Raw genomic sequence first — 72,089 nt, 5'->3', positions numbered from 1 at the left:
TTGAAAGCCCTTTCACATTGCTAGGGAGCACTCACCAGCATACAACTAATTAAGCTGCTGGACATAACCCAAACATGAGGACTGGGCTATTATGGATAGTGTTCCATATAAATACTAATGCATAGTTCTCTGAATATTTTGTTTAAAGATGACATTTAAAGCACATGAATGGTACCGAAGATAACCCCTTTTTAAGACCCATCTATTTAGGCTCATCTGACATTTGGGACATTACCATGCCAAGATTTCTTCCCCGCAGTTAAAACAAATCCATCATGGTCTTTTTCTCTAGCCATATTAATGAAATTCAGTTGAGACATTAACATTAAAACCAAGGCCTCTTTGTACATTCAACCCATAAAAATGGTGTTTAAGCACCAACATATTGCAAATCACCAAAACAAAATGGAGCAAAATGAGAACACAAAATGAGAAAAGGAAATAAAAAGGGGGCAAGTTTCAGTATTTGTTTATAGGGACGATCAGATTCCCATAGTGCTGTTCTTTGTAGGGTTCAGTCCATGAGAATTGGCTCCAAAGATCTTCTGTCAAAGAATGCAACTTTTGAAGGAGCAGAACCAAAGGAGCTGAGATCTCTGTAACTGAGGCTGGATCTGCCAGGATTGCTTCTCAGAGCTGAAAAGAGTGCACTTTTAGGCTGCAATCCTAAGAATGCTTGCCTGGGAGTAAACCTCGCTGAATAAAAGTAGTAGAACTGCTTAAGCTTGTATTTCCAGGCACTTTAAAGAGGGTCCTGAGATTACATCCAAAAGTCCTTGTGAAATGGCATTCATTCCCAAGAGCAATCTCAGGTAGAGGAGAGCTCATTAGATTGCAAGAGACAATCAATTGTGAGACAGCAGGGGAAAGGTCTGATTCAGTATAAGACAGCTTCATGCGTTGAGACAGTAGGGGAAGAGTCATGGTAAATGATAAGGGAACCGGGTGGCCCCATTGTCTACACGCAATCGCTGCAACCGCGCTTCTGGTGCAGGAAGCTGACAAATTGACATTTGGACAGAATCTCATTGTGCGAGTTCCACGCACTGTTACTGCCATGATGGATACTAAAGGAAATTACTGGTTCACAAACCAAAGGATGACTCATTACCAAGGGTTGCTGTGTGAAAATCCACGCCTCTCCCACGAAACTTGCAAAACCCTTAACCCAGCCACTCTGCTCCCTGTGGCCGAAGGGAGTCAAGCACACGATTGCTTGGAGGTAATGGACGAGGTCTTCTCCAGCCGACCGGACCTCCAGGTTGAGCCCTGGGACCGGGCAGACATCACCTATTTTACAGATGGAAGCAGCCTTGTACACCTAGGAGAAAGGAGAGCTGGATATGCTGTTGTGACCCGTGAACGAGTGATTGAAGCAAAGGCTCTACCCCCAGCCACTTTGGCACAGAAAGCTGAACTGATTGCCCTCACCTGAGCCCTCACATTGGCAGCGGATCTTACCGTCAACGTTTACACTGATTCCAAATATGCTTTCCTCATGCTACATGCCCACGGAGCCCTGTACAAAGAAAAAGGGCTTCTCAATGCAGGGGGGAAGATCCTGGCCCACAGTACTGAGATCCTGGCCCTCCTAGATGCTGTGTGGGCCCCCAAGCGCATAGATGTGATGCACTGCCGAGGCCATCAGAAGGAGAACTCTTTCGAGGCGCAGGGAAATTGTTTTGCTGACCGAGCAGCACGGGAGGCTGCTCTCCTGCCCACAGCTGAAGCTCATGTTGGAGCCTTGTTCCCCGTGCCATTGTCTGAGTGGAAGCCCCGGTACTCCAGCGCGGAAAGGAAATGATTTGAAATGGAGCCTGGAGCATATCAAAGTGATAAGTGGTTCCGCCTGCTGGATGGTCGTATTGTGGTACCCCAGGCTCTAGCCTCGACCGTCGTCCAAGCTTTTCATGAAGCCACCCACGGAGGGAAAACAGCGCTTACTGCAGCCATCAACCCTGTGCTCTATGTCCCTCAATTGGCTGCCCTAGCCCAGGCAGTGTGCCAGCAATGTGTAACCTGTTCCAAATTCAACACTCAGCAAGGACCCCAGAAGCCCCCGCTGATCCAATTCTCAGTAGGGTTACCGTTTCAGGACCTGGTGATTGGCTTCACTGAAATGCCTAGGGTACAGGGAAAGAAATATCTACTGGTAATTGTCTGCTCTTTTACGGGATGGCCTGTAGCATATGCTACATGTACTGAAAAAGCTATTGAAGTGTCAAAAATACTGCTGGAACAGATCCTGCCACGTTAGGGAATCCCTGTGTCAATTGGATCGGACAACGGCAAAGAGTTTGTGGCTACTATAGTCCAGAATCTAGCTCGAGCTCTGGACATCACATGGAATTTGCATACAGCATATCAGCCCCAAAGTTAACTGCCACAAAACTCAACTGCACTGGCCCTCCTTACTCCCCATTGCACTTTTCCAGATACGTTGCATGCCTGGCCGTTGGGGTCTATCTCCCTTTGAACTGATGTACGGTAGACCACCCCCTCTTACCCAGGGCCTAAGGGGGCATGTACAACAAGTAGGGGATTTAACATTGCAGGAACAAGTGGTGGCCCTGGGAAATTCTCTGTCTTCTCTCTGTAGGTGGACCCAGGAGCGGCTTCCAGTGGTACTCCACACTGTTTTGCATACTGTGCAGCTGGGGAATGGGTGTGGGTCAAGGAGTGGGTTAAGGAGACTCTCCGGCCTTGGTGGAGGAGTCCCTATCAAGTCCTACTTACCACCCCGTCTGCAGTTTGCATGGCTGAAGTGAAGAAGTGGGTTCATCATTTGCATATAAAACCAGCATCCCCGGTGGCAACTAGGTTTGCCCAGAGCTGGCAGGTTAACAGTTTTGATCCAGAACTTCCCCTGCAAATTCAGTTAACCTACCTCCCTTGTTCCCCACCTGCTGGCCCGGTAGGGGACCACGGGCAACGAGACAACCGGCCTTCTCTAGTCACTCCGGACACTGACTAGTCTACGCACACCCGAAGATGATGGGACATCAGTTAGTGGGAGGGCTGTTTTACATAGGCTTGACACTTGTAAATCTGGATATGGGGCCATGGGCGACTAACAAGTGGTTGACTAAAATCAGGGAAATAGCCCAAACAGTGAATAAAATGTTGGGTCTGTAGCCATGTCACCGAGCAGCAACCCATGCACCGAGTCCAGCGATCCCAAGGTTTGTCTCCTTTAAGTCACAAGGTTGGAGAGGGGTTCATGCGAGGATTTTCCCCTTGGGCAGGGGCAGGGTTGAACTATCAGGAGTGGCAAAGGCTGAGCAACTGGGCAGAATGGATGTTCAACAATAGCATCAAAGCCCTGAACAAACTTAATGAAGAACAGGGCCAAATCAGAAATGTTGTTCTGATGCAAGAAGAAGCATTGAACATGGTGTTCGCTGCCCAGGGTGGGGTATGTGCAGTAGTGAAAGGACAATGTTGTGTGTACATACAGAATTTTCAGGTGGACATTAATAAAACTGTGCATAGTATGGACCGAGCTACCACTGATCATGCCCGAGAGCGAACTGAGTGAGGAGGATGGGAATTGGAAGGTTGGCTGGGTGAGTGGTTTGCTGGGATAGGAGGGTTGAAAACTTTGGTCATAACGGTAGCCCTTTTGGTCCTAGGATGTGAATTGTTACCATACATACTGCCATTAATAAGCAAGGCATGGCAGTCTGCGATGGAAGGTATGGTGGAGTGGAAAACAGCAGCTGCCCTCATGTCCCTGCATGGGTACGGAGGCTCAGAGGGGCAGGAGTGATTAATCAAGTCCTGCGCAGGGACTTGTATCAAAGGGGGGACAGCAGGGGAAAGGTCTGATTCAGTATAAGACAGCTTCATGTGTTGAGACAGTAGGGGAAGAGTCATGGTAAATGATAAGGGAACCGGGTGAAGTGCTGTGCTCCTGATGCTGTGAAACTACCAGATAAGCTATACAGGCACCGAATGTTGAAGTGCCACATCTTAACATGGAACCAGGATAAAAGTTGATGCCCCAGTACAATCGGGGCTCAGTCTTTGTGCTTGTTAATGCGGGCTGAGCAGGAGCTGCAATAAAACTGTTTTCTTGACTAACGGTCTCAGGTCTCTCTCCTCCTCGAACCCCTGTTTTCCCGCAACAATTTGATTTAGGGATGCTGCAAGTTTTGCCATGAACACGTACAACGTATGGAGGTGTTGATTAGACGTGAGTCCATCACCCAGCTTTCTCTGTTCATGCTGAATAGCTGTGAATCCTTCCAAACAGTTTTGCATTGGTTGTGTTTTTGTTTTGTTTTTTGCAAAATTACATGTGTGCAAAGATGCTGCCAATTCATACCCATCAGCAGCCATTCATGTCACCAGAGACCACTCAGATGAATAGCTAGGAGTTAGATTTCATGAAAACACAGCATTTGCTTATGACTGATTTATACAGTTTGTGACTAATTTTGGTTTCAATTTAAACAATTGCATGCCGAGCAGAGTAGTTATGCAGCAAGGATAGGGGCTAGTAGAACTCAAACAGGCTGGGTGACCATACTTGTACACAAAAAGACAGTTGTACTATACTGCATGGTTAGAAAGGAATACAGTGAAGTGACCTGCTGTAAGCCACAAATGGGTTGATGAACATTCATTTGAACTAATGACTACGAATTCAGTTCTTTGCTCACAACCAGCAAACAGGATGTGAGTTAAACTGACCAGTGTTCAACAGGTATCACAGTGTCCCTAATCAGATTTCACAATAATCCTCAGCTATTGTACTAAAGCTTGTTTTAATAAAGCCAAAGTTTGCTTTCTCTGCATTTTCCTGGGCCTGTGAAAATGTTACATTTCCTGGGTGATACTTTTCACCCTGTTCACTAGAATCTACCATTCTGCACATCTGAGAAAGCATCCAGAAGTAATAATTATATTTAGAACTACTTCTATATTCAGAGTATTTCATACACATTGGGTGGATCCATCCATCTTTTCAACTTCTTCTCATCTAATTTGTCTCTTTACTCCATCCCCTATGCCACATGCATGTCCATGCAGGTCCCATGATTCCCAGCGCAGTCTGTTCAGTGGTCAAAGGGGACCCGACCCTCCCCTTTTTACCAGTGAAAAGGATGGTTGGATCCAACCCTTACAACATCCTTGTAAGGAAGAACAGCATTATCTTCTCCATACTGTAGAGAGGGTGCTGAGATGTATTTTATTAATTTGTGACAGAGCTAGGATTGAAACTGGGGTCCTCCCAGATGAAAGTTTGTTCTTAGACACAGTGCTATGCCTGAGTCTGGTACCCTGTAACTGGCCGTAAAGATTGTTGGTTGTTATTGTTTTTTTTTTTCCATTTCCAGTTTCCTCTGCTATTTTCTCCCCATTCTAATCTCCTGCTTTCTAAAAGAAAGTGTTAATTTATGACTAGCATGGCCTCAAAAATTCTCTGTACTGACTGACTCTTAGCAATTTTTAAATCATGTTATTACAAAAGGGCCAAAATTACCGTAGTGAGAAAAGGAAATATACATATTTGTTAAAACTAAAAGGTTAAAAGATTGAACCTTACAGAGACCACTACTATATTAATTTGTTGTTGCTATCGTAAAGGAGCATCTGCCATTTCCAATTTTGGTTGGGTCCTGTGCTGAAAATTTTACCTTTATTTCCTGTTTTTATTTATTTAAAATGGGTATTTTATCTGAAATACCCATTTCAAGCTCTGCAAAATGCAACAGCCATTAACTCTACAGAAGTGAATGGGAATACCAGTGTATATAGCATCAAGATTGCTTCTAGAGTGCTCTGAAATGGTACACTAAGCCAATAAAAGTTCAAGAAGTTGAAGAGGATATAGTTGGTTATTTGCAGTGAGATATATTTACAAAGGCAGAACCATCATCTGATATTTAAGACCTCGAAAACCTGTTGATTGCATAAATATGTTGCCTGTCCAGTACAAGATGTCACTGTGCTATGTTGACACCTATGAATGATCTGTCCTACAACCTCCCTTATGCATTCCTCAGCTTTGAAGTTCTGTTAGCAAGGCCAGGTCTCCTGAATCTAAAACGGGTTCCACAGTGTAAGATGACACTTTGGAGGAAATCTAGATGAAAGATGTTGGTTTTATTGATATTGACCTCTTTAACCTATCTCTGCTGTTTCCCCACAGCAAATGTAACAACTACTTGGGAATTGCCCTGCTGCTGATAAATGTTTAGCCAGATGTTTTGGATGTCACCTGAGTTACTTCGCGTGTAACTTAGACTTTAATCTCTGTGTTGCAAAACGTGTGCATCTTATAATATAAGCAAGGAAGGTGTTTTTGTACAACCAATATGCATTGCATAGTGTACCACACACATATACACACAAAAGACTTTTTTTTTTCAGAACTGGGGATTTCAGAAATGACGAGTTAAGATTAATGGACATTCCCATTGTCCTGGGAGGCCAGATAATTTAGATTTTTTTAATGTATTTATTTTATAGGGATTTTTATTATTTATTTATTTACATAGAATTTCCTGCTCATGCAAAGTAGTAGTAGCATGGTCCAATGAGAAGACTGTTCCATGGTCAAGAATGAACTGTTTAATTGGCCTTCAGTGATAATGTCTCTAATGGCTACGTATAGCAGTAACACAGTAACAGGAACTGAATTTTGGGTACCTGAATGTATTTCTCAGCCATGAGTTTCCTGGCCAAGCCTCTGTTTCCCTGGCCAATAAAAAACAGAAATTGGAGTAATCTACCTGCAAGCTTGTTGTGAGGATGATTAAGAAAAAAAGTTTCAAAGAATCCTACAAACAAAAAGCATACAGATGATAAATTGTAATAATGTTGCACCAACTCAACAGAAAAACAAGCTATTTTTCATGGGATAATAACCCATCTTTTGTGAAACTGTGAAATGTAGGTGCATGCTTCAATATTTGGTGGTGAAAGTATACATAGCACATGATTTATTGCCATTTGCCACAGGTATCCTTGGTTGTCAATGGGTACTTTGTCATTGGTTTAAATGAAGAAGGCATTTCATGTGTTCGTAGAAGGAGATAGAAGAAAGATTCTCTGGTATACCGTAACAATAAACCTGTAAATGAAGTGGGCATTCTCAGTCTTACCCTCAATAGTCTAGCAGACCAAAGTCTTTTCTGGTGTTTTGCCTTCTCTGATTTATTGATTTTAATATTTTTCTTTTGCGGTTCCCAAAACACATCCATCATTTTGCAGTTCCCCAAACACATCCATTCTCTTGCAAAGGGATTTCAAAGGGTGATTAAAAAGAGGCAGTGCTGAATTACAACTAATAATGAAACTCAAGACCATGCATTCTCCTGAATTGAATAGAGATCTAGGATTCCAGTCTCATTACCAATGCTAATTTCTCCATGTCTATTAAAGGTAAAGGTAGTCCCCTGTACAAGCACCGGGTCATTACTGACCCATGAGGTGACATCACATCCCGAAGTTTACTAGGCAGTAGGGCTGTCAAAAAAAAAAATTCGGTACAGTTCGGATTCGGCCGAATTTGGCCCTTGTGGGTTCGGTACGTGCCGAAGTCCGAACTCCCCCACTTCGGATCCGTTCAATTCGGCGGGAATTCAAAGTTCGGGAAAAAAATTCGGCCGAATAAAGCCATTAAAAACACAACCGCGCCTTTCCGCGGCTCTGGGGGGGGGCATTTTTGGGCTTAGAGGTCCCAAACTTTCAGCAGAGCTTCAAAGGACGTATATTGAAAGACTCCCCAAGTTTTGTAAAGATTGGGTCGGGGGGGCTGAGATATGGGCCCTGAAAGGGGTCCCCCCCACCCTTAATGTGGATCTCTCCGCAGAGCTTGCCGCCCACGCACAAAGCTCCCGGCCGACAAACAGCTGATGAGAGCAAGGGCGGGGCAGGTGCTAAGAACTTTGCAAAGCAACACAACTGCAGAGCAACCCCTTTGCAAATATGCAAAGGGCGGGGCAGGTGTGAAGAATTTTGCAAAACAATACAACTGCAAAGCAACACAAGCACGCAATGCAAAACCTTTGCAACAGTGCATAGCAACACCTGACACCTGGGAGTTTGCATACCATGGAAAGGGACAGAGGCAGCTAGCTATGCATAATGAGCAGGAGGGGGTGGAATGTCTCCTTTTGCATTGGACTTGGGACCAGGCAGATGCATTCTTTAAGTCACCATTTGAAAACCAGTTTTGAGCAAGCATCAATAACCTAACTGATCTTATGAATGAGGAAAAACCTGAAGAATAAAAATGAAGCCCCCCCCTCAAACCAGGGAGAGAGAGACTGGAGGGGGAACACACACCCCAGGCAGAACCGGCAAAAGCCCCCTTTGGCTTCCCCCACCCACCCACAGAAACTGCTCCCTCCCCACACACACACACAGACTCTGCTTTCCCCCACACACACACACAGAAAAGAAAAAATATAGATTAAAGCCCCCAAAGGGGTCTTACTGTGGCTGTCTTCTGTTCCAGCAGGAGGGGCTGGGAGGCTGGTTAATCCAATATGATTCCATTTGTATCCAATATAAGATCCATATGTATGCATCTCTCGAGGGTGATCCATTCATCCCAATAGGGGAAAGGGGAAAGCCCATATCTCGGGGGGCCCTGACCCAAACTTGGGTGGTCTCTTAAAAAGCCTTGACTGAAGCTCCGCCGAAAGTCTGGGATCGGCACACCCAAAAATGCGCCCCCTGCAGCCATGGAAAGAGAAAAGGGGGGGAGCCAATATTTCAGCCCCCACTGAACCCATCTTTACAAAACTTGGGTGGTCTCTTAAGAGGGATTCTCTGAAGCTATGACAAAAGTTTGGGGGCTGAACCCCCAAAAAAGCGCCCCCTGCAGCCACGAAAATGGAAAAGGGGGGGAGAGGAAAAAGGGGTGGAGCCCATATCTCGGGGGGCCCTGACCCAATGTTTACAAAACTTGGGGGGTATCTTAAGAAGCCTAGTCTGATGCTCCGCTGAAAGTTTGGGGTCGGCACACCCAAAAATGCGCCCTCTGCAGCCATGGAAAGAAAAAAGGGGGGAGCCCATATCTCGGGACCCCCTGACCCAATGTTTACAAAACTTGGGTGGTCTCTTAAAAAAACCTGTCTGAATATCCCCTGAAAGTTTGGGGTCGGTACCCCAAAAAATGCGCCCCCTGCAGCCACGGAAAGGAGCGAATGTGCACAAGCACCCCCTCACACACACATGAGGATTTCCCTCTCTCTCTCTCTTTCCCCGGCCGGCCGCACATCAGCTGATTCCTCCAGTACTCAATCCTGACTGATTGGCCAGAAGAAGACCCAGCTTGGCCACCGATTGGCCGGGGGAGGAGAATGCTGCTTACTGACGGTTATGCTGCTTACTGACGGCCGAATTGGCCGAATTTATTCGCCGAACTCCCGAACTCGCTGAATTCGGCCCCCCGGTTGCCCGCCAGTTTTGAGTTCGGATCTGTCTGAACTAAAAACCGCCGAATCAAGGGAAATTCGGCTGATTTTCAGTTCGGGCCGAACCGAATTGACAGCCCTACTAGGCAGACTGTTTATGGGGTGGTTTGCCATTGTCTTCCCCAGTCATCTACACTTCATTTTACTGACCTTGGAAGGATGAAAGGCTGAGTCAACCTCAAGGCAGCTATCTGAAATTGACTTCCGTTGGGATCGAACTCAGGTCATAAGAAGAGCTTGGACTGCAGTTCTGCAGCTTACCACTCTGCACCAGGGGGCTCCACGCCTACTACCCCTCTGCATATCACACTTAATCCAATCACACCTGCTTTTGACATTTACATTGTCCTTGTATGTCTTCCACTCTTCTCTACTTAAGGACAGATGGAGTCACATTCTAGCTGCATCTGAAGAAGTGAGCTGTGGCTCATGAAAGCTCATACCCTGACAGAAATTTTGTTAGTCTTTAAGGTGCTATTGGTCTCTTGCTCTTTTCTACATCCATCATAAGGGCACATACATCTTTGGAGGAGGGGGGTGATCCTCCTTCCCACTGCAGACCCCCACTGTGACCCCTGTGCTGTTTTGGGGGGTCTGCTATCTAGAACACGTTTAAGTAACACCATGAGCAAAAATTGTCACAATATGAACAAATGAGAAAATAAAGTGAGATGTGGTCTCCATGTAAAATGGAAATAGTAATAGGTAGACCATCATTTCTTTTAAAAAAATAACAATAGGTACCCTCAGCTCACCTTACTTTATACTCAAGCAAGCTTTCCTAGCAAGCACTTAAAAACAGCCCTTGAGATTTTCTGAGTACTTATAAATAAAGTTTAAAAATAGCAAGAGCAATCAGCCAGCACCCACATACAAATCCCTGTGACCCCCACCCCCCGCCCAGGTTCTACACTCCTATGTGTTTCCTTTCCTCTAAATTTAATGTTGTTGAAACAGGGGCAGTTGCATCAATAGCAACATATTCCCATTCTTCTCCGCAGTTGGTGTATCTAGACAAACAATTCTGCCAGCAGCATTCCAAATGCAAAGAGCCCTTGGAAGCATCATTTTTGAATCTCTGGATGTTTCATGAACAACAATGAGGGGGAAGGGAGACAGGGGGCCCCTACTAATTTTGGGCAAAGTCTTGGATGGGGCCCCAGAATTACTGCCCCCTGCCTGCCAAGCAAGGGGCAGCCCTTGTCCTGTGTAAGGCAGGTGGGAGCCACTACCACCATCAGAATCAGGCTGCCCATGCCCTGGACTGGGCAGGCAGAACCAAGTGGGGCAGGCACAAGCCATGGCTATGACAGAAGCCCACTTTTCTTCTTCTTCTTCCCCTTCCCCTCTATTGGGGTGGGTGGGGTCATGGGCAATCACCCCTCCCAGTGCAGGGCCAAGGGCAGCTGCCTGGGTTACCCATTGGCTAAGACGGCTCCTGAGGGTAGAAAACTCCTGCCCATTGCTAAATACGTTTAGAAACCGGGGGATAATGCTGTAAGTAATGATGGTGAGCACCGTAGATGACCCCTGATTCAAATTCAGAGCAATCTGGCCTTGTTTCATTGTGAGGTGAGCAGCATGACCTGCAGCGTGTCGTATTGTGACAATCACGTGCATTGCATACTGTGGAGAAACAACCTGAAATTCATGACATGTATGAAAATGTGTAAATAATGTTGCTTAGAACAATTGGAGGATTTCCATGGATGAAAGAGGGGCAACTTTTTACTGATTCCCCTCTCCTATGGCAGACCTTTAACTCACCCTGATGCTGTTCCTGGACCGATCCACGGTTCCCCAGGAACTGCATTTTCGGGAGGGAATTGGGGCTATAGCAAGAGTGGGGAAGCAAGGAAGTCATGCTCTGCTGACAAAAATCCCTTCTGTGGAGCTCTAGCACAAGTGGAAATGTTGTGCTGGATCGAACCCACTCCATCCAAGGGAATGGTTCTCCATACGGCTTTTACAGGAGTTTATTTCTTTTATTTAGGGGGCAGAAGGATACAAATGTCTTGCAAACGTTTGGCCAATTTGTGGACAGTCTATCCACTCTCACTGGTGTGTAGCTAAGAATCAGTGAGCTGGTGGCTGCAGACGTAAATGGTCCAGAAAGACAAAATAAAAGGATGAATACAGCCTAGTCACAGAGGGAGGTCGTTGACTGGCAGCAGAAAGAGCTGAAGAAGATGAAAGAGGACAGCAGGGGGGGAAAGAGCTGTCTGAAGGAAAGAAGCCTGTGGTCTGGCAATGTGACTGAGAGGAAGATGGAGAAAGGAAGAAGAGGACGCTGGTTAGCTGAGGAAGCAGTGGAGTCTTCCAGGAATAGCACCTGGGTGTCCTAGTTCCAGGGTCTTCAGAGAGCAGCCATGAGCTGGAAAAATCACGATTACATCTTCAGAACAGGCAGGGAAGGGCCTGACCAGAAAGAAGAGTTCCAAGCAAAGCAAGCTGGGCTCTGTCAATGCTAAACTGGATGGAAGGTTAAAGGGAAGGAAACTGGCAATTTTTCTTTAATTGGGGGAGGGAACTAGCACAGGGGACTGACACCACCTTTTAATTGCAATAATTTAAAAGAAATTAACAAGAAGATGTACCTCCATTACAGATGTCTAGTTGATCAACTATATTATCCATATACTTTAAAGTATTAATTTCTTTTAAAAATATATTTATATTTGGGTTGTTGTTACACCATGATCTGTCTGTCTATCCTATCCTGGTAATAAAATGTGTTTTACATTCAACAGTAAATTGTAGAAGCAGAATATACAATATAAAAGAGGTTTAATATTTAAACTGAAGTAGATAAGTCCCATTAACAATAACTTGCATGCCTCATCCTTGACCAGGGTAGAAGTGGGCTATGGAATCAGTAGCAGAGAGGCAAGATCTTTGATATACCCCCTCACATCCTTGCAATATACCACAATCAATCCATCAGGTCTGCAAGTGGGTTTAGACTTTGAAATATGCAGATCGGAATCTGTGAGAATCCCCATACAAACGAAATTCTAAATGCAGCTATACAGAAATCATCCCCAGATGTTTGCAGTGCACAGTCATATCATCAGGAGAGTTAACAGAAGAGAAAACAAGGGAGGAAAAAGCAAATTGTTCAATATCCTAGAATGGCAAGATGGAAAGCTACAAGGAGGTGAAACCTCATCTCCTCTGCTCTGCTCCTGACAACGTATATAGAGTCTGCTGAATCAGATCACTGCTCCATCTAGTCTAGTTAATGTTTTCCACAGCGCCCAACCTATTGTATAGAGGCCAAGGCCTTCCCTGATATTGCCTCCTTGGACTAGTATTCAGAGATTTGCTTCCTCTGTAGAAGGAGGTTCCCTTTAGTCATCATGGCTAGTAGCTGTTGATGGACCTTTCCTCCATGAATCTATCTCGCTTCTTGCTCTCATCTCTCAGTGTGGTGTAGTGGTTAAGAGCAGTGGACTCTAATCTGGACAACCAACTTTGAATCATTGATTCTCCGTGTGAGCAGCAGATGCTAATCTGGTGAACAGGAGTGGTTTCCCCATGCCTACACATGAAACCTGCTGGGTGACCTTAGTCACACTTCTCTCTGAACTATTTCAGCCCCACCTACCTCACAAGGTGTCTATTGTGGGGAGAGGAAGGGAACACAATTGTAAACTGGTCACCTTAAAAGAAGAGAAAATCAGGCTATAAAAACCAACTCTTCTTTTTCTACCCTCCCATCACCACTTTCTCTTCCCTAACCCACCCCAAAAAGAACCATCATAGGAGGAATATCATCTTTGCCCCTGCTACCAGCCAGATAACTAACAGCCTAAGGGAGCTTACTTCTTTCCTCCCTGTCAAAAAGGATTTTTTTCTAACTGCCAATGGGCCAGGAACTACAAGGGAAAGATGGTCCAGCTTTTCCTACCAGCTTGGAAACTGAGAGGTTGTGTACCCTCCCTCCTAAGAAGGATGCCAGCAACTTGGCCCCAACAGGATACAAATGCTAGCATTGTTGGACTGATCTCCTTCCTCGAGTTGTTCTTTCTTCTTCCTTTCCATTGTGGGCTTTGTCTAAGCCTGGGGAAAAGCAGGATATGCATATAATACATAAATAAAGTGATGCTTCTTGTATCCTACCTGAGATACAAGCCGATGATTACCATGTAGCTAGAACAGTCCCCCTGTATAACTCAGTGGTTCGCCAGAAATCCTTCCTTTAGTTGTTAAACTCATGAGAGGCTAAAGTGATGACAAATTAAAGCATCACTTATATGCTAATAAATATTAGCACATAAAACACAGCATATTTAGGTGACACAAAAGCCACATAAAGGCACAGTTCTGGATGATAAATGATCCCGTTGGTCCAAGCCGATATCCTGTTGTCAGTAAGTGTAATAGCTTTCTCTCCATAGATCTAAATGTTCTGTACTGATTAGATTAGTTAAATGCCAGCTCTTACTTAAGGACCAAGAGGCTGCAGTAGTTGCTATTAAGTTATTGATTGGATTGTTGGACTAAAATATCAAGGCTCACACACACACACAAAGACAAAGTGAAGAGTGCTTTTCTTCTCTTTTAATCAACTTGACAAGTCAATGAAAGGAGGATTCCCCCTCCCCCAAAAAAAATCTTAGCTAAATTAACTAATATCTGTTTACACATTTCTAACCATATAAAATATGAGGCCTAATAATTCCTTGCCTATCCTAGACAACTTTGCCTTTTTCACCAAACGGTAAAGGCCTTAACCTCACATTCATGCTAGAGAATAATAATTTATTCCTGTTGTCAAACACTTGAAGCAACTAGTATATAGGCAATTAGTGCAATGTATTAATGCAGTGTTTCCCAAAGTGGGCAATAATGCCCCCTGGGGGGCACTGAAATGATCCAGGGGGCGGTAGTAGCCTCGGGTGCAATTGAGGAGTGTTGAATAAAAATAAGGGGGCGGTGGAAGCATAAAGGAAGAAGAGAATTAAAAAAAAAACTGTTCGTACATGTTTCATCTGTTATGCAACATAGAGTTAAAGTCATAGTGATTACTTTATTTTTCAAATAAACACACAAAGTATAAGTTATAACCAATCAGTGGTAGAGGCAAATCTACTGTGAAACTAATGAAGCTTAAGCTTCAGGGCCCCTAATCCTGGAGGGGCCCCCTGAAGCAACTTTTTTAAATGAGTGAATTTCTCAACAAAATCGATGGAGTTTTTTAGTGATAGAATAATAAACCAATGGGTTGAAGTAGTTAATATTGACTTTAGAATATGCTCTAATACCATTTCATATGACCTCAAAAATGTCCTTGTAATTGGTCAAATTTCAAAATTTTCTTGGGGGCTTGTAGCACTTGAACCCCCAGAACCCCCTCACTGAGCTTGCCAGAATCTATTCATAGCCTACATTTTGGCAGCTGGATCCTCAAATCCTTTGTTGGTGCTTGGCTTAATAGTTCTATAGCTCAGCTTTTCGGCTAGAGCCAATCGGAACCATAAAAAGACATCTGAATTCTTAATTCAGGCTGCACTCATCTCACTTGTACATTTTAACACTAAAAATCAGATCTTCACCTCTTTATCCTAACAGTACCCCTCTGATGACCTTCTACTTCCCTGTTATTATCATTATTTATTTATTAGTTAAATTTATAGCCCGCCCTCATTCCCAGTCAAAGCCGGGCTCCAGGCAGGTTTCATGATCCTAGGCCTCAAGTGCAGCCTACAGGCCCTAGATAAAGGTAAAGGTCCCCTATGCAAGCACCCGGCCATTTCTGACCCATAAGGTGACGTCACATCCCGACGTTTACTAGGCAGACTTTGTTTACGGGGTGGTTTTCCAGTGCCTTCCCCAGTCATCTTCTCTTTACCCCCAGCAAGCTGGATACTCGTTTTACTGACCTCGGAAGGATGGAAGGCTGAGTCAACCTTGAGCTGGCTAACTGAAACCAACTTCCATCGGGATCGAACTCAGGTCGTGAGCAGAGCTTGGACTGCAGTACTGCAGCTTACCACTCTGTGCCACAGGGCTCCTAATACAGGACCTAGGGAGGCCTATATTAAAGTAGTTATCAGGCCTACATCTTCCAGGTATAGGGTTGCCAGGTCCCTCTTTGTCACCGGCGGGAGATTTTTGGGGCGGAGCCTGAGGAGGGCAGGGTTTGGGGAGGGGAGGGACTTCAATGCCATAGAGTTCAATTGCTAAAGCAGCCATTTTTCTCCAGGTGATCTGATCTCTATCGGCTGGAGATCAGTTGTATTAGCAGGAGATCTCCTGCTGCTACCTGGCAGTTAAGCAAAGCAAAGAGTAGGCACCTATGGTACAAAAAGCACTACAAAAGAATGCTGAATAACATGTTTGTAATGACAAATTAAACAAACAATACAACCAAGAACAGAAGGAAATTCCTGTTACATGTGTAGAAAAGTCACCAGGTTCCTGTAGTGTAGACAGGTAAGTGAAGTGACTAAATCTCAAAGTCCTAGAATGCCATGAGTAGAGAGAAAATAGGCTTCTGGTAATGAGTCCTATTTCGCTGGTGCTTTGTCAATTCAGGCAATCCTGTGATGTTCCGTCAAGGTTCCATGGAACATATGTTCCGGACAAGAAGGCATATAGCCTGACAGTACTAACGGATGGCAAATCTGCAGTTGGCAACCCTATCCAGGTACCCTCTGGGCCTTGTGACTGGTGGAAGAGGATTTGGAGGGAAGGCTAGGGCCAATCAGGGGTAAAGGAGTGGTGCCTTGCGAGAAGGAATAAAAAACCTTGCCTGAAAAGGGAGGGGGGTTCACTCCTAGGGAGCAGGGCTGGGGAGAGGCTGCTGCAGACAGAGGGATCCCTCATACAGGAAGGGGTGAGTTAGCTTGAGGCCTAGTGCCAGGAGACAGCTAGGGACAGGTGAGTTAGCCTGAGGCCTAGTGCCATGAGATGGCTAGGGACAATAAAGATAGATGCCTTAGGGTTTTTATTTGTTTGATTTCCTGCCTCTACTGGTTTTGTCATCCTATTGTGGCTTGAGTTATCATTATTATTAGACCTCTTTAATAAACTGTTTGTTACTCTGCCTGGGTCTTCACGCCTCATTTGGTCGGCTAGGAAGTACACCCTGTTGGGAGAAGAGGCAGGCAGGGAGGGTGCTCTGGGCCCTCCTGAGTTAGGCCCACACCAGAGTGGTGGCAGCTACTGAAGATCCCATACCTCTCCCTTACCTGACAGCAGGTAACAAAAATCATAATAAAATCATATATATCTACAATTCATAAGTAATCAGTAAAATTCATAAAACCATTCAATGCAATTAATACAGTTAACAAGATGGTACTCATATAATTACAGGGCCATTGGAGGCCTGGCCAAGCAGCCAAATCCTTATATCAGAAGTCCCAAGGGGGAGGGAGGCCAGTAATGATGACAACCTGTGACACCCTCCATTGTAGGCCTTGTGGAATAGATCTGTTTTACAGGCCCTGCGAAACTTCTGAAGGTCCCGCAGGGCCCCAATGTCACTTAGAAGAGCATTCCATCAGACTGGGGCCAAGGCCAAAAGAGCACTGGCCCTTGTTGGGGACAACCACACACTTTTAGAGAAAACCAATACTTTCCTCCACACATTGATGTTGGTTGGTGTGACTTTCATTCCTCCCAATTTTCTGTTTCTTCATTTTTGGTAAGTTTTTTTTTTATTATCTTTGCTAGTGTTTAATGTTAAAGATGTATAGGTCAAGGTGTGCTTATAAGCTTGGTCCATAGGTAGCAGGATGATATTTTTATATGTCTATTTCTACTGGGTTCATTAACCAGCAATTAGTGCTTCAGTTCCCATATTTACTGAGATATTTCTGTTTTCTAGCATAATTTTTTAAAAAATATTTTGCTTATTCAGTTAAGTTTTTTTTGCAAGTGGCAGAGCTGGCTTATTTCTCATTTACTGAATTTTTAGTGGTAGAATTCTTTGTAGACAGTTCAACATAAGTATTCAAGTGGGTCATGTCAAGGGTAATGCCTTTACAATGGTTGACCCGAGTCTTTCTTCCTCATGGCATCTTCAGTCCTTCCCAATGCCATCTATTGAGTTTTTATATAACTATTGTTTTGCTTCTACAACATTTTTTATTCACACCAGTGACTGACATGTAAGATAACCCAGTACAGCAATTTTAATCAAAATCTGAAATGTAATAGTTATTTTTTTAAAAAAAGTTGTGGTAATCTGCCATAGAACAACCCCATTGAAGAAGATAACATCAGTTACCCAGACCTCATTGCTGGTGGGAAGGGGCTCATTGTATGGCTCATTTTCAAGGACTCCACTCCACCACCCTGTTGTCCACCATTTGGCCCCCAAGGTCCTTGCAAGGGCTGCAAGGCCGTTTGGACCTTTTTTGATGTTGCCCTTTTGTTACTGGTTGCGTAGGGGGCCCCATAACAGTTCAAGCTTTAGGGCCCCCCAAATGTAGTCTGCCATTGATCAGTGGTCAAGTCCACCAACAGGTCTTAACAAGCAAGTGTTGGCAGCGAGCGTGTTGCACATTGTTGGGAAGTCCAGCATGCATCAGCAAGAATATGTACGTGTAATGAATTGTTTACAATGCGATACTATAAATAGGCAACATGTATGAAATTTAATTTAGGTAGTTTCTGAATTGTGTGACAAGCAGTTAATAGTGCAAGTGCAATAAGTATTTTAAAAAATTAATTCATCTTCAATACCTTTGATCTTTACAGATTATGGAGCACATACAAAGCAAAGTGTACTAATATTTCAATATGTTATTTGTGATTTTTATTTTAATATCCTTAATTATCTTAATTTTCTGTGTGTAATGCAAATGTTACTATGGTTGATTTAAAAATAATAATTTTACATTGGTTCTTGTAGGTTATCCGGGCTGTGTAACCGTGGTCTTGGAATTTTCTTTCCTGACGTTTCGCCAGCAACTGTGGCAGGCATCTTCAGAGTACTACTCTGAAGATGCCTGCCACAGTTGCTGGCGAAACGTCAGGAAAGAAAATTCCAAGACCACAGTTACACAGCCCGGATAACCTACAAGAACCAATGAACTCTGACCGTGAAAGCCTTCGACAATAATTTTACAATTTCAAGCTTCAAGGAATCTTATTTACAACAACATCTTTTTTTACTGTGTTGTAGGACGTAGGTAGAAATACAGATACATCAATGAACGCTAATTCATCACTGCATCTTTCTGTTTGTTCGCTTAAAGAAGGTAGATTTCCAGGGGGGCGCTGAGTAATTTTTTTTCTGAAAAGGGGGCGGTAGGCCAAATAAGTTTGGGAACCTCTGTATTAATGGAACGACACATCAAGGACTAGAGTCAACAACACTTGAATTCTTAGAATGCTTTCCAGACATTTGGATAAAGGGTGCACCTGTTAAATTGCTTTCCTATTGTAAGAGTAGGAATTTGGATACCCCAGAGCAAACAATACCCTCCCAAATACTATATCAGTATTTTCAGATTATTCAGGGTTTCCCAAATATATCTGCTTTTTTTAGGGGGGGGGGAATGGTGCCAAAAATCCCAGAAATATTCAGGATTTACTGGGAAGATTGGGAGCTACCATTTGTAGGGTCCCGGGGACTGTTCCCCCCCACATCCCTTTGTTTTTGTATCTCCGGGGAGTTCTATGGGTTTGCCAGACTGCTCCTGTCAGTTTCAAGGCTTTTTGCTTGTTTGTTAGTTTCAAGGAAGTGTTTTGATTTTGTTTTTTTGGCAAGAGTTGCTTTATGTTCTGTTAGCAGTTATTACGGTGTTGCTCACTGCTCTCTGCTTGGATTTATTTTTCTCTGGTTTGACATTATTCCTGTTGATTCAACTACAGTTTGGATAAAAATAATCAAATACAAATATGCCTGCATAACTGTAAACTCAGTCTTCACCCCATAGTTTAGGCTGCAGTTATTTGCTAAACTAATTCTCCGTGTGCCTTATGAATATGCAATAGATCACAGTCAAGGCATCTCTATAGAGTACTACCAGTTTGGATAGTAAATTGGAATACTTGGGTCTCTCTCTTACTGTAATTCAAGAAAAGGGTCGTCATGAAGCGCAGAGACAGGTGAAGAGGAAGCTATTTCAGTTTGATAAAACTAGTACTGAACTTTGTGCGCAGCGTGTTTGTTCTACTCTGGCTCCTCCTGTTCACCTTCTGCTATATCTAAAACACCTTTTCATCCCAAGCAGCCATCGTACATTCATATTGGACAGATTGAATGCTCTACTTACAGCAGAACTGAATGGATACTATAGGGGAACTCCATTCTCTGATTGCTTATGTAGTTGTTCTACTGGTAAGATTGAGACTGTTAACCATGTGCTATTATTTTGTACGAACTGGGCCTCACTTAGAGAATTGTGGATTACCCCTATTCTGAGAAAGTATCAATTTGCTCCTGAACCAAAGGCAGTCTCCTTTCTTTTAGCGGATATTTTACAGGGAACTATGAGATCTGATTCAAATTTCTGCAATAATATCTTTCAAGTGCTCTCATGCTCAGAAAGAAACAATACTAGCTATTACTATTATGTTTTATGTGCATGTTTTATATGTTTTAGAATAGTTTATTAGCACTGTGTAATTAATTTTAATGCTATTGTATGGCTCAAGATCTCAGGTCAAAGGAGCTTTGTTAATTAAAAAAAGTAAAAAGATTGCCACCAGTTCACACGGCTGGCTTACTGAGATAAGTGTGAGAGTATACAGTATGTGGTGGATCTTTGCAAATTAGAGGTCTGAAAAGGAAGAAGCAAAGAACTTCTACAAATCAAAGGGGTGGATGGGAGATGAAGAAGAAATTACTACAGTCAGAAATACAGCAATTCCTCGCCTTATCTTAACACCTTCAGAAAATGGAAAAAGAGGTGCTTCACTGGCTCTTTCCCCCTTACTTTGCCACTATCCCCTATAGAATTTCTACAGTAGTAGGCAAAGGTTGGATCCGTTTGCTAGGTGTACTTGTAGATGTGCAAATGCTCAGGCTGTAAAAGTGAAAGTTGCCTTTCAAGGTCATTCTTCAGACTTTTGTGCAGATGTGTTATTTTCTTGCAGCTGTTTATTCCAGATCACCTCTCCTGACACCATAGCTTTCTCCTGGAAGCAACAAAACAGCATAACTCAGTAGATATGTGAGACTGTCATTGACTTCAGCATATTGTTGCATCCTGGAATGTTTTATTTTCTGATCTAAGTTCTGCAGAAAAGCATATAACTTCAAGAGCCCCGCAAAATCTCCTTAATAAACAAACATGACAAAGAGGTTTTTTTTTAATAGATCAGATTGTGAGACCAGCCCAAACCTGCAGTAAATTAACTGATCCTTTACTAATATAATCTCTAGCATAGTTTAAAAGTGCTTTCAGATAAAGGGTTTACTTAAGAAGGTACTTTCTTTATTGGTCTAAACAAATCATGCAAATAAAAAACATGTCAATAAAACACTTCAAATCAATACTATAAATAAATCAAACCGCCTAAGCAGCTTTTGGGAACAGAAATTGGTACAGTAGCTTTGTTAGCCATCTGTAGTCTCAGGAGATAAGGCAGGATACAAATATTTTCATTAGTTAAATTTTTCTCTCATTTTTCTATCTTATTTTGGACTGGTTTTGTTAGGGCCCCATTGTTGGGGCCCTTTTGAGGTCAGGGTTGTGTAATTGGAGCCAACTTTGTCTGACCAACCATTCAGTCGGTTAATTTGGATAAAGCATAAGTTTTGTTTTTTTTTAAAAAAGACTGGGCTCACCCAGAGGATGGGGACAACCCCTTTGCAGGCCCATAAAGTTGGACCCTCTGTCTCAAAGTTCACCAAACATCGGTGAACATCTAAGGACAGTCCCTTGCAGCCATGCTGCAAATTTGGGGACTCTACCTCCAAAAATGCCCCCAGAGGAGCTTTGAAAAAAAATCCCCATAGTCTCTAATGGGCCTGAATATTTCGGTAAACCCGGAAATAAAGCCAAAATACAAATTTACCAGTATGGGTATTTTCGACTTCTTCCAGGTTTACCCAAAAAAATCGGGCTCAATAAACCTGAACCCGAAATTTACCAAAAAAAATTTTTGCACAACCCTAATTGGGAGGTTTTAAATAGCCTCCCCAACTATTGCTTCTAGACCCTGCTGAAATGAACTGATCCACCCTCTCACCCATCAAAAGCAGTATAGCCTTAACTTGTTGTGTAAAAGCCCAGCAGGAATGTTTGGAGTTTCTCTCCGATGGGCTCTGAGGAGCCCCCTTTTTCATCTACTTCATTTAGTTAAATGGGCCTATTTTGTACTGGTTAGGCCTTAACTAAGGGGTAAGAGGGATTTGTGTAGTCAAGGTATTTGCTACCCTAATTAGGTCAGCAATCATCCCTAGGCACCTATGGATGGGTATGGCTAACCAAACCCAGACACTGCTGTGCTTACACGTCTAAGGGAAGGAAAGACTCTTGAGGATGAACATCACTGTATGAACCTGCATGCTGACCAATGTAACGAAACAGTGATGAACAGCATGTCTTGGCAACGTCTTAGTGTCCAGGCAAGGAAAAGTGAAGTTTGGTGATGGTACTAATCCAAAAGTTGACCCAGAGTGGATCTATCCACATAGCGACAAACCCTCGAGGAAGCTGCTTAGTGTTCCTGTACTAATGCAATTAAAATTTTAAAGTTCAATTGAATTATTTGCAGTTCACCTTTCAATAAAACCTTAGCTTAACCCAAAACATTGTCTGGTGTCCTTATTGGGGGGGGGGAAGGGGGTAAGCAAAGTCTGTTCATTTCTTGTCCTTTACTCAGTTCATTTCTTTACCTTTCTCAGCCATCTTGTTGGTCTCCTCCTGCTCTGAACATGTGCACTCATCTCATCTTCTGTGTATGTCTTTCTCCGTCTCTTCCACAGAGGGCAGAGATTCCTTATGAAACTGTTCCCCGTTTACTAGTGGGGAATTACCACTAGTAAAAAACAAAACAAAACAACTTACACAGTTCTGGCAATCTCCACATGTAGTGCAGTTCTCCCAAAGGCCTAGGTTTGCCAGGTTCCTCTTTGTCACCGGTGGGAGGTTTTTGGGCATAGCCTGAGGAGAGCAGGATTTGGGGAGGGGAGGGACTTCAATGCCATAGAGTCCAATTGGCAAAGTGGCTATTTTCTCCAGGTGAACTGATCTCTATCGGCTGGAGATCAGTTGTAATAGCAGGAGATCTCAAGCTAGCACCTGGAGGTTGGCAACCCTACCCAGGCCTCAGAAGCAGATTTATTTTTTTACAGGTGTATTGTTTTCCTGGTTAGCTCAATCAACAAATAAAATGATCTTGGCAGATTGTAAGCAAAAGGAGAGAAAATAAGGGTTTTTTTTTTACACTTCAGACTACCTGAAAATATAGTTTCAACTTAGCCTCTGAGCATTCACAAAGTACAAATTCAACAATACTTTGAAAAGTTGAACATTTTTGCATAGACACTTGGGGTAAACTCTCATTGCACCATTGTTTTCATCAATATGTTCAATAGGGTTGCCAGCTCCGGGTTGAGAAATACCTGGAGATTGGGGTGTTTGGAGCCTGAGGATGACAGGGTTTGGGAGGGGAAGGACATCAGTGGGGTATAAAGCCCCCCCTTCCAAAGTGGCCATCTGTTTTAATCCCAGATCTCCAGCTACCATGTGGAGATTGGAAACCCTGATGTTCACATAGTCCCCTGATAATCTTAGGCCTGAAATATTTGCACTTCTTACCTCCGTTATACTCACGATCCTTTCAAGAAGGCTGAAAGAGAAACAAATTTGTACAAAGCCGTTCAATGAACCTTGCAGATGAACACAAATTTAAATTTGGATCTCTGATTTAAAAAAAAAGAAAAACCTTCTAACCACTGGATAACACGGTCAGTTACTACCACTACAAGATTGCTTCTTACACTACTGTTAGGAATGTAACTGAATTCTATGACTACTGTAGTTTGATACGGAAGTTGGATCATCTTTTACGATTTCTAAGTTCTCAGGATGAAACTGCTGTCATCTTTTCCCAAGGAAATTGACAAATTAGAAAGAAATCAGGTTAAAACTCCTGTGACTGTTTTGTGTTAAAATGACATAAAATAACATGTAGCATATAAATTGTGTAAAATGTAGTAAAAGAAAATGGGAAAACAACCAAAGAAAATATGTGGGCTAAAATTGTTCACAATAAACATGTATGGAAAACAAAATATAAACAATTAGCATAGTGATAAATCTCTAACGACCAATTCCTTGTTTTCTGTACCAGGTAGATAGTAAAAAACAAACACACACACACACACACACACACAGAAAAACTCTTAAAGATATTGTGATCTTCACAGCAAACAAGTTTTTTTTCCTGGCAAACGTATCTAATTTCTCTCATGCATGTGTGTATGTGTTGTTGTGCTAGATGTAGATATACAGCTACCTGAACGAGACCGTCAAAAGGCTCAGAGATCACATGATCTGATCAGTTGTCGACCTGTGATATATTTGCAGCTGGGGATGACGACACTAGCTTAATTTGCAAGGCTTCGAACATCTCTAACAAAGGTGGGACTTTGCCTCCCTGATTGCACCTAGATATTTCCCTCACCCGTCTTCTCTGCTGTCGCCCCCTTTCTCTGACATGGTAAGTTTTGGGAAAGAGGAAGTCTGCGAGCACAGGGAGAAGTCTGACAGCAGGTAGCAGACCTAATTTTTCCATTTTAGGCTTGGCTTGCAGTGGCTTGTCGTTTACCAGTACTGGACTCTGGAGAGTTCATTTCTGAAACCATCCCTTTTGAAATTTCAGGGCCACTGCTATGTGACACAAAATCGACTTGGTGAAATGGACTTTTAGCATCTGGTATGATGCTAAATTCTCTCTATTTGGGCTCAATTCAAAGGCTGCTCAAGAGAAGAATTTGAACCACTTTTGCATCCCCTTGTGAATTTCACTGACCTTTCTTCCATTAGATCTAACCATCTGGTATTTATCTCTGTTTCAGAAAATTCCTGTGTTGTAATATATCTCCTAATTTCTCCTTCAGATTCTGCTATCAATCCATACCCTCTACTTTCCTGACCCTTGTACATCATGTTTCAGTTGCCTTGGGTCTCGTGCATGCTCAAAGGAAGGATTTCAGTTTAGTGTAGCTCTTCCTCTTCAGCCTTAAGGAATACAATGGCAAGTCATCCCTTAGGCATATAGTATCTAGTTCTTTTCAGTCTTACAATGGACATGTTCTTATTTAGTTGACAGGGCACCAACAACATATTTGTTTAATATCATATCTATCTGGTGTACTTTTAGTAGGCTTATGAAGAGAGTGTTACAGCAAATGAGATGGAGATCAAGTCTGTAACAGATATTTATAAAATGGGTCTTCCCCTGCCCCACCCCGCCCCCCACTAAACAGAAAACAAATGGAAAGCCAACTGGCATTATTTGCACTGAATTAAAAAACAACTAATTGTACTGACGGTTTTTTTTCCTCTTTGAACTGCTTGTATGAATTGATTTTAACCTAAGATGGAGGGATGAAATGGGGTACAAATGGGGCACAGCACTGTGGTTCCAAAAAGATGAGAGTAATACATGGACATGGCAATAAGGAAAAGAACATAAGAAAAGCCATGCTGGATCAAACCAAGGCCCATCAAGTCCAGCAGTCTGTTCACACAGTGGCCAACCAGGTGCCTCTAGGAAGCCCCCCCAAAAGACGACTGCAGCAGCATCCTGCCTGTGTTCCACAGCACCTAATATAATAGGCATTCACCTCTAATACTGGAGAGAATAGGTATGCATCATGACTAGTATCCATTTTGTTAGTAGCCATGGATAGTCCTATCCTCCATAAACATGTCCACTCCCCTCTTAAAGCCTTCCAAGTTGGTAGCCATCACCACATCCTAGAACAGGGAGTTCCACAATTCAACTATGTGTTGTGTGAAGAAAATGTCACAATCTTCACCAGGAATGAGTTCACCAGGTGAATTCACAATAATCAAAGATGGACTCTTGAGAACTGGTCTCAATTAGTTTGTCAGGGCAGCAATTAGCTGATCTTAGCGCAAACCTGCCACCTGTGTGCAGCCATTACAGCTGAAGACAACCTGTGCCTTCCAATGCAAAGGGGCAAATAAATCAATGAACAGATCACATGCCCATACAAAGGGAATTGGAAATGAATCCACATTCCTAAGAGTAACCCTCATTAAATAATGACAGTTTAAGGCTGCACTCTGAATCCTCAGTGACTAGAATGACAACATAACAGACTACAGTGAAGGTCCTTGGGGCTGGAATTAGTGTTTTTTCAGAGCATCCTCATTCTACTTGCACAGACAATATTAGACTCATTCCTACAATCTAGTGGTTGGAGTCTTGGTGTCCTGCCCCCTTCTTCCAGCCAAACAAGAGTGTTGCAGTTCCTCCTTAACCACCCATTTATTTTTTTCATAATTTCTTCTAAATTTCACAGCACATTTGCTTAATATTACTTCGATTAAACTCAACAGAGTTTCCCTGTAGACAGTATCTATATATCTAATTCCCAACTGTGCCCCCTATCGGTGGATACTTAAATCCACACATAGGGGGCACACTTACCCCAAACAGATATTTCTTCAAGCTTGAGGTACTCCCTGAGTATGCAGAAAAATCTAAAAAGTAAAAGGGGGGGCTTAAATTCCCTATTTATTTATTTTTTAAAAAAGTTGTCTGTGGACAAAGGGTTGGGGTAAAAATGAAGTAAATAAATAATAAATATAACTGAATATGGGAGGTAGATAAAAGTTAGGTTGGTGAATGGCTGACAAGGAGAGAATGAGGCAGGGGAAGGAGAGAGGATATGGGTGTTGCTAGGGGGAGGGAAAGAGGAAATATTGTAGGGAGGATAGAAAGGAAAGTGAGGTGCCAAAGTTTTATTTGGTAGAGAGAGGCTTAAGACAAAGGGACTGCTAAAGGTAGGTTAGGAAATATCTGGAGATTTGAAGGGTGGAGCAGGGGGGGATTGAGGAGGGGAGGGACTTCAGAAGGGTTTAGCTCCATAGACTTCACTCTCCAAAGCAACCATTTCCTCCATCAGAGCTAAGGTTGCCATTCTCCAGGTTGGGGGCTGGAGATAACCTGGAATTACAGCTGATCTTCAGATGACAGAGAACCGTTCTCCTGGAGAAAATGGCTGCTTTGGAGAGTGGACTCTGTGGCATTATACCCCGCTGAGATCGCTTCCCTCCCCAAACCTCATCTCACAAAGTTCCACCCTCCAAATATCCAGGAATTTTCTGAAATGTAGCTGGCAACTTTAAAGAAGGAAGCAGGAAAAGGGGAGAATCTATGGGGGCTTTAAGGAAAGGGAAAGAGGAAATAGTGGGGGCTGGGAAAATAAGATGCCTCCCATAAATCCTTGCTGGTTCTGACTTGTATTTTTAATAAAGTTCACTCAGCCTTGTATGACAGGGAAGCACCTGGTTTTGCTTCTCATGATAAATTAACTGAAAGAACAATATGTCTATGCACATCACAGCAACATTTTCAGGACCCAAATAGTATTTGCAGAGTTTGTCAAACTGTACTGATAAAATCTGGCCAGCAAATCAAATCAATTAATTTGATTGTTTAAGAGCACGGGTTATCACAATGTTGCAAAATAAAAGTGAAAACATCTCGAAACCAAGGAAACCAAACAGAAACAAAGATTACAAACATTTAAGCAGAGTACTTAAGAACGACCACTGACTGTGATAATATACCATTTCTCCATTTTCTCATGCAAAAAATAAACAGATTAATTAAAACAGTATTATAGCAGTGTACCTACCATTTATAAATGACAAGGTATTGTGACAGAAGCATTCTATTTTACTTTGTTTTAATGTAATTCAAAGACAAAATATTAACAGTGCATCTTAAATCTCAATTGAAAGTGGTAAGTGCCTTCTATCCATAGACCTATTGGGAGCTACAACAAGTGTCAGGTCACAGAGCTGTCCAGATAACACAGCTTTTATTTTTAATCAATACAGGTTGGCCATCAATACATGTTGGCCGCTGCACCTCTACCCCCCTTCAGGAATGGCTGCCTGTCTCCTAAATATGTGAAGTCCCATACCCATTTAATAGGGTCACCAACCTCGAAGTATTAGCTGGAGATCTCCTGCTAATACAACTGATCTCCAGTCGATAGAGATCAGTTCACTTGGAGAAAATGGCCGCTTTGGCAATTGGACTCTATGGAATTGAAGTCCCTCCTCTCCCCAAACCCCGCCCTCCTCAGGCTCCACCCCAAAACATCCCACCCATAGCGAAGAGGGACCTGCCAACAGGTGGCCGTCCAGTATCTGTTGATGTCTTTTCAGTGCTTACCAATCACGATGACCTTTATTTTGATACAGTGTGTACAGAAAGCAGGCCAATCTTGCACAATCCCAAAACTTCTTAAATTGGTATCTCAGTGCGATACACACATACACACACAGAGAGAAACTGAGACAGAAAGAGAGAGTACAAAATGTTATAACAGGCAGTCCTCCCTCATTCCTCAAGTTGTTGGAATGTTCTTATATATGCAACCATTTTAACCCACCATACTTGCAAATTCACAGTGTGCAAGTTTTTACCAACAATTTAAAAAAGTAACATCCTGAAACTAATACAATATATTTTGAACATGAGACAATCCTCTGTATTAAATCAAATATTGGGGAGTAGAGGTGCTAAGTGGTAGAGCGTTTCAAGAAAATCCAAAGTTTAACCCCTTTGTGGTTAAAAAAGTCAGGTGGTAGGTGATGTTCAGGATCTCCATCTGAAGCCATGGAGAGTCTCTTTCAGACAGGGAAGACAAGACTGACCTTGATAGACTAATGACCTGACTTAATATAAGGCAGATTCTTGTACTGAAATGGTGCAGATCAACAAAAGCTACATATAGCTATTTTGAGGGGTTTAGTAATCATGGATTGACTCAATAAAGGAAGCCACAGCCTTCAGTTTGCAAGATTTGAGCAAGGCTGTCAAAGATAGGACATTTTGGAGAACTTTCATTCATAGGGTCGCCATGAGTCGGAAGCGACTTGACAGCACTTAACACACACACACTGTAATCAGGTGGGATAACAAAAAGAATTTATCTATTGTGCTTTTACTCATTTGGAAGCAGGTCACTTCTATTATAATTTCTTCCTCCCAATCATTCAATTTATTTAGGCTATAGGGTTGTTGTTGTTTGGGATGTAGCATCCAGAAGGCTAATTGGATGTTCTTCTTAGTGTCATTCTCACCTCCTGTGAATGTGTGGAGAGATCATTGCATTAGTTTCTGTCTTTCAAAAGATTAACAGGAGTATTTTAGTCAAACAAAAATCCAGGCGCACGCTGATTCATATTCCATTTTAAAAAACGGCTGGTATATTTGCTTTCCAATTTGATGAACAGTTAATTTTAAACGTTAAGCCACACTTTCAGATATTGGTGACAGTTCTGGAAGACCTCAGGGTACGTAACGGATGCTCAAACACCCACCAATTCATCTTGCATCCTGTCTGCTGGTTATGAATGGAGACCTGATTTTTCAGTGATCAGTTTGATAGTCTGTTGATCTGTTCATGGGCATTTGGCAGGTTGTTTGAGTATATTCCTTACTAACCATGCAATACAGTACAATTGGCTTGTCCTACAAGCACATTCTCACACAGCATGATTGAGTTCTACTCCCTCCCATCCTTGCTGCATAACTGCTCTGCTCAATTAGATCACTCATAATTCCCATGAATCCTTCATCAATCAATGCTGTGTTTCAATACAATCCTACTCTTCAGGGTTCATCTAAGTAGTCCTTGGTGATGCTAATGGAAACCTATCAGTTTGAATCAGCAGCATCTCTATGCAAGCTCTGTTTGGGAAAAACCCAATGCAAACCAGCTCAGCAGGCATTCACAGATGATTGGTAGGGTTGTCAACCTCCAGGTGGTGGCTGGAGATCTCCCGCTATTACAACTGATCTCCAGGTAATAGCGATCAGTTCCCCTGGAGAAAATGACCACTTTGGCCATCGGACTCTATGGCATCGAAGTCCCTCCCCTCTCCAAACCCCACCCTTCTAAGGCTCCACCCCCCAAAATCTCCAGGTAATTCCCAACCCAGAGCTACCCTACTGATTGGTATGACCCAAACAGACTGAGTGATCAGTTCACACCAGATCATCAGCTTCAAACATGGCAACTTTGACTGTCAAATGTGTTTGTTGTGAAATATGCAGCATCCCTAACCAAGGAAACCATAGCATACACTTGAATTGGGCAATATAGGTTTACAGAGACTGTGTTTTTAAAACTTCCCTCAAAACTATAGCTCTTTTGGTCGGGGAGCTTTCTCAGGCTTGGTCATATATTCCAAGGTCCCTTGGCTAGAAAAACTTGGAAGCTCATCTCAGAGGAAAGCTACAAGTGATGGCAGCCATGGGTCCATCCAAAATGGCTACCGATGCCATTTTAGAAGCATATATAGTTCTTCTGAAATTACCACATTCTCTTCTCCTCCATTTGTAGGGTTGCCAGCTCTGGATTGGGAAATACCTGTAGATTTTAAGGTGGAGCCTGGGAAGGGTGGGGCTTGGGGAAGGGAGGGACATTATAAAATAAAAGGTTATAATTATGGTTATAATGCCATAAAGTCCATCCTATAAAGCAGCCATTTTCTCCAGGTAAACTGATCTTGATTGGCTGGAGATCAGTTGTAATAGCAGGAGATCTCCAGGTGTCACCTGTAAGTTGGCAAACCTATCCATTTCTGTAATTTAAATGTAAAAATTGCCACAAAACCCTGATCCAGATTGAACACACTGTGCGGCAGCCCCTCTGCGCCTTATTAGGTGTGGAAACAAACCACCAATGACTGTTTAGGCCCTTGAAAAGATGCGGAGGGGTGGATCAGAGCTCCTGCTCCTGCTGTGCCACAAACTCAATCCAGATCGGGGCCTCACAGCAATTTTTAAAGAACTACAAAGGCTTCTATAATGGCATCAGCAGCTACAGGATTATCCCATGGCCACCGTCACTTGCGGTTTGGCCCATGGGTTATTAGGGATTTCACAGATCTCTGCACCCCTACAACAAGCCTTTTGTTCTGTTTTGGATGAAAGAATAATTTTGAACAGTCTGTTGAAAGCATTTCAAAACACAGGGATGCCTTTCAACTATAGCAAAAGTAAAAATTCAACAAAAAGGGGGGGAGATTGGCCTTTTATGCATGGCTGTTTCCCTCGTGGTCACCTCTCTGACAACCTCTCTTCTTTGCTTTGATTATGCATACCGTTTCAGACCGTCAGAGGTCGCCTTGCTCTCCCCGCTAGTTTCTGCACATTTTGCCCACGTTTTCAGGGACCGGTTTTATCACGAATTTGAAAACACGGGCAAAATGCAGGGAAACGCAGAAGGAGAGTGAGGTGACCTAAGACGGTTGGAAATGGCATGCATAATCAAAACAAAGGCCCAAAGTCATCAGAGAGGTGACCGCAAAGGAAAGAGCCATGCATAAAAGGCCATTGTTTCAGCTGAGTTCCAGAAAAACACACCAAATTGCTCAGTTATGTATAATTCCTTCTTAAAAGCCCTAGCTCCGTTCAAATGATGCGTAATAGGGTTCTTCTTATTATGGAGAGCTGAAGCACATTTGTAGGAATCCCTTCCAACTACGGCAATGTGAGGAGTACACAGTGTCCCCCACCATTGGCTAGATCGTTTTTATTTGAAAGCACAGCATTAGCAAATAAATTATGCAGACTTTATTAAAAGAGCCAAACAAGCCAGCCATTTAAAGGCAGACATCTAACTAGCTTGGCAGCAGTGGTGTCATTTAATTTGTGACAGTCTGCTTGCCTCTCTTTTTGGGGGGAATTTCATATTTGGAAAGCAGAGAGGCCACGGTAAGAGTTTTCTAATTCGGAGCATCAATCACCAAAAATGAACATAACCTAATGTCACTGCTGAATCAGGGCATCAATTTATTGCTTTGTAAAAGCAATCAGCAAGCTATCAAGCAATAAAGTATATGAGATAAGTGCTTCTTTTGAGACAGCTCTGCCATTGACAATGATATACAGAGGGAGATGTGCAAGTAGCTGCCAACCTGGTACTCCTATTACTTGCTAAAAGCCCTAGCACCGTGCAACAGATGTGAAATATGTTTCTTATTATTATAGACCAGTCTGGTTTGCTTAATAGCCTTGTATGCCACTTAGGCTTGGCTGTCTTATTTAATGAGGTTATATTTGTATCCTTTTTTTATTTTTATTTTTTGCTTTTTGCTGTGCTCTGCTTGGGGAGTGTGTCGAAACAAACAGGGTTGCACTCAATTTTCTGAGAGACCGGGAGCACCTGGGTACTTTCTGTTTTCAGCGGCTTATTAGGGAAGTGTAGGATGTCTCGAGGAAATTGCCAAGCTGCTGATATACTGTCACATCCTGCTACGAGAGCAGATATTTTACGACACGTTAACAAGATGTGCTGGCTATTCCATAGCCTCTAATAATCATGCCCGCCCTTCCTCCTCCCCCTTATGCTGTTTGTTTGAGATAATAGAAAGGATAGACAGAGGAGCAGAGCAGAAAAGCACTGAATCAATTCAACGGAATTGTGCGTGAGATAGGGCTATGATGCTAGCATGATGAACCTGATCTGCCTTTCCTGTACCTTGCAAAAGTTCTAAAATTCCTGGTTGTTTCTGTTAGCAAAACCAAAATGGCCTCAGGATAGGGTCGCCAACCTCCAGGTACTAGCAGGAGTCCTTGTGGATTGACTCCCAAGAAAATCAGGAGTAAGTCAAGAGAGTGCAGAAAAAGTCTTGTAAGCCTCTTAATCATGAATACAGGAAATGTTCTAGGTGATCTAACCTAACTCACAGGGTTGTTGTGAGGATAAAATGAGAAAGAAGATACACCGAGGACACCCCCTGTGTGTTGTGGAGGTATGGCCAAATTAAAATCTGTATTTCAATTATGTGGGTGTGTGTATACATCAGTGTTTATATTCCACATCTTGCTGATCCAAGCACTTTTAAAACCCTGTATTCCTTCTATCCTTTGTAATGTGCTATCTTGACATTTCTCAAGGTAAAAATCTCAGAGGAGCAAAAAGCAAAGGCCAAGAATATAATTTTAGCCTTTTGCTCAAGAAACTGAAGTGTAAGCTTGCAACCACTTACTTTAGGATAATTTCATTAATTCTACTGAGGCTATTCAATAGTTTATGTAACAATACTATAGACTTTCAAAGTATCTTTCATTTCAGAATGCCTACAGTATGTATCTTTCTCTTCTCTCTCTCTTTCTCTAGATAGATAGATAGATAGATAGATAGATAGATAGATAGATAGATAGGTAGGTAGGTAGATAGATAGATAGATAGATGATAGATAGATAGATAGATGTTAATACATTTTCAAAGCTATCATCCTCAACCACATATATGTAGTTTCCTTTAGCAGCATCGTTCTAGAACAACTCAGTGAGTGGTTTGTCCAATGGTTTCCTGGCACTCCGAATGAAACTGCAGCCATGTTGTCCCAATGAAACTAACAAAAACTACTATTAAATTTTACTTAAAAATGCCACACGACATAAAATGCCTTATAAATGATGTAAAAAATGGCATAAAAGGTGCAAAAATGGTGTAAAAGACACCCCCAAAGTGAAAATGTTTCAAAGAATATGGGCAGGATGAAAGTGCTCATGATACAAGCATACATTAAAACTAATTTTAAAAATAGCATAGTTTTTCATCTCTGCCTTCAAACTCTGCCTTTTCCCCAAACATGAGATTGTTATGCTATTTTATATATCTATATATATATCTGTCTATGTCTGTATCTATATCTTCTTGTGAAGAGTGTTGCCACATGCACTGCCCAACCTCTTGCCCTGGTCTTGGCAACTATCTCAGAGACTCACTGTACTGTCTAAGCGTTAATAGCCGGCTGCTCTGGGCTAGCGCTCCGCTGTATTACCAGGCTGCCCAGGACAAGAGACCGGGTCACCCCTGAAGAACCAGCCAAAGGGAAGCCATGATCCTGATTGTCTCCTGATCCAAAGAGAAGCCATAACACCGAGGCGAGAGCATCACGTCGCCCTCTCCTGCCGTTGCCCCCCCAGTATCCTGTGAGAAAAACATCCGCCGCAATCAGCATTAACAACTAAGAAGAACTCCTCTGCCGCATCCCTGGAGTGTAGAGATTCACACCTTCCTGAGGTATTGTTGAACATGAGAAGATCGAGTCAAGCCATCCCGGAGATATGCAAATCATTGGTGCCAACTTAGTTTACAAATTGTCACTCTGCCCAATCACTGTAGCCGAAGTATTTGATCCCTATTGTTTTAGATAGGAGCCATCTGGGGAATCTCAACCCACCCCACCCCAGAGAAGGTAATATTTTGCCCTCCCTGATAAAGCAGAGAGGTTCTGCCCTACCACTCCCTCCTTTTACTGTGTGTGTTGAGTTTTGCGGAGCTCCACACCCCCTCCTTTCTGGTGACTTGGCTGGCTCAAGGCTCCAATACATCCCTCTCCCATCCCCTGCTATATTTTATTTTGTACCTATATGCCATGGATTTTGGACATCTCCACTTCTGGATCGGTAACGTATTACTCAATCAACAACATCCTCTCCCTTGAGAAACATCTCTAATCCTACCTCCTTTTTATTCTTAGTTTCTTGTATGTATGTATTTGCAACACTGAATGAATGAATATATAAACAATTTTAATCTGGAAATCCTTGGTCTGTCATTATTTTGAGATTCACTGAAAACAACGCTGGTATACATTGGGTGATTCCGCTATATAAATAAATTAGTGCCGCTGCTCATGCTAATTTCCCCAATCAAAGAGCCGTTTCGGTAACAAATTACTGGTGGAGAATGCGGGCACCCCTGCAATGCGAAGTCAACACGTTTGTATTCCACGGGCAGATATAAGGGAAAGTTTCAGTGATTCTCCGAATTTTGACTGAACGCGTCACCTGAACAAAATTGTCACATTAAAAGAACAGAGTGCATGTGTAAACTGCGTGTGTGGCTCTAGCAGAGTGCTATCTAGTGGACTGGCTTTATCCCCTTTTCATTCTTTGGCAGCACGATCAAGACACCCGGTGGAGGCTAGTCTATGAGCCTGAGTCAATGCATATGTGGGTCACGTTTGCCTAATCCTGGGAACCACCTCTCGATCTGACAGCAGATCGGGACTCCTTGTTTGAACGGCTCTCTAGGTTGGGACTGTCAGTGTAGGAACGCGCCTAGACACTTGCACGTTCTACACGCAGGCTGATATAAAACACCCCGTCCCCCCCGCTTGTCCTGAAAACTCTCTGTAGGAGAACCTTTTGAGATTCTGTGTGTTTAGCTGGTCAACTCTCTTCTTGAGATTCTCTGTGGTGCGCTTATTTTCTGGCCACCACCAGAGCTGGGAAACTGAGAAACTGAGTAACTGAGTAACTGAAACTTGCGATCCAGATGCGGATCATAGCCTGGGTGAGCTCAAGGCCCTTGAAGAGGAACCAGGAGCAGGAAGTACTGGTATCCTAAAACAAGAAGCACCCGAACGCTTGAAGCCAGGAGCGGCGAGCACTGGTTTGTCAGCAACAGAGTAACTGAGAGCATTGGCCCGGGAGCTAGGTAGGCCTTGATCCAACTTGGTTCATGTACACTAAAGGAGAAAATATGTGTGTTGCCTCTTTCAGATAAAACAAGAACAGCATGTCTCTGGGGGATCACGTGTGGCACACTATTACAGTACACATAGTACAACGTAACACAAAAGGGCTACGGGAATAAGAGAAATTGCTTATTTATTATTATTCTAAAATGAATATGGTAAATGCTTTACTAGCCGAGAATATTTGTCTAAGCCGCTCCGAAGTCATGGAGTACACACTAATGAAAATGAGGGGGAATTTATGAACAATCTTCTGGAGTTCTGTGAAGGAGACAGTAGAGATTTTTATTGAATATGTTGGATTTATAATAACATTCTAGATATTTGGGAAATAGTCATATTAGTACTAGATTGTAAAAACACAGATTTTAATATTTCCTCTCAATAATGTTAAAAACAGTAGCATTGTTAGGGTTGCCAGCTCCGGGTTGGGAAATACCTGGAGATTTTGGGGGTGGTGCCTGAGGAAGGAAGGGTTTGAAGAGGGTGGGTACTTCAATGCCATACAGTCCAATGGCCAAAGTGGCCTTTTTCTCCAGGGGAACTGATCTCTGTCACCTGGAGATCAGTTATAATGAACCTTGTCATTTAGGGGGAGCTCAGAGACTGCTGGTGTATAGATTCCCAACAGGAAAGTGTGGGTCCAGCCAGCAACGAACCTCAGGATTGAATTTGGGGCTGAAGAAAAGACTGTGAAATGGCTGTCCCTTTTCTCTCCCTTTAATTGTCTTATTGGGACTATATACCATTTATTGGATTATTTGAGAACTTATTTGTCATTCTCAACATAAGAATACACACACCAAGAAGACTTACATAGAGACTGCATCATACTTGTTTTGTACATATTGTATATAGTAGTTCATGTATGGTATTGTTGTTCTGTCACTTATGATAAGCACTTAATAACATTTTTGCTACTCTTGTAAACTTATTCTCTTGTGCTGTTTTCCTAACCTCCAGGTACTACCTGAAGATCTCCTGCTGTTACAACTGATCTCCAGCCAATAGATATCAGTTCACCTGGAGAAAATGGCTGCTTTGGCAATTGGAATCTATGTCATTGAAGTCCTCCCCAAACCCTGCCTTCCTCAGGCTCCACCCCAAAAACCAGTGGGAAAAAGGGACCTGGCAACCCTAGTCTTGGTCTTGTTCAAATTGGCATCATTACTGCTGATTATTTTTCTGTGTCTGTGCTATTTTTGTCTGTATTTGTATATATTTTTGATCTCTTGCTTTCTTGTGATTTTAACCTTTATTCTTAGCTACCTAGTTGGCCTGTTGGGTGGGAAGAATGAAAATATTATAATACATAAATATGTTCATGCTACTTCTTGACTGATATATACAGTACACTAGAAAACAAGCTCAAACGCTAAGGCATAGGAGTGCCTTTAATAAGGTAGGGAAGTAGTTAAGAGAAGTAGTTAATCTTTCGAAATTAACTGCATAATTTCTTTCTGAGAACCACAGCAGTCCAGACCTTTAATATTTGTTGATGGTTTTATGTTTGTTTGTGATGGCCCCGTTAAAATAAATATTTTAAAACTTCCCAAGAAATGTTGATGTGTTAAAGGTTTTGTGGGTTGTTATTCCATTTTGTGTTAAATGTCCTTTCCATTCCTCATATTAATTATGATAATCTGACCTTATAAGAAAGTCTGTTTTCTGATTTAATATAATGATATATATAGATAGATAGATAGATAGATAGATAGATAGATATGTATATATATTTGTGTTTCATTATGTTTTCTTATTTTTTGTGTGTTATGACCTATTTTTTGTTATAGTTGTCCTTATAACAAAAAATATATTTTAAGAAGTTGGTACAAAGAAGGAGGTAGCCTTGGGCTAATGTTTCTGCCTTATGAGGGAAAAAAACATAAATATGTGCATATAATCCTATTGATGTATGTATTAAATAATTTGCTTTAAAAAAATAACATTTTTAATCTTCTATGCCTAGGATACCACAGCAGTCACACTTAAACATACATCTGTCTATTCATGGCTACAAGTATTCATGGCTACTGGTAAAAATGGATCCTAGTCATTATGCATACCTATTCTTTCCAGGATCAGATGAGCATGCCTATTATATTAGGTGCTTTGGAATACAGGCGGGATGGCACTGTTGCAGTTGTCTTGTTTGTGGACTTCCTTGTTTGTGTACACCTGGTTGGCCACTGTGTGTACAGACTGCTGGACTTGATGGACCTTGGTCTGATCCAGCATGTTCTTTATGTTCTTATTGTAGCAAGTTTGGTTATGTTTTAGGGAGATGGCACTGCAGGTTATGAGCTTTGTTTCACTTGCAGTTAATTGGACGCAAGCCACTGCCTCTAGGTTTAGGGATGTAATATAACCCCAATGTATGAATATACTGGTTTGATAAAAAGAAAGGAAACACATATTCATCCATTCCTTATTCTAGGCCTCCGACAAGCTGTTTAGTATATTTATTTATTATTTATTTATTTAATCACGTTTCTACCCCACCCTCCCCGGCCAAAGCTGGGCTTAGAGCAGCTTACAGAACAATAAAATATACAATAAAACAAGAATTAAAAACATTTTACAACAACAATTAAAAACCAGCCCTATAAAATTGCCCCTAATTACACAGATGACTACAGTAGGATATGCCAGAGAATGAGACTCCATAGAGTAGCATAAGGAGTAAGAGGAGCAGGAGTAGGGAGGCAAGCATTTATAGAAGATACCATCGCTGGCCTCAACCATAAGTCTGCTGGAATATCTCTGTCATGCAGGCCCTGTGGAACTCTTTAAAGTCCCTCAGGGCCCTTGTCTCGTTGGAGAGGCTATTCCACCAGGCAGGGGACAGGGCAGAAAAGGCCCTCGCCCAGGTTGAGGCCAGCTGGACACTCTTCACTCTTTGGGCTGGGGACCACCAGTAAGTTGGTGTTAGATGGTTGTAAAGTACTTTGGGGCACATACCAGGAGAGGCAGTCCCGCAGATACAAGGGTCCCAGACCATATAAGGCTTTAAAGGTCATTATCAGCACCTTAAACCTGATCCAATACTCCAGCTGGAGCCAGTGCAGTTGGTAGAGCACTGGCATAATATGCACCCACAGCGAGGTCCCCATGAGGGGCCTCGCCGCAGCGTTCTGTACCAGTTGGAGCTTTCAATTCAGTCTCAAGGGCAGCCCTACTTAGAGCGAGTTGCAGTAATCTAGCCTGGAGGTGACCATCTCATGGATCGTCATAGCTAAGTCAGGGTGGGAGAGGTAAGGCACCAAGTGCCAGATCCGGCGGAGATGGTAAAAAGCCGAATGGGCCACGGCTGTGACCTGTGCCTCCATTGACAAGAAGGCCTCAAGGGTCACACCCAGGCTTCTGACTGTGGACATATGTGTCAATGGCATGCCGTCAAGAGCCGGGATTCGGCTCCCCACCCCAGAGCCACCCCCGCTGAGCCACAGGACCTCTGCTTTGATGGATTTAGTTTCAGCCTTGCTTCAACCATTCAGTCACTGCATCCAAGCACCTGGCCAGTGTGTCTGGGGCAGAGTCCAGATGGCCATCCATCAGCAAATGAAGCTGGGTGTCATCAGCAAACTAATGACACCCCAGCCCAAAACTCTGGACAAGCTGGGCGAGAGAGCTCATATAGATGTTAAACAACATAGGAAAGAGAATTGCCCCTTGTGGAACCCCCCACACCAAAGGGTGCCACTGCGATATCTCATCCCCAAGTGCCACTCTCTGACCCCAGCCTTGGAGAAATATACCCTTTGTGTGTGTGTGTTTGGGTTGCCAACCTCCAGTGGTGGCAGGAGATCTCCCACTATTACAACTGATCTCCGGGTGATAGATCAGTTCCCCTGGAGAAAATGGCCGCTTTGGCCATTGGACTCTATGGCATTGAAGTCCCTCCCCTCTCCAAACCCTGCCCTTTTCAGGCTCCACCCCCAAAATCACCAGGCAATTCCCAACCTAAAGCTGGCAACCCGTGTGTGTGTGTGCAAGTCTTTGTATATTGTTGTTGTGAGCCTTCTTATTTCACCTGCTTTTTTCTTGTGTTCCCTACTTATATATCCATGAAATTCCATAGCACCCCCATCTCAGATGATCACAAAGGTCAAATGTACACGGAGTGTTCCAGCAGACCTAATTTAACTCCCATCCCTACTGGTTTGAGAGCTCCGTCCTTTTCTAAATAAGGTAGATGCCAAGCTTTCTTGAGGGAGCATGATGGGAGACTGGGCTTCACCAATCAAGGGAGAAGAGTGAGCAAATCGCATGTTTGTTCCTCCCCAGTAACAACAGTTGCCATTCAAAGCTGTCCACCCACCTATCTCTGTATTTTGGCAAGGTGGGAATAGCTGGTCTCTTCCAAGCCAATCAGGTTTTTTTTTACTCTTTCAGATTAGCTGAGAAAGAGTTTTTTCCCCCTGCTTCCCTTTGCCTTTGCCCCCACCCCCAGTCTCCTGCTGGTTGCCAGGCTGGTCCTGGCATAGGGTTGCCAACCTCCAGGTACTAGCTGGAGATCCCCTGCTATTAAAATTGACCTCCAGCCAATAAGAGATCAGTTCATCTGGAGAAAATGGCCACTTTGGCAATTGGACTCTGTGGCACTGATGTCCCTCCCCTCCCCAAACCCTGCCCTCCTCAGGCTCCGCCCCCAAAAACTCCTTCTGATGGCCAAGAGGTACCTGGCAACCCTATCCTGGCAACTCTAGTGGGATTGTACTAACTGGGCCTGGTTAAGACTGGGTTCACTGGAACAGTGCAGGGTTTCATTCGTTGTTGACAAACACCCTGAGTAGGGTTGCAAACCTCCAGGTAATAGCAGAAGATCTCCTGCTATTACAACTGATCTCCAGCCAATAGAGATCAATCCACCTGGAGAAAATGGCCGCTTTGGCAGTTGAACTCGATGGCATTTAAGTCCCTCCCCTCCCAAACCCCGCCCTCCTCAGTCTCCGCCCCAAAAATCTCCTGCTGATAGCAAAGAAGGACCTGGCAACCCTAACCCTGAGTCATTTTATGATGGAGGGGTGGCTTCCTGAATCAGCATGTCATGGCTGACCAGTCGGGGGTTGGGGGGTTGGGGAGGGAGTCTGCGACTTCAACAGTTTGAAATCGAGTGTTTGCCAGCATGGGAGGAGGATGGTGGAGCAACAGTTCCTTTTGGCATGCCTTTGTATGCAGGCTACAATAAGCAATCGGCAGATGAAAGTCTCCTTGCTCTTTGAGCCAGAGTGGGATTTTCCATCAATCCTGGCATGTCTCTGGCAGCCCATTATGTAGACGGCCCACACTGATGGTAGGGTATTAATAAAGCTCTGATCCTTTTAATAAATAAATCCCAGTTGAGCCCATTTATTGTGTGTGGTGTCTTTATGAGGAGATAATGGGGTAACTAGCAATTACTACTCAGAATCCAACCTTATTCCTTTATTTTTTTCAATGCTCTTTCCCCCCCAGCCTGATGTTGTTCCAGATGTGCTATAGTGCCATTTTCATGCCCGTTTTAGCATGAATATCCCCATTGCTGGAATGGGGTGCAGATATTGTGTTTTAATGCTATGGTCTACAATAGTTAGGACTATTAGCAATGTAGATAGAATACTTTATTCATTACCCCTTTCACTGTGATTTCTGTGCTATATTTTCTGCTACCAACATGATACTAAAGTCCTTAAATTAGCAATTCTACATCAATGTAATACATAAAACCAGTAAAACAAGGTCAAAAACCAGCAGAGGTACAATTAAACACAGGAGAAGATAATTGAAGGAAGCGCATCCCAGCTTCACAGCTACTAACCCATGCCAAGTGCTTTCTTAAAAAGCCAAGTTTTAAATAATTGCCAATCGTGAAGCAGCTAGCTCAGTCTAATATGGAAGTGCATTCTTCTGAGTGCAAACCATTATGCAGAAGGTGGGGCTTCATGCCCTTACATTCTCAGATCCATTAAATATGGGATGTGAATTGGTATGTCTCACATAAAACCAAACATGGGAAAACACATGTACTCTGTGGTGCTGTAAAGGACACCACCAAACTTTAAATCAGCCCCCAAAGGAAAACAGTACAGTTGAGGCCAAAGTAGAATTATATGCTTCAGCAATTTAGCCATATCAAGAGGTGACTCATTGTGACCTCTAATTTTTTCCTAAACCATCAGCAAATGCAGTCTCACACAGAGGCTGCAGTCAGTGTAACAGGCTATTGAAGTATGAATGAAAAGGCAGTCTCAGTTGGCTCACCACTTTAAACTGGAAAAGGCCACCTTCATAATTTCCACCATCCAACAAGTGGGTCCCTTGAGCCTTGCCATTTAGGGGGAGTGTAGCCATAAACTTCCGTGTGTTGGTCTTTATACATCCCATAACTGTTCAGGCATTTATTCAGGGACTGCATTTGGTACTCCTGAGCACTCAGCTGACATTGGCAAGGCCAAATCATACGGCACTTTCACACATGCTAAATAATCCACTTTCAATCCACTTTCAATGCACTTTATTGATTGTTTGCAAGGGATTTTTTCATTTCACACAGTAAAATCCAGCTTCAAAATGCATTGACTGTGGATTGAAAGTGTATTATTTGGCATGTGTGAAAGCGCCCTTAGTGACATGAACCACTAGTAGGATGTTGATATTTAGGTACTGATTTGGCGTTTACCAATACCAGCTGTAATGGAAAGGTGCGCTTGGAGGCACTGCTTAAAACATCCCTCCGATTATTTTGCCACAGCTCTGTGAGCGCAACAAACTTCAAGGAAAATTGTAAGGAGCCAGCCAACTTAAGAACCTATATATTGATTAAAGCTAAAGCTAGCACATTAAGAGTTGAATCCTGAGGAAGTAATTCTTTAATAGCCTCAAGCCTTTCAGCCTGTGCTGCAGCCTGATTGACTGCAGTTAAAACTAGACTAATGGTGATTCTGCATTACAAAAACTTACTCCTGATACACCAGGACTTGCTTTGGGGCAAACAACCACCATGCACAGGACTTTGAAAATTCAGATCAGAAAAGTGTGGGTCAAGCGAGCGTCGAACCTAAAGTCAAATTCCCGTGCATAAAAGACCCAACAGAGCAATCCTAAACAGGGTTCACCTTTCTGAACCCACCGACTTCAGTGGACGGGGGGTGGCACTAAGTTTGAAGCCTTTAAACTTTACAGAGGTAGTCTAGAATGCAGTAAAATGTCCTGTAAAAGAAATGTTAAAAATGTAAAAGGCCCTGGTAAGAAGTTAGAAAATTTAATCGTCAGTTTATACAGTGACGGAGACCAGGACAATAACGTTCCTTTTCCACCAGTATGGTAAACTTAAAAATACAACTTATATCAGCTCTTCGCTGGGAAAAAAAAATACAATGAAATGATACAGCTAACTCAACGGTTTTCTTCACTGAGTGCTATATGCATACAAATCTGCTTGTGGGATGCGTATGTTCAGTAGAAGGAGCTCTTGGATTTTAGGAAACAATTTTGTCCCATTTTGTCCCATGGTGGGGGAGACAGGGAGGCAAGAAAAAGGCACACCAGCCTTCTATAGTAACAATTATCTAGCACTGCAGCCTGAATAAATATCGATCAATAAATGAACACTAAGAAAACCCTCAAATAAAGATGATCAAAGGATGGAAACCATCTGTGATTTCCAAAGATGTTCCAGTTAAGGTTAAGTCCACAGTGTTCTGGATGGTCCTCTAACTCTCAGAAACAGCTTTTCAGATAGTTCAGAGGGGCGGGCTAGAAAAGACCAGAGAAGGCAGAGATGATCTCTTCTGTGTAAAGGGTAGTTCTTTGGATCCAGACCATTATAAATGTACTGACACTGATTTAAAATCATTTTCTCTGTTGCAAAAAAAGAAGTTCAATCTGGGAAGTGGAGAGCCAGCATAGTATAGTGGTTAAGAGCAGAGGACTCTAATCTGGAGAAACGGGTTTGATTTGCCACTCCTCCACATGAATCCTGCTGAGTGACTTTTGGCCAATCACAGTTCTCTCAGAACTCTCTCAACCCATGCGGAGGCAGGCCATGGCAAACCGCCCCCCCCCCGAACATCTCTTGCCTTGAAAACCCCACGGGTCACCATAAGTCAGCTGTGACTTGACGGCACTTTCCACCACCATCTGGGAAGCAAGTTTCTACATGTAGGACATTTGCTGAGGGAGGGAAGGTGGCATGATAGATACCTGATGTCATCATAGCTAAGAAGCTAAGCAGGTTCAGTATTTGGATGGGAGGCCAATAAGGAAGCCATAAACTGGGGTTGCCATAAGTTGGCTGTGACTTGATGGCACATATTTATGTCTTTGACATATGGATACGGATACCGTGGACTGCCAAAAAAACAAATCAGTGGGTTATAGATCAAATCAAGCCTGAATTGACCCTAGAAGCTAAAATGACTAAACTGAGGCTGTCGTATTTTGGCCACATTATGAGAAGACAAGAGTCACTGGAAAAGACAGTTATGCTAGGAAAGGTTGAGGGCAGCAGGAAAAGAGGAAGACCCAACAAGAGATGGACTGACTCAATAAAGGAAGCCACAGCCCTCAATTTGCAAGATCTGAGCAAGGCTGTCAAAGATAGGACCTTTTGGAGGACTTTCATTCATAGAGTCGCCATGAGTCGGAAGCGACTTGACGGCACTTAACACACACACACACACACACACACACACACATGTCCGTCTTTGCTGAATATTTGCTGTGTGTATGTATTTGCTGAATATTTTTTAAAATAACGCAGAAGTACACATCCCCATCTGAGTTAAGAAGATGTTGTGCTCAGCTCTTATTTTATGTAGTTTTCTTTCCTTAAAGTCTTAATGACATCATTTAAAATGCTAACAGGAGACTTTTTAAATAAATACAGTATATAGAGACAAATGTTACTAAATGTTATCAAAACTCAAAATTTTAAATATAATTCTAAGAAATTAATATACAAAGTGCTTGAATATATGCTGTGCTATCAGCATTCTGATTATTTTAATCGTTCAATAGAATAAAATAACTTTTTCCTGTTAAAGACTAATATGTGGCATATTATATGTGGCCCTCCACCCCGCAAACTCATATAATATTCAGATTACCAGCAATTTTATGCTTCTTAAAAAACAATTCACAGTTTAATGGGCTTCCTCCAGTAACTGAACATTCCATGCCACAGTTGGTACTTAGAAATCACTTTAGATCCTGTTGCTGTATGAAATGATTTTTTTTTTAAAAAAACCCTCACATTAGTGTTGCCGTATAACAAGATTGCTCCAAAAAAAATTAGTCTAGGTCTTGAACTCGGTAATTTAGAACAGAAACTGCATCAGTAATGCAAAGTGGATTGCTCACAGAACTGTGCCGTAATTACTTTCTCTTTTGACACATCCCCAACAAATTGTAGCAATGCCTGGAAACTGGTACCAACACAGGCATGCTAGCTGCCAACAAACTATCTCGCATGTGGCTTAGGTAATCTATGGGACTCCCTTCCGTGTCAATGTCATGGGCATATTGTCTGGATCAACTGCCAGGGGATGGAATCACATCATCAAAATAGACTCGTGGATTCAAGGCGTGACTGAACCAGAGAAAGGCTATCAGATTGCCTTGGTAACCCACAGGCTCCCACTTATCACCGTCATGTTCCAATAAGCATTTTCAAGCATTTAATAGCTTCTGGGATGTTCCCCCCACCTTACATAAGCAGAAAACGTTTATTAAACCACAATTTAAGAAGGATGTAGACAAGCTGGAACGTGTCCAGAGGAGGGCAACAAAGATGGTGAGGGGTCTGGAATCCAAGTCCTATGAAGAAAGGTTGAAGGAGCTGGGTATGTTTAGCTTGAAGAGGAGAAGACTGAGAGGTGATATGATAATCACCTTCAAGTTCTTGAAGGGCTGTCATATAGAGGATGGTGCTGAGTTGTTTTCTGTTGTCCCAGAAGGTCGGACCAGAACCATCGGGTTGAAATTAAATCAAAAGAGTTTCCGTCTGACATTAGGAATAATTTTCTAACAGTTAGAGCAGTTCCTCAGTGGAACAAGCTTCCTCGGGAGGTGGTAAGCTCTCCTTCCCTGGAGGTTTTTAAGCAGAGGCTAGATGACCATTTGTCAGCGATGCTGATTCTATGATCTTAGGCAGATCATGAGAGGGAAGGATTTTGGCCATCTTCTGGGCATGAAGTAGGGGTCACTGGGGGTGTGTGGGGGAGGTAGTTGTGAATTTCCTGCATTGTGCAGGGGGTTGGACTAGATGACCCTGGTGATCCCTTCCAACTCTATGATTCTATGAAATAAGGAAGGGGGAGTACATGAACACAACCTTTGCTTTTCTATGTTGGGAAGCCTACTGGAGCTTTGTCAGAGAAACTCTGAGAGTGAGAGGCTTCTATTCCACAAAGGCTTTGGAGCAGCCCTGGATTTCCCCGACATTTCATGGAACATTAAAAATAACATGGGGCAGACAGTGTTTGCTTATCTGAGCAATGCTTTGTGTTCAGGGCTTGAAACATAGACAATAGAGAAGTTCTCCGTCTGATCATTATGAGCTATATAATTTGTATTCCAAATATTGTGTTGCAAATTTTGACAGTGGGGTGGATCCGGCCAGCTTTTCCACTCAGTTTCACTCAACTCCCCTCCTTAAACAGCCCCTGCCTCACATGGCTTATGTCAATGCTGGTCCCATGACTCCCAGCATAACCTTTTTGTGTGGTCAAAGGGGACCCTTTTTTTCTGTCAGCGGAAAAGTTGGTTGGCTCCATTTGAGGCTCCTATAGCTAGAGTTTTCAACCACCTAGGGAAAAAAAATGAACTGCTCCTTTAACATGATGGAATATTATTTACCAGGTTTTGTTACTTATCTCTGTGCCATGAAAAGTTTCAGCTGCCAGTTTCCACACATAAACTGTGCCATCCTAAAATCACTGTTTTTGCCAGGGTGTTAGCAACCGTACCTGCTTCCCATATCGCTATGTGACCCTACAGCTGTTCTACAACCCCTTTAACACCAACACCTATGTATGTGTTTGGTACAGAGAGAGCCAGCATAGTTTTGTGGTTAGGAGTGGTGGACTCTAATCTGGAGAATCAGGTTTGATTCTCCACTCTTCCACATGAGTGGCGGATTCTAATCTGGTAAACTGGGTTGGTTTCCCCACTATACATGAAGCCTGCTGGGTGTCCTTGGACTAGTCACAGTTCTCTCTGATCTCTCTCAGACCCTCCTACCTCACAAAGTGCCTGTACTGGGGAGAGGAAGGGAAGGCAATTATAAGCCGGTTTGAGACTCCTTGAAGGTAGAGAAAATCGGGGTATAAAAACCTCTTCTTCTTCTTCCTTCTTCCTTCTTCCTTCTTCCTTCTTCCTTCTTCTTCTTCTTCTTCTTCTTCTTCTTCTTCTTCTTCTAGAATCCACACTGTATGCAGATTTCTCACTTGAGCTGTACCCTCCACAAACAAACACACACAGAGACACACATACTGAAACTCATACTGCTTGCAGTTCTTTCAATACAATTTTTAAAATCTCTATAAATGATACACAAAAGTACATATGCACATTAGTGCCATCAAGTTGCAACCAACCTGTGGTGCCCCCAGCAGGGTGTTTCTTTTGGAAGTGAAGGAATTTGCACTGGCCTTTGCAGTTGGCAAATTGGAAGGGATGATGAATTTAAGAGTCAAAATCTCACTTTTATTTTCACATTTAGAAGGATGGGAGTGACGGAGTGAGCAGTAAGATTCCAGGGCTAGAACCAAGCTGGGATAAATCACTGATGTAACAGAAGCAGACAGAAGTGAGACTGATGGGACACTTAACAATTAAGTGCCTGCATTAGAGGAACCCATGGCTTAACCAGTGCAGCTTTGAAGCAAGTCCTTTGGTAAGGCAGATATTCCCACACTCATTAATTTGACAATGTTATGTTGCATCAGTTTTCTAATTGTAATGGCTAGCTCACATGTTGCAATCGATGGAGCGGCTCCTACAAATCATGAGTGCTGGAGTTTCCCCACTCTCTCCCTTAGCAGCCCCCTGGGGAAGGAGGATGCAAAGAGACAGCTGCCCTCGTCCAGTACGGAGGAGAAATTGGGCAAAAACACTCCTCCCACTTCTGTTCTGCCAAGAGAGAACAGACAAATTATTTTGCTGGTGGAAGAGAGAAGGGTTATCAAGGCAGTAATCCTGTGTACATTTAAATTTCTTGAGCACCACGGACTTTCATAGGATTTAGCTAACCTAACAAAGCAGGACTACAGTCTACATCTTAATCATGGATGCCATTGTCTCTCAGCTTCACACTTATCAGAAAGCCTGATCAATAAAGAACTGAAAATATTGTGGGTGGCATCTTGTGTGTTCTTCCACAGTTGTAACAACTCTGGCAGTGTTGACAGGAGTTTGAAAATGCCTTCTGTCAAAAAAATATGTAGGGCACAAAATGCTTACAGAACCTAAGTGGGGAACATATATCTACACTGTTTGTATTGCTCTTTTTTCCACGTGGCAGATGTACCAAGGGTGCTGTTCTTGTCAAAGGGTATAAAAGGAAAAAAATATGCCAGACATAAATCCTCTGAACTTAAATTCTTGTCCTTTTTCATTCCACTCAAACTGTTCTTTCTACATATACCAAATAAGGAATTCTGCAGGGCCAGCAAGATGGAGCTATTCCACCAGGCTTATGGTTGAGGGCAGCTACAGTTTACCATCAGTGCTGGCCTCCCCTCCCACTGACCCCTCCTACTTCCAATAATGTTATGGGGGGTTCTAAGTGGTTGTAGGGCCTTTTGGAGTGCATATTTCTTCAATTGATGCCATCTGAATTTCTGGATTTTTGAATTATAAATAGGGTTGCCAGGTCCCTCTTCACCACCGGCGGGAGGTTTTTGGGGCAGAGCCTGAGGAGGGCGGGGTTTGGGGAGGGGAGGGACTTCAATGCCATACAGTCCAATTGGAAAAGCAGTCATTTTCTCCAGGGGAATTGATTATCAGCTGGAGATCAGTTGTAATAGCAGGAGATCTCCAGCTAGTACCTGGAGGTTGGCAACCCTAATTATAATCCTAAAGTCCCTTTCCTCCCCAAATCCCATCTTCCTCAGGCTCCACCCCCAGAATCTCCAGACCTGTATTCTGTCTTCTTTAAGGCCCTTCTTTGGAAACTAGGTTTGGAAACTAGGGGCACAACCAACTAGCCAAGCCTTATAATCACTGAAGTCAGGTCTTCCCTACAAACCATGGCTTGAAAACTGTTTTTATCATCCAGACAGATAAAGAGTTCTAAAGAATTCAGAAGTTTGCATGTTGTTTTGTGTAGTTTTGGTTAGTCCTAATAAAAGGCAGTGCATGCCTTTGCACTCCAATACCTGCTCTACAACTTCTTAAAATTGATAGCTTGCTGCCACATTCTGAATATTTTTTATGCATAATTTCAGTAAAAGAAAAGACATCTCAGTGTATTTAAACAATCTGGGAAAAAATATCTTGCAACAGCACTTCTGTCAGTTCCCCAGACAATGTATGCGCTTGTAATAAATGACTGCTAGTGTATTTAAAGTCAAAACAATTATGCACCTGAGAAAATGGCCCATGGTAAACATTGTTCTGAAAGAAAGCAGCTTTTTTAGAAATGGAATTAAAATTTCATAATGTCACAGCGACGGAATATACAAAAGGCTGTCTTCTACACATATATCATAAAAATTCCTCTTTTTAACAGCCTCCCTCCCCCTTTATATTGCATTTGTGTCCTGGTCTAACTTGGATGGTTACATTGACACACTATTTTGGATTTGCTGAAGTTTCCAGATGGGTTCTTGGTTGTTGTTGTGTTTTTTTTTTGGGGGGGGGGTGTCTTCTCAAAACCCAAACTCTTCCTTCCCTGTCTTAAAGAACATGTGTTATTCTATCATTCTGAAACTAAGCAAGGATGAGTAGCCTTTACAAGGGACGGAGCCCTGAGAATTTTATTGCAAACCTGGGAAAGCTGTAGATGGACATATTTCCCTCAGAAACCAATGCAAATGCAAAGTGAATAACTAAAATCATCAGCATCAAGAATGAATATAACAAAACCAAATCAAATGAACAAGTACCTCTTGAGATACAGTAGAGAGAATGTAATGATTATCCAGCCAGTAAGTATAATAGCAGGACCAGCTAAGCTGGGAGGAATGAGACATGTAGAGTTGCCAGGTCCCTCTTCATCACCGATGGGAAATATCTGGGGCAGAGCCTGAGGAGGGCGGGGTTTGGGCAGGGGAGGGACTTCAATGCCATAGAGTCCAATTGGCAAGGCAGCTATTTTCTCCAGGTGAACTGATCTCTATCGGCTGAAGATCAGTTGCAATAGCAGGAGACCTCCAGCTAGTACCTGGAGGTTGGCAACTCTGGAGGTAGGCCCAGCCTGGCTGGGGTGGGGATGATACCACTGGGCAGACTTTAGCGGGGGACAGTCCAGCCAGAAGGCTGAGCTTGCTGAAAGCAACGGGAGGGAGGGGTTACTGCAAGGTGGGGAGGGCCCAAATACCTATTAGCCATCTAGATAGCCTGTTTGGTTGTAAGAAGGAGTCAGGAGTCAAAGAAGGATGAGGGAAGGACATATCTGGGCAACAGGAAGAAGTAATGAATGTCACTGGCCTTTTAAACCAGGGGTTGGCCAAGGCACCAGCATAGTTTCCTATGGGGAATGGGGACGACCCATTCGGGGTCCCATAAAAGTAGACCCCCTGACAAAACTTTACTAAAATTCTGTGTGTGTCTAAGGAGAGTCTCTCACAGCCATCCTGCAAATCAGGTGACTTTACCTTGAAAAATGCACCCCCAGAGCCTCGGGGGAAAAATCTCCATAGGATATAGTGGCTGTATTAGCAACCAAGAGTAGTGGGAAAACTCACTTTTCCATCATTGCTTGCAATGGGCCCATGAAAAGCAGTAGGTAGACTTGGTCTTCCATTGCTTTGTACAGGCCCATTGCAAGCAATAATGGGAAAGTTAGTTTTCCCATGTGTTCTCAGATGTGAATACGGTCACTATAGTGCATGAGAATTTTTTCAAGGAGCTCTGGGGGCGAATTTTTCAAGGTAGAGACTCCAAATTCGTAGGGTGGCTGCAAGCAACTCTTCTGAGATGGACACCATAGTTTGGTAAATTTTGGGTCAGGGGATCAAATTTTATGGGCCCTGGAAGGGGTCACCCCCATTCCACATAGGAAACCATTGTAAATTTTACAGTGGTTTCCAAATGAAGATTGGGGCAACTCCTTTGCGGGCCCCTAAAATTGGACCCCTAACACAAATTTTCCCCAACTTCAGTGTTCATGCAAGGAGAGTCCCTCACAGCTATGCTGCGAAGTTGGTGACTCTACCTTGAAAAATGCACAAACACCCCGCCCCCAAGCTCCTCCAAAAATTCCCATGGGAAAAGCCTTTGGAAAGCCAAAGCTATTGGCTATCCAGCTTATGATCCCCAGTTTTGCTATCTGGCCAAAATAACCCCCCCCCCCAAAGCTGAAATGGCTTTCCCAGGTTTATTTTAGTTTCAGTAAACCCGACATGCACAGCCTTAATACACATAGTGCAGTTACCTACCAACTGGGCTGCCAGGGGCATGCCAGCATTAATGGTTAACCCACCCTGGCTCCAAGTATGAGGCAGACTTAATCCAGCAATTGCTTTTCATGGCCTGCACACCAAGGTATGCCGAGCGGGGCTGTTACTCCACCACCCTACCATCATGCTGGCAAACACTAGGGTTTGACTGGTGGAGCCCCAGCCCCAAGAGGATGCTGTCACCATGAGATGCTGGTTTGGGAAACCTCCCCCCCACCATCAAAGGATGCCTCAAGGTGCTCATCACAGTCTTCTAACTTAACTAGAGCCAGCATGGTTTAGTGGTTAAGAGCAGTGGTTTGGAGCAGTGGACTCTAATCTGGAGAATCAGGTTTGATTCCTCACTCCTCCACATGAGTGACGGATGCTAATCTGGTGAACTGGGTTGGTTTCCCCACTCCTACACATGAAGCCAGCTGGGTGACCTTGGGCTAGTCAAACTCTCTCAGCCTCACCTACCTCACAGGGTGTCTGTTGTGGGGAGGGGAAGGGAAGGTGATTGTAAGCCGGTTTGATTCTTCCTTAAGTGGTAGAGAAAGTTGGCAAAAAAACCCAACTCTTTTTCTTCTTCTTCAACAAAACCTCACAGTGTTCCAGCCAATCCCAGTAGGACCTAACCAGTCTTAACCAGACCTAATTAGAACACTCCACCCCAACAAAGCATAGCAGATGAAAAATAACCCTTTCTAGGCCAATCTGAATGTATCCCAAAAATTCTTTCTTGACCCAAAAGCAACCAGCTATTCTTACCTTGCCAAAATACCGGGATGGGTGGGTGGGGTGCCTCTGAAAGGCAAGTGTTATTATAGGGGAGGAGCAAGCTCATATGGTGATATAAGGAAAAAGGCATATCTCTGCAAAGGAAGTGATTACAGACTTATTTTTAAAAAAGACAACTTGGAATTCAGAGAACCTGCTTAAACTATCATTACAACACTACAGCATTATATTGATATTTTAGGGCTTTTTTAAAAAATAAGAGAGTTCTTTGACAACACTGATAATGATACTGATGACAACAGCACCCTCCCTTGAAAGTTCTCATTATATAAACCACATGTGGAAGAAAATAAACCTACTCCACAACTGTAGTAGTAGAAAAGAGCAAGAGTCCAGTAGCACCTTAAAGACTAACAAAAATATTTTCTGGCAGGGTATAAGCTTTCGTGAGATCTGAGGAAGTGAGCTGTGGCTCACGAAAGCTCATACCCTGCCAGAAAATATTTTTGTTAGTCTTTAAGGTGCTACTGGACTCTTGCTCTTTTCTACTACTGCAGACAGACTAACACGGCTACCCACTGTGAATTATCCACAACTGTAAAAATGCACAGGGATGGCAGAGGTGTGGACGAACCCTGCCCAAACCGATTCCAGTGATTGTGGGTTGACTCCCAAGAAAATCAGGAGTAACTCCAGCAGGCAGAAAAGGCTTGTATCTTTTTATTCTGTTCACTTTCCGCCCCTTTAGATACCATATTCATACAATAATGAGATGCAGTGGAAACACAATAAAGAAGGGTGACATTTAAGTAAGTCCTTTATCTATAGGATCCGAGCAATTCATTCACAGCTCCTTCTTGTAGAGCTACAATCTTTAGTTAATACATTAATCATTTAAACCTATAATCTTATGCACACTATTCTGGGAATAAGCTCTATAGAATAATATGGGGCTTATTTCTGAGTAAACATGCATAGGATTACACTGTAATACTTTAGCCTTCTGGAGAAAATTAGAAGACATCTCTTTTGTTATAAAACAGAGCTCTTTAGAAGAACAGTGGGCTTCTCAAGAAGACTGAATTATGGGTGCCTAAAATTGGAAATAATTTTTCTACTAATTGGTTTAATTATTATTATTGTTATTGTTATTGTTGTTGTGAACTGTTTTCATTGTTGCTACCCACACTGGATCCCAATTATCTGAAAGAATGGTAGGCCTATAAATCTTTAAAATAAATAACTATAAATAAATTCTCTAGTCAGCTAAACTTGGACACAAGGTGGGCATCAAGAGCCAGCGTGGTGTAGTGGTTAAGAGTGGTGGTTTGGAGCAGTGGACTCTGATCTGGAGAACTGGGTTTGATTCCCCGCTCCTCCACATGATTGGCGGGCACTAATCTGGGGAACCGTGTTAGATTCCCCACTCCTCTACATGAAGCCTGCTGGGTGACCTTGGGCTAGTCACAGTTCTCTTAAGAGCTCTCTCAGCTCCACCTACCTCACAGGGTGTCTGTTGTGGGGAGGGGAGGGGAAGGTGATTGATCCTTCCTTAAGTGGTAGAGAAAGTCAGCATATAAAAACCAACTTCTTCTTCAAAAATTAGAATGTACCAAACTCACACAGTATTTGTAGCTACTGTGATTATTTTCACTGAGGTGTATTTTTGAAATAAAGAATGAAAAGAAAATACTAAAGTTGCTGGCCTTAATGCAGCTTAAATTTATTCAATTGTATGTCACCTCAAATAGCCTTCAATATCATGAAATAAAGCTTTGACTGATGTTTGGCAATATATACATGTCTTTAAACATAATCTGTTAACACCAATTGGATCAGCTAAAACCTTGGTAATTAGTTGACAGTTGGGAGAGCCAGCGTGGTGTAGTGGTTAAGAGCGGTGGACTCTAATCTGGAGAACTGGGTTTGATTCCCCACTTCTCCACATTAGTAGTGGACTCTAATCTGGGGAACTGGGTTGGTTTCCCTACTCCTACGTGTGAAGCCTGTTGGGTGACCTTGGGCTAGTCACACTTCTCTTATAGCTCTCTCATCCTCACCTACCTCACAAGCTGTCTGTTGTGGGAAGAGGAAGCGAAGGCAATTGTAAGCTGGCTCGAGTCGCCTTCAGGTAGAGAAAATTGGGGTATTAAAACCAACTCCTCCTCCTCCTTCTAAATGTGGGTGGGTAGAAGCTGCATGCACACCTATGACTAGTGTTGAGACTAAGACGAGAAGTGACAGCGGATGGCATGACTGTTTTAACAGCTAAAAAGTTTAAGTAACCAATTATGTAATTTCATCTGGCAGAGAAACGGGAACCCAAATGGAAGGTGTTTTTGTGAATTGGCTTTGTATGCTAAAGACTCAATTGAGAGCATAAAGACAGTGGAAAGAAGTGAAGGCAGGGCCGTACCAGGTTACATGGAAAGGGAGTTGAAACATTTTTGAAGTAATTACTTATCTGAAAAGAGTTTCCGGAACTGAAACTGGTGTTACTGCAAATGCTCCCTTCATTAACATAGACAATTTATTCTACATGGATTCCTTATCTGTTCCTCAGATTGATTCTCCAAATAAAGTCTGCTTAAGCATTGCACTCCAGGGATCTAAAAGAACATCCACTGAATGTTGTCTCAGAACAAGCCAAAGTTCAGAACATATATATGGCTTACTAAGAATAGCAGCTTTGTCACAAATAGAAGCTTATGCTCTAAGAAAGTCAAAGTAACAGGAATGGCAAAGGCAACTTTAGGATTATCCATCTGTCTGTGGTGCAGTTTAATTGGTTTGCACACTGAGAAGCATCAGAACTGAAGGATGCTTCACTACAGACAGGGAGAGATGAACTTTGATACCTATGTAAATGAAGACTCTCTGATTACCAGAGAAGTCTCCAAAGAAGACATTCTCTCTCAAATGTGTGACCTGAAGTCCCCTTCATGATAGCATCCAGCACTTCAAGCCAAAGCATGGAAGGGAGACAATGTGAAAGAATCCTGTAGGATGAAGATTGACAGTAGCCATCTTTGTTCATAGAAGAATGTTTGGTCGGATCTAATAAAAAAAGGTACTTTGAAACTGTGGTCTCTGAAATACCTGTAGGAGCACAATAAAGCAGCTGTACCTTAAGTATCTTCAGCAGGAGCAGGTGATAGCTGTATATTAAGTCTTTATTTTCTAAGTCTGTTTGAAAGGCTTGATAAATAAGGAGCAGCTGTTACAAGCTCAAGAGCCTTAGGAATGTGTAGAAATACATTCGCGAATGTTGTGTATAGTTATAAGTGTTATTTCCAATTGTGCAGATCTGTTGAACAGTCAAGAAATGTGTAGGTGAAGCACATCAGTGATTCTGACAAGAGCACTGTGGTAGAGTCCGCAATAATTATAACTGAAGCTGTCTTCACGTGTGGGTTTTCGTGATCCTCACTCACTTTCCTGATTTCTGTCTCTCTCTTTCTTCAACACACACCCATCTCAAGAAGCACAGAACTCAAACTTTATTGACCCAGCTGAATAAAAGTATTCCTTCCAAGGAATGTTTTCTCGTATGTATAGAGGATCACGCATACATATTTTATCTTTCTAACAGTATAGCAAACAGAGAAGTAACTTTTAAAAAGTCGCTAGATGCTCTTAATATTAAGGAAGCTATGTGAGGACATTGTATCCCCACAGGCTCAGGGCTGGAAGCTAATTTCAACAGGCAGGAAACTACAAGACACAAAGGGAGACCAGGTGCAAACTTACCATTACTTTACCAGGTATATCCCTCCTTCTCATGGTGTAGTGGTTAAGAGTGGTGGTTAGGAGTGGTGGACTCTAATCTGGAGAACCGGGTTTGATTCCCTACTCCCCTACATGAGCAGCAGACTCTAAGCTGGTGAACTGGGTTGGCCTCCTCGCTGAATCACTGATTCGTCCCTGACTGAATCAGCCTCCCCCAACTTCATAGTTAGTTTTTGGATTTTTCTTTCACTTTGGGAATTCTCTGGCCCAGACCAGTTTTTACTCCATTTGTGCCAGATCTCTGTGCAATGGACTCTTCTCTTCAGCACAAGGCAAAGTATGCTTTTCATTTTCCCCTTTATCTCCTCTTAGATTCCCTATTTGACCAAGGGCAGTGTTGCAAGGATTGCATTACTGTATTACAACATTGTTATACGTTTTTGCTTTTCCTTGTATTTCAGTTTCTAAGCTCTATATCTTGTTAGAGGGATAAAGGTTTCTTCATCTGAGATTCTTTCTATCATTCTTCCTTCTTAACTGGAGTTAAGCTATATCAGACCAGGACCCAGGTATACACTAGACGAGGGGTGGGGAACGTCAGGCCCGGGGGCCGTATAAGGCCCACGAAGTCATTTGGTCTGGCCCTTCATGGGTCCTGGCAGATCTCTAGCTCAGAAGGATTTAAGAATGGCGATCCGCCCCCTCCCGCAGACAGGAATAGCCTCTATTCAAGGCAGATGTGAGTTTGTTTTGGCAAGAAAAGGAACCTTGTAGAAGAGTTGTTAGCTATGGAGCTGCTAGGACCGCCCAAGAAACTGTGTTAACCTTTTCCCACACAGGCCATGGAGAAACGTATTCCCTCTGTACAACAAGAGGGCTGGGGGCGGAAGTGGCGAATGGCCCACGAATAATGTTACAAATATCCAAATGGCCCTTGGCGGAAAAAAGGTTCCCCACCCCTGCAATAGACTGATTAGTTCCAAACCATTGCCCCAATGGCATGGTCTGACTCTACATGTATAAAGGATGCTTTGTGTATTGTGGGCCTGATATGTGTACTGATTTGGGTAATAACATTCTTGATTGTGAGTTCTATTATTGTTTGTCTGATTTTTAGGTATCTACGAAATGGTCTATCAAACACAAACCTTTTTTTGCCAATGTTTGAATGAGTGTGACCCTCATTTTATGTATGCATGCATGTGTGTGTATATTTATTGTCCACTTTTCTCACTATGACTCAAGGTGGATTACTCAGTGTAAATCAATGCATTGTATAGGATGATAGCATCTATTAAGTAATATGATAGGACTTAGATTACAGAAGTCTGAAATAAAGAATGCAGCATTAGACAAATGTAAAAAAGTAGTAGTAGTCATTCATGACTAACAAGGATGGTGAGGGGTCTGGAGACCAAGTCCTATGAGGAAAGGTTGAAGAAGCTGGGTATGTTTAGCCTGAAGAGGAGAAGACTGAGAGGGGATATGATAACCATCTTCAAGTACTTGAAAGGCTGTCATAAAGAGGATGGTGCCGAGTTGTTTTCTGTTGCTCCTGGAGGTCGGACCAGAACCAATGGGTTGAAATTAAATTAAAACAGTTTCCGTCTTGACATTAGGAAGAATTTTCTAACAGTTAGAGCAGTTCCTCAGGGGAACAGGTGGTAAGCGCTCCTTCCCTGGAGGTTTTTAAGAAGAGGTTAGATGGCCATCCGTCAGCAATGCTGATTCTGTGACCTTAGGCAGATGATGAGAGGGAAGGCATCTTGGCCATCTTCTGGTCACTGGGTGTCTGGGACGGGTGAGGTAGTTGTGAATGTCCTGCATTGTGCAGGGGGTTGGACTAGATGACCCTGGTGGCCACTTCCAACTCTATAATTCTATGATTCTATGACAGGGAGCTGTCACCCTGGGACTGGGATGTGACTATTTCATCCCTGGAGTCCTAACCCACCTCTCTCTCTGCCTGTCTCAGCTCCTCCTGTCTCAGCCCCCCGACCCCTACTGGCTTTCTGTTTTCATAACTGGTATTTGAATTATTTATTTATGGTGTTGTTGATTTTTTGGTACACCTATTTTGACACTTCTGATAAAGAAAGATTGGGGATATAGTTACAAAACTAAAAAAAAAAGCCTAAGGGCTTTGGTGTGTCATGTTTTCATCTTCTAGTACTAAAATGATCACGAATTGCCTCAGAAATGTTTTTAAAATCTACTTAACAGGGATTTTTTAACCTCAAAGCGTTACTTGTTTTGACCAAATGTATATGGTTCTATGCTTTATTGTTTTCTGTTTCCACCGGCTTAGAATCTTCATCCTAGAATGTCTGTTAACAAAGAAGATTGCCATTTTTAATCCAGTTTGACAGTGTGTGTATGCGTATGAGATATTTTCAAGTCAAACGTTATTATGGAGTAAAGAATGTCATGCTTCAGAGAAATGATTCTTAAACCAGATGTTTTATGCATATATTTATGAACATCCATATTGTCTGGCTGAACCTGAACCAAAGCTAATTCTCTTTTCTAATTCTGTTTCAGAATGTGAATGCATCAAACGTTTCCCCAGCTTTTCTCCATCACCAGTCTTGTCTTTGTTCTCTAATGAAATTCAGTTCCACTCCACACACTTGCAAGGTATCATGCGTGGACTAACTCCACTGGGTTGTCACATTCTGAACCTCCATCTGGCAACTTTGTGTTAATGCTCAAAAATGAGGATAGACTAACCAGATTTTGTGGGCTGTCTAAGGATGCAGTCCTATGGCACCCTGACTTTGAACAACTCTCATGGGGGGCTTACTTGGAAGTAAACATACAGAGGATTGTACTATATGTCAGACAGCTGCCATCAACCAATTCCTTTCTTTTCACCTAGGTAGAGCAGAATTCAAAGAGTCAAGAGTGACATTCATGTAGGGCTAAGAGTATTTATGTTTTACATAATCCGGGCAGCTTTCCCATTTAGTATTTAACTTTCCAAGGTAATAGTTGAGTAATATGAGAGCCAGCATGGAATAGTCATTAAGAGCAGTGGTTTGAAGCAGTGGACTATGATTTGGAGAATCGGGTTCAATTCCCCACTCCTCCACATGAACAGCGGACACTAATTTGGTGAACCAGGTTGGTTATCCCTCTCCTACACATGAAGACAGCTGGGTGACCTTGGGCTAGTCACAGTTCTATTAAGAGCTCTCTCAGCACCACGTATTTCACAGGGTGTCTGTTGTGGGAAGGGATGGGAGGTGATTGTAAGATGGTTTGATTCTGCCTTAAGTGGTAGAGAAAGTCGGCATATAAAAACCAACTCTTCTTCTTCAAGCATTTGTAAGGATGCTGCCAGCCACCACCACCCCATTCAATTGCTTAAACACAAATGAGGTGTACTAATTTTTATTTATTAAAGTAAATATAATATATATTTATTGTTTGTAAGGAGAAATTAAGTTTAGCAACCAGGGACCGCACCTCACTGGCAGAGCAAGTGCTTTGTATGCAGAAGGTCCTAGGTTTAATCTCCAGTCAAAACATCTCAAGCAGAATGTGTTTGGACAGATTATTCTCTACTCTTTATGCCAATAAAGGTTTGAATGAATGAATGAATGAAGACTATTCTCTACTCTTTACAGCAATTGCCAAGCAGAGTGGATAATATTGAGCTAGTTGAGCCAATGGTCTGGCTCAACAAAAGGAGCTCCACAGCTTGTCTGTCATTGGTAGCAATCCTAAAGTCACTTCCCTGGGAGAAAGCCCCATTGATTAACACACTTCCTTCAACAGATACCTGCTTAGATTGCTCTCCCTCCCCCCGCCCAAGTGCCTGTACAGCCTCTCCCAATGAGTCAATTAATGCCTATAATCTGCTTTACGTCAGGATAACAGTGCAAGGGAAAGGTTGAAGCCCCTTCTCCCAATGACCCATGGAACTGGGCCCGTGCAGTGTGGCAAAGTAGTTCCCCACAACTGACATTTAACAGAGGAGAATGAGAATTGGATCAGGCAAATCTTGACCCAGCTTGTTGCAAAAAGTAATGTATAATTTGGCTCTTAGAAAGGGGAAGGAGGAACTAATCTGCATGGTGAGCCACAGGATTTTCAAGTAAACTCTTTGCGGTGAAGTTGAACACGTCGTGTGAAGAAGTCATGAATTAAAGGCTGCTTCTGATTTGGAGGGTCACGGGCACCAGAAATGAGTAGTCCAATTTCTTGGTCATTCCCACCAATTGAGCTGCTGTTCCTTCTCACTCCAGCAGCACCAAAAATATAAGCGTAGCAGGGAATAAAATAGGAGTGCAAGAATTTTGCATTGCTTACTCTCTAACTACTCTTCCATTAGGAAATGGGAAATCTCTCCAGAGGACCTTGTGATTATACTCAGACTTATGGGTGCTTTCCCAGTGGAACAGAAGTTGGAGGCAGCACAGCATGGCTCTTTTTTATTCTCTTTTAGCCATGATTGCACATTTAAGAGAGTTATGCATTGCTGCCTCCAATTTCCCCTGTCCAGCAAATCACCCCAGAAGACCTCTGATTTGCTGGAGCTTCTGGGTCAATTTCCCATTTCCTGATGAGAAGAGTACCTTTACAACCATATTAATTTTATTTAAGTCTGAGCCCATGCAACCAGTAAATCATATAAAAGGCTTCTGTGTCTGTGTAGGTGCCATAACATATATGACATTACAAATGAAGGCTACCTTGCAGAATCAGACCACTGGTCCATCTGTGTGTGCACACCATCAAGTCACAGCTGGCTTATGGCAATCCCATAGGGTTTTCAAGACAAGAGACATTCAGAGGTGGCTTGCCATTGCCCTCCTCTGCATGGGTTGAGATTATTCTGAGAGAACTGTGTCTGGCCCGAGGTCATCCAGCAGGCTTCATGTCATAGGGTTGCCAACACCCAGGTGGTGGCTAGAGATCTCCCACTATTACAAATGATCTCCAGGCGATAGAGATCAGTTTCCCTGGAGAAAATGGCTGCTTTGGCAATTGGACTCTATGGCATTGAAGTCCCTCCCCTCTCCAAACCCCACCCTCAGGCTCCACCCCCAAAATCTCCAGGTATTTCCCAACCCGGAGCTTGCAACCCTATCCATGTGGAGGAGTGGGGAATCAAACCTGGTTCTCCAGATTAGAATCCACCGCGCTTAACTACCACACCATGCTGGCTCCAACTATTTATCCATCTAGTTCACTATTTTTCCCCTCTGATTGGCAAAAGCTCTCCAGACACAAGAAAGTCTTTCCAACACCCGCTACCTAAAATTATTAACTAAAGATGCCAGGGATCGAACAGGAGACTGTCTGTAAACAAACTAGGGACCATTGACCCTTGGCCTCTCAAACAACTCTGCTTTCTGATGGAAGAAGTCCATGGTGACCAAATAATACACCTTTCTTGCCCTCTGCTAACTTGGCTGCCACCCAGTAGCTGCCTATTGGGAAACTGGTAATCAGTGTAGCATCTCCATTCAGTGACAGGCCCGTGAATGAGTCTTAGGTTTTAGCAACCTCTGATGCCAAGAATGCATGAGCCTCTAGGAAGATATAAGCTTGTAAGTAATTCTAAAATCCAGTCCAATTGTTGCCTATATTATTACTTTTAAGTAAGAAATTTGAAGATTAGTATCACTACTTACTCACTTTTGAGAAGCTCTTTGTAGTCACTACATATGTACTTCTGTTATGAGCTTTGTTATAATAGAAAAATCTAAACTTAGTTCACTTGGGCCTATTATCCTGCATGAGCACATCAACACAAAGACCCCATTAAAATGAACATTCACAGTACAATCAAGCATTTCATTGTACTGTGCTTTCTCTCCCATGAGATTATTGATATTGAAGGCATAGCCCAAGCAAGAAATTGCCTGAGTGTTAGCACAATATTATGCCAAGGAAAACCTGAGCTTTGATCTATCTTTTCACAATATAAAGGAGGAAAAATATGAAAAGCATTTTACAACTAGAAGGCATATAATGTAATAACCATGTTAAATTAAGAAGGCATGGATTAGGTCCATGTATTTGGGTGGGGGAGAGACTTTTGGAACCTTATACTCTCTGATTTACTTATTTATTTTTATTTAGAAGAAGAGTTGGTTTTGTATATGCCGACTTTCTCTACTACTTAAGGAAGAATCAAACCAGCTTACAATCACCTTCCCTTCCTCTCCCCACAACAGACACCCTGTGAGGTAGGTGGGGTTGAGAGAGCTCTAAGAGAGCTGTGACTAGCCCAAGGTGACCCAGCTGGCTTCATGTGTAGGAGTAGGGACACCAATCCGGTCCACCAGATTAGCATCCGTCGCTCATGTGGAGCAGTGGGGAATCAAGCCTGTTCTCCATATTAGAGTTCACCGCTCTTAACCACTACACCACTCTGGCTCTCTTTATTTATAAACCTCCTTTCTCATTAGTACTCAAGGCAGATTACACAGTGTAAGTCAATAAAATCAACAGGATGGGGCATCCAAGAAGCCCAAGGCAGAAATGTGAAACCAAGCAGAAATTTGAAACACAATGGGGGGAAATGCCCTCCTGGATAGGTCTGTTTGGCATAGTTTGCAGAATCCAAACCGAAGAGGCTGAGCTGAAAAATGCTAAAATTACAAATATATAAATTTTAATAAGGTGCATAGTCAAGTTAAAAACATAAGGCCTCCAGCACAGGCAAGATTTTCACATTCAATATATGCAAACTTAAACACCTGTGATGTACAATAGTTTGCAGAATGCCCGCAGAGTGGGAGACATTCCATAAAATGGGGGCCACAACAGAGAAGGCACGAGTCTAAGCACTCATCTTTCCCATTTGCAAGGTGGCACCTACAGAACGCCCTTCTCACATCAGCAAAGCTGTCATGGAAGAACATGGAGGGAGAGGCAGTCCTGCAGATATGAGAGGCCAAGGCAAGGAAGTGCTTTGTATGTGATAGCCCATACCTGGAACTTAACGTGGTAACTGATGGGAGTGACTACAGAATGAGAGTAATAAGCATAACTCTGATAATAACCCAGCTGCAGCATTCTGCACCATTGTATTTGCCAAGTTGACTTTGAAAGGAGACCTATGTAGAGTGTATTACAGTAGCCTTCTCTAGATGTTACCCTTAGCATAATGGGCTAAGTGGATATAAGGCAGTGACTGACTTTGAAGAAGAAAGGAATGTGAAGAAGATCCAGCAATATATTCCACAGGAGATTTTGCTGAAAAAGCAGAGCAATTTGTGAAATAAATGTGTATATTACAAACAGAAGAAGAAGAAGAGTTGATTTTTATATGCTGACTTTCTCTACCACTTAAGGAAGAATCAAACTGGCTTACAATCACCTTCCCTTCCTCACAACAGACATCCTGTGAAGTAGGTGGGGTTGAGAGAGTGTGACTAGCCCAAGGTCACCCAGCTGGCTTCATGTGGCGAAGTGGGGAAACCAACCCGGTTCACCAGATTAGCATCTACTGCTCATGTGGAGGAGTGTGAAATCAAACCTGGTTCTCCAGATTAGAATCCACTGCTCCAAACCACTGCTCTTAACCACGATACCACTCTGGCACTGTTAACCATATGGTTGGGTATAAAGAAATGTGGGCTGGAACTTTGGTATGTATGGTTTTCAGGGACCGAACATTGCCCCAGCACATCAGATTTCCTACAAAAATACTATGGTAGTTGATTGGAGATCATAATGACTTTGGGTTCAATGGACTAACTGACCCCTGCAATGAATGCTTATTGGATTAATTCTTAACTCTCTTCTCCAAAGTAGCATGAGGGGACCATTTGGCCTACAAGAGTCATTGTAGAGAAGGAACTTTCTAATACTCCAATGTCTTAAAATGTGAAGTTTGTAGATGATCTTCCTTGGCCAGTCATATGTAATTCAGCAAGAAAATGGCCTCCATTGGTCAATTTCACATCAGTTGTTAACTGCATATATGTTTCATTGTTAAACTGAACAAAGTTTCCTGCACTCCCATGAAGCTTATACTTGTTTCCAGTATGCTAATTTGATTTATCATGATTAATTTAGTCCACCAATTGTCTCTGTAATAAACCCGTGCTTATGTATTTTCAATAAATATACAGCCAACTTCTCACTGTATTTACACTATTCCTAAATCCACATACTGGGAATTAATTTTAATTATTTCTTTTTCCTGTTTTGATCATTTTGCTGTGATTTGTGCTGGTCTATGACCTTATCAATAAAGATTGATTGAAACCCACATACAATAACACATTGTGCATTAGGTTGCCTTATTATTCTGGGCTACATGTTTAGCTTATTGAATTACTGTTCAGTAAGACCAGGGATGACTGAGTGGTCTGTATTTCATTTATTTTTAACCTTGTTTATATTTTAATCAAACATTTTTATTTGCTGCTTTTCTTTGTCAGTTTTCTATATTTATTTGTAGGGTGTCTATGCCGAAGTCCATGGCACCAATCCTAAAATCCTTGCAAGTGGAAAACCCTGCTCTGGGTGATGATTGCAACTGTCAGCCCTGCTAAATCAAAGCACAGTTCTTTCTCTTGGTGAGTATAGCTTTGGTTCATGACCTATTTCTGCATATGGAAAATCCTTGCTATTCAGGGCTTAAGACTGTATTTCCTTACAATACTAGCTGTCACATAACACATTCTAGATGGGCTTTTTATGACTGATTTGTGCTTTACATTTCACACTTCAAGCTATGTTCACTAGTTTATTCCATTCATTATAGAAATCTAGGGGAAGTTTCATCTTCATATAGTCATAGGTTTTATTCTCAAGTTTTTAGATGATATAAACTTGATTATTTCTTGCATTATGTTTAAAACTCACAGCCCATTCCTGAGCTCTGGGGCCAAAAAGAGCTTAGGAGGTGCGCAAGTGGCCCAGGTGCTGGCGTCTGTTCAGCTTGCGCATGCGCCTGGGCCACTTGCGCTTCTGAGAGAGGCTGGGGCGCCTGCGTTGGGACATGCACGACGGCCTCCCTGCCCTGTCATGACAGAGCGGCCCTGGGACGCCAGCTCAGCCTCCTGCCAGTGTCCCACCAATGCAAATCCCTGCGCTGTCATTCCGGGGGTGTTCCAAGGGGCAGAGCTTCCAGTAGGCAGCTTCCTGACCCATTTCGGGCTGGAATTGCCCCCTCCAAAAACAGCGTTGCTGCACCAGGTTTCCTGGCACAGCCTCGCTGTTTGCAATGGGGGAAATGCCCCATTTTCTGCAAAAGAAATAAAATTAAAAGTCTTTTTAAAACTCAGGAATGAGCTGTTAATCTGTCATTTAGAAACTATGCACACACACACCCTTCAAAATTGGACATCACTTCTTCAAACAACCAGAGCGTAACATCATTTTGAGACAGCTGTGGAATATAATAGAGCAAAAATGAGCGCTGGGTAGAGACAGTCAAGTATAGTTGCCATTTATAATACAGAATCCCCATGCAATCATAGCAACCCCCTCCTCAGTCCATGATACCCAGAAGGAGTAATACAACATGGGCAAAGCAGTGACTTCTAGTCATTCCAAGAATGATGTGACTTCAAGGTTTGCATTTCTTATCTGACATTTTCATGTCTTTCTTCAGGGCACAGACAAAATACATTAGAGATGAAGACAGATAAGACAAAGCCTGAGATTTGCTTACCCTCTCAGAGGTTAAAAAAGAAAATTTGGACCGCAGATAGATATCGCGACTTAGTAAATACATTGACAGCAGAGGAAAGAACCGAAAAGTTATCAAACTGGAAAACAGTAGCAACATATTTTGGGTACTAAAATAGCTTGCACAAAAACACACACACACAAAAACCAAGGAAATTATTATAGATGTTCTAGTTTGTTAAATGGAAGGATTGATAGCCATGCCACAGAGCTATAGAATCTCATAACAGTCTTTCATAAATGACCGGGGGGTCTCCATAACTTATATGATTCATCAAATGAAACACAGACAATCATATGTTGTAGGCCTGGCAGCGTGACAATCTCTCACCCTGTTTTAGAGTCTGAGATAGGTAAGAAAAACACCAGGAAATTTATCAAGGTGCTGGTGACTGCAATTCATAGTTGGTGCACAGTGCTTGTATTAGCAGATTAATAACAGTGCTCACCAGGGTTGCCAGTGAGTGGCTAGCACTTGGCAGGAGACCGAAGGGGCAGGGACGTGGAGGGCACCTTTGTGCCAACAGCATTTCAACATTTCCAGAGTGAACCTGGAAGTGATATTATGCAGCTCTAGGATTCCGCAGACACTCGATGGGCTTTGCAATAGAGTTTCTGCTGAATCCCAGAGTAGCATCATGCCACTTCTGGGTTCACCCCCACACAAAAAAAATGTTGTCATGCCATTGCTGGAATGGTGATTTTTTTTGTCTTATGTTTCCCCCGCTGGCATACCCAGCAATGGTGGGAGTTGGGACCATAAACTGGGGGATTTAGGATTGCCAGGTCTCTCTTCACTACTGGCAAGAGGTTTTTGGGGTGGAGCCTGAGGAGGGCGGGGTTTGGGGAGGGAGGGACTTCAATGCCATAGAGTCCTATTGCCAAAGCAGCCATTTTCTCCAGGTGAACTAATCTGTATCTGCTGGAGAACAGTTGTAATAGCAGGAAATCTCCAGCTAGTACCTGGAGGTTGGCAACCCTAGGGGGATTCCTTGCTGGAAGAGGAAACAAGGCAAGTCTATAGCACACCTGTTCCGCTGCCACCATCAGTTGTGAAGCCTCTGTTTCTCTTGGCACACTTGCTTCTTTGTAAAAGAAATAATAAACCTGTTCATATAGTATTTTGTGGTTTCATCTTTGTGGACCAGGCCTATTTTATCACTGGTCCTAAAGAAAAAAGTGCAAGTGTTACCTCCAGAGTTTCCCAGAATGCAGTTCAGCTAAATGTTCTCCTTCAGCGTGGTTATTTGACATCTTTAGGATATCAATTGATTTTAAGATCGTAAGCCATTTAGTTGGTTCATTGAGTCCCATGACATTACAGGAGCACATTTCAATACGGGTTATGATATTAACGCAGTATATCAATACGTGCTGCATTAAGAAATGAGGGCCTCGGAGAATGTCATGAATCAGATTAAGAGGAAAGAAAAATGGAACACGAGCTTCCCTAAACCAAATACATAAAAAGGGATGGCAACATAAAAGTTTCTTTCTTACGCTGAGGGAGGCATAAACCAAAAAATGCACTGTCTAGACATTATTCAGCCTCTGTATATTGATACGACAAATTAAAGCCACTCTTTTGGCTAGGACCTGCAAATAGAAACAAATTACAGGGCAGCAGAGAACATTCTAAGAGCAATAACTTAGACATTATAGACCAGGCCTGCACAACTTGTGACCTATCAGCCAGCAGCAAAGAACTGTGGCCTGCCAAGTATTGGATTAGGGTTGCCGGGTCCCTCGCAAATGGTGGGAGGTTTTTGGGGCAGAGCCTGAAAAGGGCGGGGTTTGGGGAGGGACTTCAATGCCATAGAGTTCAATTGCCAAAGTGGCCATTTTCTCCAGGTAAACTGATCTCTACAGCTGGAGATCAGTTGTAATAGCGGAAGATCTCCAGCTAGCACCTGGAGGTTGGCAGCCCTATACTGGATATACCCTCCATTGGAACATTTTCTGGCAAGCAGTTATTACAGGATGTATCTAGTGCCTTAAACCTAGTGGCTTAAGTGTGGTTTCAGGTCTCCTATGTTGTGTAGGCCATCTTAGACCCTCTTCTCATTCTTCATGATGATCATGCCAATGGTATTGTTTTGGTTGGTGTTTGTTTTCTACTATATCACATAGGGTTGGCAACCTCCAGGTGGTGGCTGGAGATCTCCCACTATTACAACTGATCTCCAGCCAATAGAGATCAGTTCACCTGGAGAAAATGGCCGCTTTGGCAATTGGACTGTATGGCATTGAAATCCCTCCCCTCTCCAATCCCTGCTCTCCTCAGGCTCCATCCCCAAAATCTGCAGGTATTTCCTAACCCGGAGCTGGCAACCCTAATATCACAGTATATGCAATGGAAATGACTTTTTTTTTGAACACACGATTAGGGATGTTACTGAATTTCATGCCAACTCTGTTTCAGTGTGAAAGTGAGTTTCCTTTATGGTTTCTGCACCATCAGGATGAAAATGGAGTTATCCTTTTCTCCTGACCAGATACACAACATTCAATTTAAAAAAAATTGTCATGAAAATAGATGTCTTTTTTTTACATCAGTTGCATATAAATGGTGTAAAGATGTTATTACTAGTCCCATAAAAGAAACAAAAAGAGGAAATATAGCAAATAAAACAGGCAGAATGAATATATATTTCCCAACCATGCATAAAATTTAAGAAATGACAAAAATAACATCTGTGCATCCTTAGAACTGATGTCCTTTACAGTCATGAATTCCACTGATTTGAATAGGAACAAAGATGCTTCCCTATGTGCAACTAGGATGTCTCTCGAACAATTATATCATAGTTCAGGGACTCAGCTTCATCCAGACACAATCAACTTCCTGAACAGCTTTGAAATGAGACAGCATAGATATAAAGCAGGTGAAGATATAATAATATGTTTAGTATTTCACAGCATGTATAGAATGTGTTCCCGTCAGTGTTGACTGTATGTTACTTATAACCTCAGCAACCCAGTCCAAACACCTGGGGTTAGAAAGCAGAGCTCCTAGGACTGAGAGTGTATTTTAGAATTTAATCACCATTTGTTTCAGTTACAAAATGGTTGCCTTTTCTCCTCATATTCTTTTTTTTCTACATTTCATAAAGCCAAGGTGCAACTGTGAAGATTTTTTAATGCTTCAGAGATCGTCTGAAACAGGGATACAGAAGCCTCTGAATTTCGACAAGAGTTCTTGAGCTAAAAATGACTGCTGCGCAAAAACCATAAGAGTTCATCTCTCACAGACAGAAGCTTCCGGATTCAGAACCTTGGGCTAAGTAGGGCAGCAGCTTTTCTTGGAGTAGATAGCACAGCTTGCTTGCTTGCTGCCAACCATTCTCATTCATAACAGATGGCTTTGGCAAAACAGACCATGTACTTCTATGGATTCACTTATAGGCAACCCCTGATCTTCATCATTCTCTTTTGCTTCATCAAGCCTATTTCCCTGCTCAAATTCAGCATTCCCATATTGCTCACGAGTGGTGAGCACCGCTTTCCTGTTCAAAGTAAAGTTTAATAAATACTATGGATGCTACCAATTTTTGCAGGTTCAGAATTTCAACTAAAAAACCTCCATTTTGATTTTGTTTCTCCTTTATAGCAAATAAAGCTCTGGAGGCTTTATTTTACATCATTGTTTCTTTCGCCTTCACACTCTAAAAGAAAGAAACTTTTAAAAAAGACACAAGAGGAGACACAAGAGATCAGTTGTAATAGCAGGAGATCTTCAGCTACTACCTGGAAGATGGCAACCCTACTTGGGGAGCAGAGATGTAATAATACAGAAAAATAATACAGATGATGATACATTTGGGAACAATCTTAGGTGAAAGGTGTGGTCACATCAGTGTGATCACATCCTGAACCAGTAAAGTACTTAGTCAGAAGGCCTTCAACTGTGGTTCCAGATAAAATTATATTTAGGGTTGTCAGGTCCCTCTTTGCCACTGGTGGGAGGTATCTGTGGTGGAGCCTGAGGAGGGTGCCCTCTTCAGGCTCTGCCCCAAATATCTCCCACCAGTGGCAAAGAGGTACCTGGCAACCCTTCCTCTGGGTGATTGATACTACTTGACTTGCATGACTAAGCTAGGATTGGCTGCTCACTACTGTTCAATAGCAGCCACCCAGTGAAAGCCTGTGTGGTGTAGCAGTTGTGCTTCAGATTAGAGTCTACATGACCCAAGTTTGAATCCCCATCTTGCTGTGGAAACCCATTATGTAATTTTCAACCAGTCACCCACTTTCAGCCTAACCTACTTCACAGTGTTCTTGTGCAGATAAAAAGGAGGAGAGTAATGCAAACTGTTTTGATCCCAACTGTGGAGATAGGTGGGGTATAAATGCAGTAAATAACTAATAAATGTAGCTGAAGATGGGAGGCAGAAAAAGGTAGATTGGTAGGGCTGCGAGCTCTGGGTTGGTAAATAACTGGAAATTTGGGGGTGGAGCTTAAAGAGGGCAGGGTTTGGACAGGGAAGGGGCTTCAATGCCATAGTCCAATTGCCAAAGTGGCCATTTTCTCCAGGTGAACAGATCTCTGTCAGCTGGAGATCAGTTGTAATAGAGGGAGATCTTCAGCCGCCACCTGGAGGTTGGTAACTCTATGCCCTGCCAAATGTCTTCCTTTGTCCACTCATAAAATAGAGATAGTTCCTCTCTTTTGTCTGAAAACAAGTCAGATAGCAGGGAAATGTGGAAGAAATGGTGAAAATGTGTTTTCCAGATGAATCATTGTTAGGGTTGCCAACTCCAGGTGGGTTCTGGAGTTATCCTGGTATTACTGTTGATTTTCAGGTGACGGAGGTCTCCTCCCCTGGAGAAAATGAGGTCTGTTCCCCTGGAGAAAACGGAGGCTTTGGAGAGTGGATTCTATGACATTGCACCCTGCTGAAGTCCCTTCCTTTTCCAAATCCCACCATCCCCAGGCTTCACCCCCAACACCTCCTGGTATTTCACAACCCAGAGCTGGCAACTCTAAACCTGTAAGTGAATTCAGTATCTGAAATGGTTTCCAGAATTAATATAGAAAAAGCAACATCCTTTGTTTTAAAAAGAACTAAAACTAAAAAACAAAGTGGTTTCTACCTTTTGAATGGGAGCCATGATTTTGTTCCTACCCTCTTTTTAAGAAGGGAGATGTCAACTCTTGGTTGGAATAGGATGCAGATTTTCATCCTGACCAATAGGATTTTGGAGAAGGCTATTTAAAGACTTCCTTTGCAGGTTATCTTTTTTTGCTGGTTAAGCTCTCTACCTTTCCTCCCTTTCCCTGTCTTTCTCAAATTAGCTGGGAGATGATCCTTTTGTTAGTTTGCTTTACATTATTAGAGCTGGTAGAGGCAATCAAGTAGGATTGAGCCTCAGGGAGACTAGATAGGCCCTAACTAAGGCTCATCAGGATTAGTGCAAGTTTTCTGATTCGAGTTGACTAGACTAGCAAGCTCTCAGAGCTATGGGGAAGTTACCAAATTAGACACTGCGGACTGGCTAGTCCTAGGGCCTAGGAAGGGAATTTCCATAGTGTTTTGCATTGTTATTTGAACTTGTATGCTAACCGGAATCAGGGGGATGGTATTAATGGTCAGCATCTCTCAGCACATGTGTAGCATATGGGGTTGATAAATGCAGAGCAGTTACCTTACTACATTGAGTTTGGAGCCAGGGTGGGACTGCTTCAAAGCTGACTGTGACTAACAAAGAGTTAATCTTTGAGAGAAGGTCAGAGAAAGGGAGTGGGCAGAGCTAAGGAGCTCACTCTCTCTGTTCTGAAGAAAGGAATTGATTCTGCTATTGGTAACTTGCGTGTTGAGTAGCTAAGTTTGGGAACCTGAGGGTTCAAATTTGCCTAAGCTGGTGTGAAACAAATCCCGTGGAGTGACAGGCAGAGATTGGGAGGAAAAGGGTCCTTTCTCAGGTCACTAAGAGGGAATAGGCTCTGGGAAGGAGATATTCCAAATACAGGGTCTTGTTAAGGGATTCATGCCAAGGAAGTGGGGTAACTATAGTGAGAACTGGAAGAGAGATTTGAGGAGAAATCTCTATACCTCTGTGTTTCTCTGGGAAAGAGAGATTGTATAATCTCCAACTCCCTGTTAGCTAGAATGCAAAGTCTGAATAGAAACATCTTTAAGATGTTCTGGGAACTGAACTTAAATTGTGAACTTAATCTAAGAACTGTAATTCTGTACCAACTAAGCCATCAAAGATCTATGCCTTCTCTGAAGTGGAACTTATAAAAATAGCACTGGTTCTATGCTTTTCCAAGCCACCATTTTCCCTCCAAATCCGTCCCTTGTAGAGTGTTTAAAAAATCTCTGTTACTTGTTTGTTAACTTGGAAAAAGCCTCTGGTGTCTCATTCCTTCTGAGGTAAAATAATTAAAGGACTAAGAAGGAGAAAATTAAAACTCCAAATAAAATCCTGGCAATCAAAAGAAAGCTCTCTCTCCCTCAGTACCCACACAGGTGGGATCGTGATACTGACAAACCCTTTGGGTATTCTGTTAGAGAACCCACAGTAAAAAGAATAAAATGACTGACTTAGTTGCACTTTTGTCATTCAAAGTTTAATAAATGTGTTGTCCAGTTAGAGGCAACCCTAGCTCATTCCTGATGTGAGGCCTGCTCACAGAGCAGAACTGCAGCCATATCCTTTTCTCAGTGTACCAGACTGAAATGTGGGTATGTGGGGTGTTTATGGGTTCCTCTAGCTCACAACTGGCAACCAGAATTATGGCACGGGACCCCTAGAACTGGTTCCAGCAAGTCTGTGAGAATCCCAGAGATAAAAGAAAGAACAGGGCCCTGATTCCGTTATCTGTAAGTGCTGAATGTAACACTAGATCCTAGGGTTGCCAGGTCTGGGTTGGGAAATACCTGGAGATTTTAGGGGTGGAGCATGAGGGGCAGGACTTCAATGGGTTAGAATAACATAAAGCTCACCTTCCAAAGCAGCCATTTTCTCCAGGGATACTGACCTCTGTTGCATGGAGATCAGTTGTAATAGAGGGAGATCACCTGCCACCACCTGGAGGTTGGCAACCCTACTAGATTCTCCCCCTAGGGACAGGAACAAACCCTACTTTTTTATGAAAGCCAGTTAGTCAGGAAGATTCTGAGAGGGGGACCCTCCTCCAAAACACTCCTTGAGGCAGAACTGCCCCTCTTTTGAGTGACTTAAACCATTCACCATAGATGGGTGGAAAAGCTAGAATTAGCCTGGCACACAGGCTGAGAGAGGTA

Source organism: Euleptes europaea, chromosome 8, assembly GCF_029931775.1.
Source record: "Euleptes europaea isolate rEulEur1 chromosome 8, rEulEur1.hap1, whole genome shotgun sequence".
NCBI lineage: Eukaryota > Metazoa > Chordata > Lepidosauria > Squamata > Sphaerodactylidae > Euleptes > Euleptes europaea.
The sequence above is the reverse complement of the archived record's forward strand: the minus strand, read 5'-3'. Positions refer to the sequence as shown.